Source organism: Siniperca chuatsi, linkage group LG13 (genome assembly GCF_020085105.1).
Source record: "Siniperca chuatsi isolate FFG_IHB_CAS linkage group LG13, ASM2008510v1, whole genome shotgun sequence".
NCBI classification, from domain to species: Eukaryota; Metazoa; Chordata; class Actinopteri; order Centrarchiformes; family Sinipercidae; genus Siniperca; species Siniperca chuatsi.
This window is the reverse complement of record NC_058054.1, coordinates 943,062-1,013,765: the sequence shown is the minus strand read 5'-3', so window position 1 is coordinate 1,013,765 and position 70,704 is coordinate 943,062. Positions and strand designations below refer to the sequence as shown.

Below are 70,704 nucleotides of genomic sequence, written 5' to 3'. Positions count from 1 at the left end.
CCAACATCTCACCAAGAGGTCCTCATCATCCACATCGCCAAGTGTTCCCTTCATGTTTACGCAGCTGTCTTTCAGTGTGCGACTTTGGATGGCCTTTTTCATTTCCTCTCTTCCATAAATGAAGACTCCATCAGCTCGCTACTGCCTGTGATGGCAGAGTCCACTAGTGGAAGGAAAACATCTCTCCTGAACTGTTCAGTGGATGTCACTGTCAGAGAAGGATCTGCATTTTGGGACTCACACTGGAACTGGCGTTTTGGTTTTCGGATACGTGCAGTAGGAAAGACCATTGGCATCCCATTCTCCTCACCTATGTTACTGGTATCTGTTTGGGTGGATGAAAGGCCGTTCTCTCTGTATTCCATGAGGAATTTCAGAACATATTTGACCTCATACTGCCGCATATCGATTCCCACATGTGAGCTCTGGAGCAGCTTTCTGGCACGATTCACCTCATGTAAAACGTTGTACCAGATAATAAAGGTCAGCAGGAATGACATGATCCCTATTCCAGGCCTCTGGCTGCAGACACAGTTTCACCGTCACCTAATAATAATAATAATGATAATAATAATAATGATGCATTTTATTTATAGAGTTCTTTTCAGGGTACTCAGAGACACTTTACATAAATTAAAATGATCAAAAAGTGGGATTTTAGCCTTGAAAAGCTCCCATCTCTGTGTCAATGCGCTGAAGTTTATGTATAGATGTTGCAGCACCCCAAAGAAGCTCAAAGACTCCACTGTTGATACTGCAGCATCCACCATGACTAGGTTTAGACTGTAGCTGGTGCATGGCATGAACAGTTCTTTTTTGTCAGTAACCAGCACCGTCTTCTGCACCCCATTAACCCCCCCCCCGACCGTACTCTTTATAATATTATTTATTTACAGAGACCCAACAAATCCCACCATGAGCAAGCACTTGGCGACAGTGGCAAGGAAAAACTTCCTTTAACAGGCAGAAACCTCGAGCAGAACCACACTCAGGGTGGGCAACCATCAGAGAGAGAGAGAGAGAGAGAGAAAATGCAGTAGCACAATGCAAATTCCACATAATATTAATGTAATGGTAGCAATAATATTAATACGTGTTGTAGTAAATAAGTAATATGCTAGTGGGGCCTTGTCCCAGTCTGGTGGTGGCATCTCCCTCACCTGTCTCAGTTGTAGGAGTGTCATTGTGTGGTGCTTGTTTATCATGATCGCCATCTGTTTATGTAGAAGGATTTTCATTTCCATTGTTATGATTAGCAGAATCTCCGGTATCATTAGCCCCAGTTGTTTGCTAGCATGCTGTGACAGTGATGCAGGTGCAGTCGTCGTCAGGCCTGTTACAGATGTTGGACCAAAGAAAGAAGTCACTTCTGGGAGAATATTTAGACATTTTCTTTTGTTGTATGGGGGTTGAGGGGTGTGGGTGTTCCCATAATCTTCTTAGCCGTCGTAAACCAGACTAAATATTTTAGCCTTAAAGCTGACCGATGGATTTTCACACAGAAACTTGCAACATGAGTGTTTCAGCCGAGGTAACTATCAATGTGAACCCCAGTCCACGAACTGGTCAGCTTCAGCTTTATAGCTGGTAATTTTGGAGTTGCTTGTGAGTAAACTGAGCGTAGCAGTGTCATCTGAAAATGACCCATGAATTGATGCAACCATGGGTGGCTCCTGCATTGCTTCCTGCTACAGACGGGGGGCCAAAGTAAAGGAAAAGGCTGAATAAAAGAGAGGAGAAACACATCAGATGCAGCTGCTTCGGTGCAGCAGGGCTCACTGAACGGTTTGGTGAGGATGAAAACGATGTGAATAAAATGCTGCGGCCCAGTTTCACACCTGTGGAAGGTTTTGGACCAACGTGTAAGACAACGCTCTCCACCACCATCTCCATGAGACCAGATGATATAATATAAACTTTCATCTTCAGATCTGCGACTGTCTCTGCTGCTGTATGTCCTTTAGCTTTTGTTTCTCTCTACCTGCTGTACTCAGGTCTGTCTGATCTCAGTGAGACGACCTGATTAAATAAAGGCTGTATATATAACTGAGGGAACAACTTGTGGAGGAGGTGTCCATGATTCTAGACTGTATCATCACATATCACTGAAGGTTAACAGTGTGTGACTCCCTCTAGTGGACGTTGTGGAGTATTCTGTTGTCTTTGCTCCAAAGGTTTTTGTACAGAGTCTTGGTGTTTCCTGTCACTGTGGGCCGCAGAGCACAGTAGTACACAGCAGAGTCAGACAGCTGAAGCTTCTGGATCTTCAGAGGAACTGATTTTAAGGTGGAATCCAGTGTGGATGAAAATCTCTCCTTAAACTCGTCTGGTGTGTTCCCTTGGTCCAGTTTAAAGCGGCTCAGTATGAATTTGGGGCTGTTGTCTCCATCCTGTTTGTACCAGAACAAAGTGGGACCTGGGTCACTGTTATCAAATGTACAGCCAAGTGTCACTGTGTCTCCATCAGTAGCAATGACATGTCCTGTTGGCTGGATCACTCTCTCTTCTCCTTTACACTCTGGGGAAGAAGAGAACATACAGAGGAAGAGCTGAATCATTAAAGATGATTGATTAAAGGAGAACAGTCAGCAGGTTTAAAGAGTTACCTAGCTCCAGATCTAGAATAGTTCTGATTTTGACTCTGATGTCAGATTAAACCATATAACTAGTTGTTTAGAAGATAGTCAATGCCAACAGAAATCACATTTTGCTTCTCTTCATACTGAACATTGAAAGTACTGATAGCGCAGTTATATGCTGAAAACTGTTGAGGGGAAACATGTTGTGCTTTCTATCTTACCAAAGAAAAGAGCAGCAAGAATAATCCACAGCCAATGTTCCATCTCTACAACAAGGTTTAAATCAACAGGAGAAACTAGCTGCTGTTCAACATTCAGTCTGAGAATTGTTCTCTTCACAGCAGCAGTTATTATTGACACAATGGTTGAACACAGTGCAGAAGTAGTGCACCGCCTACTTGATAATGTCGCCCTCTAGTGGAGGTCAAAACTTCAGTACAACAGTGTGGAAAAAAGGCTTCCAGCAGCTCGTCAGTGTGTCAGCTTGTGTTTTTGTACAGAGACTGTGGGTTTGCTGTCACTGTGGGCCTCACAGCACAGTAGTACACAGCAGAGTCTGTCACTGCAGCAGAGGAGATCTGCAGATCCATTCGGGTTTTATCCTCACTCACTTTAACAGACAGTCCACACTTTTTTGCATTTTGTGTTCCCAAGTGAAGTATGAGGAACTCTGGTGGTTTTCCTGGATATTGTCGATACCAGAAGAAATAATCAGTATAAGTAGCAGCTTTGGAGTATGTGTAGGACAGAGTAACAGTGCTGCCTTCTAAACTGAACTCTTCATTCTTGACTGGAGTGAGTTCTTCACAGCTGATACCTGAAGGAAGAGATAACTGTTATTTCATGTTGTTAAAGTCTCAATAAATGATTCACGTTCAGATGTTACTGGAATTAAATGTTTTCTTGCTGCATAATCTAACACACCTGTTAGAATGGATAGTAACAGTAGAGACAGTCCATAATAGTCCAGTGACAGCATGTTGAATAAAGGTAATGTTTCTGGTTTGTGTATTGAACTCTACTGAATATGGAAGTTCCTCTCTCTATAGTTCAGTAACAGCTCAGCTCCTCCCTGAATCTCTCCGTCTCCTCGTAGCTCTGTATTTTCACTTCTCTCTGTTACACTTCCTCCCGGTTAACAGACTGGTAGCAGCATGTTGTACCAGCTGGAGGTGGGAAGATGTTGTTTTGTGTTTTTCAGAACGTTAGTTACAGAAAGGTAGCTGCAATGATCTAAAGAACGAATCACCTTTTCAGGGTTTAAAAACACAAGAAGGACCTAATTTCTGCTTCTAAAGTTGAGAAAACATTTTTTCATGACTTCTTACGTCAGCTGATAATGAAAGAAAATCTCAGTGTCAAATATTTTACCCAGACTATGAGCAGTAAGCTTAACATCAACAGACACTTTAGCAAGATTTGATTTCACCTGGTTTCCAGAATTGTAGAGGCAAGTAAAATGATCTCTGTTCTAGACTCACTCAATTGTAGGAAGGTCTGGTACACCAGCACTTCACATTACGTTCTAAACCAGCTTCCATAATTACTGGATTTTAATGGAATCTATCATCACATATTGTCAGTAACACAATGGAAACTGATGATGTGTTTAAACATAATTTGATCTAAAGGCAAAATGTAAATAGAAAATAAGAGGACCTAGGATTGAACCCTGTGGTACACCACAAGAAATCACAGCCTGAGAGAACAACAGAGAAACTTCTTTAATAAAGATAAGAACAAAAGCAATCAAAACCTGAGTCTGTGTTGCGACCACATTATGGAGATAATTGATTCAAATTGTTTGATTTTTTTTCCCAATAGTCCAGTTAAATATGATAATCATATGTAATAGTGTGTCATTATATTTACTATCATCTTTTTGGGATATTATTAAAATCATTACGTATTTAGGAATATTCTGTGCTCGCCTGACGACTCTGTGCCAAACTAGACAGATAGCTAACATAGTTGATCAAATACAGACCTGAGGTTTGAATACGTTTATGTTCTTTAATTAGTTTCCTTTTTTTTCTAGCTTTCTTTATGACTCATTGAATCCTTTCTTTGTAAAACTGAAACAAAATATATAAACCACAGACTGTATGAAGTATACGCGTGGTGGCTCCGTCCGTGCAGTGCAGTGCCTGACTCTGCCGGATCCCGGCTAATATTAAAGTGGGTGGATGGGTGGAGCTAAGGCGGGCCGAATGAAGCCTGGTTGCTGAAACAGCCACCTATGGCGGCCCCCACCTGTCACTGAAAGCAGCCACGCCCTTAATTAGGCATAACTTTAAGCATTAATATAATATAAACGGGTGAGTTATATAAAAATTCACCCCCTCACAGTTGTCATGAAGGGGGGAATTAGCTTCAGAGGCCAAAACCCATCTTTCGTACCAACATGTAAACATGTTTATTTCTGCTGCATTTTAACACAGGGGTCTATGGGGATTGACTCACTTTTAGAGCATCAAATGGCCAATGGAGGAACTGCAGGTTTTGGCACTTCGGAGGTTGCCGCTTGATATAAACAAAATACATCTGAGTACAATTAGTTGTCCATGTGGTTATTTACTTCCTTTCATTTTACAGGTACAATATATTATATTTTTTGCTAGTACTTTCTCCTGTGTGCACTGAAGTAAAGGCGAGCTGCTATAACAAAGAGTTTCCCTTCGGGGATCAATAAAGTATTTCTGATTCTGATAGGTAAGTATACATTCACAATGGTCAATAATACATTTACAGGGAGATTTCTATAGCAACCATACTGTCAAATAAAATAACTAAAAATATCATGAAGATAATGAAATACAGTGTTTCCAGGTAGGCAATATCAATTCAATTTGAAGTGAACCTGAGCACATGACTAGCTAACCAGACAGGGTACAGCTAACTAAACAGCCTGTTTTGTCATCCAACTATCATTAATATACAACAAATCAAGTTACGTAATACTCACAGGCATTTATTCTCAAAACTTCATTGAGAGAAAATGCTGAACTGCACACTAGCTTCAGATACGCGGTAACTAAAATAGAGACTGGTGCAATGGACTTCATGTAACCTAACAATGACCACCAGAGGAAGCTCAACACCATGAAATTATACCTGGAACTGGACAAATTATATGAATTATCAACACAAGGCAGTTATGAATATGTAAGAGAGGGCCTCACAAAAACAAGTGACCTACACAGTTTAATTTGAGCTCTATTACATGTCAGAGGATTTGCTGTTACGCTCGATTATGAAGATGTATTGTTCATATAAATTATATCCCACCACACCTGATTATCATCAGACTTTGTGTCGTATGAAACAACACTTTCCCTCAGTCTGTTTTACCTTTAGTGCTTCATTTTCTGTTGATTCTATCACCACTACAATAATCCAGACTGTATCATAAAATACATGGAAGGTTAACAGTATGTGACTCCCTCTAGTGGATGTTGTGGAGTATTCTGTTGTCTTTGCTCCAAAGGTTTTTGTACAGAGTCTTGGTGTTTCCTGTCACTGTGGGCCTCACAGCACAGTAGTACAGAGCAGAGTCAGTCACTGCAGCAGAGGAGATGTTCATATCGATTTGGTTTTGCTCCACTTTAATCTTCAATCCAGGGATTGGATTATTTCCTACTTTTCCTGAAGCAGAGTGTGAGATCAGGAATTGTGGTGCTTTTCCTGGATATTGTCGATACCAGAAGAAATAATTACTAGATGAAAGTTTGGAGTATGTGTAGGACAGAGTAACAGTGCTGCCTTCTAAACTGGACTCATCACTCTTGACTGGAGTGAGTTCTTCACAGCTGACACCTGAAGGAAGAGATAATTCTGTTATTTCATGTTGTTAAAGTCGTAATAAATGATTCACGTTCAGATGTTATTGGAATTAAACGTTTTCTTGCTGCATAATCTAACACACCTGTTAGAATGGATAGTAACAGTAGAGAAAGTCCATAATAGTCCAGTGACAGCATGTTGAATAAAGGTAATGTTTCTGGTTTGTGTATTGAACTCTGCTGAATATGGAAGTTCCTCTCTCTTCTATAGTTCAGTAACAGCTCAGCTCCTCCCTGAATCTCTCCGTCTCCTCGTAGCTCTGTATTTTCACTTCTCTCAGTTACACTTCCACTACACTACCTTCCACTCTGGAAATCACACTGATGCTGCTGTCACCATCGTATACATCATGTTTCACTCATGTTGGATACAAAAACTAATTCCTCCTCAAGACTGAAATGCATGTAGCACAGAAGCATCATTTGGTCCACATTATCTCACTGTGACAGTTCAGTCAGCCAACTTCTGCTGAATATGAGAGATTTCCTTTGAGAATAAATGTAAACGGTTACTGAGAGTAATCTTAAAATAAAACTCTTCTGAACCAGCTGAAAGCTTCAAATGTTCATGTGAGACACTTGTAACCTGCTCCATCACTCAGGAACAGTACCTGTGGTCAGCTTGGATTAACAGCAGTTACAGTGGCATCTAGTGGCCAAACAGAATCAGGCCACAGAAGAAGAAAAGATGCCATTAAAGGGACAGTTCACCCCAAAATCAAACATACATTTTTCTCCTTTTACCTGTAGAGCTGCTAATCCATCTAGGTTGTTTTGGTGTGAGTTGTCGAGTTTTGGAGGTATCGGCCGTAGAGATGTCTGCATGTTTTGAATATAATGGGATTATATGGCACTCGGCTTGTGGAGGTCAAAGCGGCAAAAAAACTACATTTGAAAATCTCGACAGCAAAGTCTCTTTCCAGAAATCATGACCCGGTTACCGCAAGATAATCCACAGGTTTGTTGTGAGCAGTTTCATGTGGGAACTATTTTCTCTCAATTGTTCCCACATGAAACTGCTGACAACAAGGGATAAAAACACTCTCCTTCATTTTTGTTTTATTATTTAGGCTTAATTTTTCTTAAGTTTGTGTCATCAGTGCAAAGAATCCAGACTGTATCATCACATATCACTGAAAGTTAACAGTATGTGACTCCCTCTAGTGGACGTTATTCTGTTGTCTTTGCTCCAAAGGTTTTTGTACAGAGTCTTGGTGTTTCCTGTCACTGTGGGCTGCAGAGCACAGTAGTACACAGCAGAGTCAGACTTCTGAAGCTTCTGGATCTTCAGAGGAACTGATTTTAAGGTGGAATCCAGTGTGGATGAAAATCTCTCCTTAAACTCGTCTGGTGTGTTCCCTTGGTCCAGTTTAATTCTGCTCAGTATGAATTTGGGGCTGTTGTCTCCATCCTCTTTGTACCAGAAGAGATAATTATTTGTTGAACTGCTTTTATATTGACAGCCAAGTGTTACTGCCTCTCCTTCAGTAGCAGTCACCTCTTCTTTTGCTTGCAGCACGTTGTCTTTTTGTGCTCTGCATTCTGTAAAACAGCAACAAACAGTATCAGTGTGCTGTTAAAGAATCATGTCAGTGTTGGATTGATGTCAAAGAAACAGAGTTGTGTTCATACCAAGGCACACAGCAGCCAGCAACACCGAGATGAACAGAGGCGTCATGTCTGCAGTGTTGAGTAACTGTGAGCTACAGCGAGTATAAAGAAGGCTGTGATCTCTGTTGAGTCTTCATCAACACTAAGTTGGTGGATCAGAAGGAGGAGCCTGATCACAGTGACAGGGCTCATTCACAGCCCTGTGTTATTCCCCGACTGACAACTTTACACTCAGCACATTTTACTGACACTCTCCTTTCCCAGTATAACATGTCTTGTATGTAGTCGTCATTGGAAATGTCAGCTGACATGTTTCCTTTCCTTTGAGTCACTTTGTTCCCTAACATATAAAAGTTGCTAATTGTTGTGAACCTGCTACGGCCCCTTTGATATTTCTTATCAGAACGATTACAAGTTAACTGAGAATGAATATTTGAACAATGCTGCTTTTCCCTCCAGTTTTGATTGTTTGCCCCACCCTGATTAGTTGCATCTGTGTCTCGGTATCGCCCCTGCCTAAGTGTATTTAGTCCGAGTTTTTGTTTGTTCAGGGTCAGTTCGTCGTTGTACGTTGCACCACTGTCGAGCGCCCTGGTTTGTTGGTTCCCTGCACTTTGTGTGTTTGTGGATTTTTGGATTTTGACTGTCCACTGTTGGATTTTGTTTCTTTTGTTCAAGACTGCTTGCCTGCTCCCTGTCTGAATTGTTAATTGGACTGCCTGAAATAGGTGTAAGCCTTTTTTGTGTTTATCATTAAATGGTTGATCTGCACCTGCTCTGCCTACTTGTCTGCATTTGGGTCCTTTCCCTGCTACCCTGCTTGACAAACTACAACACTATGAAGAATATGAAAAAAACATTACAGCAAAAAGCAATACTGTAGCTGCAAATAAGGCAAACGAGGAATGCTGGCAGAACATTGCTGATCGACTCAATGGCAACCGCACATTAGAGCTCTTAAACTTTAAACTTGATAGGCCTACAGCATATTTAAACATTATACTCAGGAACTGCATTTAGCTTGGACACTGTCCCATAATGAAGGATTCGTGGAAATCATTTTAAAAAATATTTCTGCTCTACCTGGCTCTCAGACGGGAGCTGGCTCTCAGACGGGAGCTGGCTCCCATCGTTCACTTAAAGGAGCCGGCTCATATAGCCGACACATCACTATTAGCTGCGGTACCAGTAGTGTAAAACGAACTTGGCAGCAAATCAGGACAAAGTATAAAAACATCATCCAAAGAAAGAGAGAGAACTTAAATTCAGGGTCAATTACCATGGTAACTGGCTCTGGGAACCTATAATGCTGAGAGAGAGAAAATGTTGCAGTGTTTAGTTTTCACTTTTTGTATTTGTATTTTAACTGCAAGTCTACAATTGATTATTATTGTTATTATATTATATAATTATTAGTCTTATCTGTACCTATTTTAATATCACAAATCTTCTGTTGATCTATGTTTTTATTGTAACATCTGTTTCAGAGAGAGACAGACAGAGACTTGCCAGCGCAACCAACCAGCTGAAGGAGAGTATGGCCCTGCTGGAGCTGGAATTGCTGAATTCAAAGAGGTGACCAAAGCCAGGCTGTCTGACCACCCAGACAACACTCTACAGCAGCTTAAAGAGGAGCTCCAGCAGCTCAAGAGAGACAACCAGGCCTTGACATCTGACCTCAGAGGAAGTCTAGAGAACAGTGTGCTCAGTTAGCCAAAGTGAAGGAGGATGCTGAGAATGGAGAAAGGAGCTTCACCAGGCAAGTCCAACACCTAACAGACCAACTCTCATCAGTCCCCACAATGACAAGTACTGAGACACAGACTCTCCCTGTCTTGTCTCTGTCCGACCCTCTCTGCTCTGTACCCTGGAACCTGCTGATACATCCACACAGCCAGCTCTGCCCATCCCAGCTTCGCTCCACTCAGCCTGAAGAGGAAGCCCCACAAGTGGTCCTGCTGGCTGGCTCTCATGGGAAATTCCTTGACGCAAACAAGCGTTTTCCTGTTAAGAAAATGTTATCTAAACGCTGCAGCACCACAGGTCAGGCAATGAAGCTTTTGAAAAAGGAGACCCTCAAGAGCCCTCAATGCCTGGTGATCCACACAGGAACAAATGACCTACACAGCCTCCGTAAAGACACTGCTGAGGCGGTGAGGAAGATGGCGGAGCAGGTCAGTAAGGAGTTCCGTGACACCTGCATTGTGGTCTCCACCCTACTGCCTAGGACGGACACCCTTCCTCATGTCATCCATGACATTAATATGGAGATCAGAAGAGGATGTGCCACCTTACCCAACGTCCACCTGGCCCACCCAACCATTGGCACCTGGGACCTCTATGATGGACTCCATCTACACAGAGAGCGAGTGAAGATATTTGCAAAGACCCTCAAAGACAGAGCCCTGGGACACAATGCCACCACCCTGCTGCAGCCTTTACAGTCACCTGATCTCAACCCAGTTTCACACCTGTGGAAGGTTTTGGACCAATGTGTAAGACAACGCTCTCCACCACCATCTCCATAAGACCAGATGATCTGTGACGTCTGTCTCTGAGGCTGTCTGTCCTTTAGCTTGTGTTTCTCTCTACCTGCTGTACTCAGGTCTGCCTGATCTCAGTGAGACGATCTGATTAAATAAAGGCTGTATATATAACTGAGGGAACAACTTATGGAGGAGGTGTCCATGATTCTAGACTGTATCATCACATATCACTGAAGGTTAACAGTGTGTGATTCCCTCTAGTGGACGTTGTGGAGTATTCTGTTGTCTTTGCTCCAAAGGTTTTTGTACAGAGTCTTGGTGTTTCCTGTCACTGTGGGCGTCACAGCACAGTAGTACACAGCAGAGTCAGTCACTGCAGCAGAGGAGATCTGCAGATCCATTTGGGTTCTATCCTCACTCACTTTAAAAGACAGTCCAGAGACCGGATCTGATATTGGTCTTCCTGTTCATGAATAAGAGATGAGGAACGCTGGTGGTTTTCCTGGATATTGTTGAAACCAGAAGAAACTATCACTACCAGTTGCTTGTTTGGAGTATTTGTAGGACAGAGTAACAGTGCTGCCTTCTAAACTGGACTCTTCATCGTTATCTGGAGTGATTTCTTCACAGCTGACACCTGAAGGAAGAGAGAAATGTTGTCAATGACGATATTAAACTCTGATGGCCTGTTCCAGTGGTTTCTAGGAAACAGATCCCTTAAAGGTATTTATTCTTCCTGCTTTAACCTACCTTTTAGTATGGTCAGAAGAAGCTGAAAAATGCAGTGACATCATCTTACAGACAGTATCTGTGTCCTGTCTGGTTTAGATATTGAATGCATCTGACAGTAGTAGTCCTTTTCTGTTCTGCTCTGCTCTGACAGTGTTGCTCCTCCCTCGACCTATTCCTCCTCTCACATCACTGTATGTTACCAACACCAAAACCAGACCTCAATATATTTGACAGTTTAACGCCGAGAGAGATAAACCTCTGTTATTCTGGTGGGTTTTCTTTTTAATACACTTTTACACAATCGTCATCCAGTAAATAAGGGATCTTGTTAAAAAGGCTCTCACACGCCTCATGGAGGCTCTATAATTAATATTCAAATGACAACCAGTTGGTTATAAATATTCTATGGATGTTTTTATACAAGATTTTTGAGTTAGACTGTTCTGGATGTCATAATTATTTTTTCCTAAACCTTTATTTGTGTCATTATTGATTTTGTATTGAGCTAAACTTTGTAACGATTGTTGTCTGCAAGGTACCTTAAATACTGATTGACATGTATTTGGGGCTGTAATTAATACCTGTGGAGTTGGTTAAATAATGGTGAACATTGGTTTAATCTCTGGGCCGAATTATTGTTCTGCCTCCAGCAGTCTCTCAAATGCCCTCGCAAAGTCATTTTCCACCAGCAGGACTTCTTTAGTGCACACTTGACAGTCAGAAGGGGGGCTGCTGTTCATCGATTACAGTTCAGCTTTCAACACTGTTGTCCCCACCAGACTTGCTGGTAAGCTGATTGAACTGGGACTGAACACCCCCCTGTGTGCTCAGATCTTGGACTTCCTGACCATCAGGGACTACACTCCCCTCCCTGCAGGACTTAAACACCAAGAGGTGCAGAAACAGGGCCTATAGGATCATGAAGGATCCTCACCACCCCAACAACGGACTGCTCCAGCTGTTGCGGTCAGGCAAGCGCCTCTGCAGTCACGCAGCCAAAACAGAAAGACTGAGACAGAGTTTCTTTCCTCAGGCCAGCAGGCTTGTTAACACTGATCTCACTAGGGCCCCCATTTAAGTTCCACATACTCATCATCTCATGCACACATATGTAAGTGCCATAGCAACAACATACATTTCTTTTCTAATTTTCATATTTTTATATATATTAAAAATATAAATTTATATCTTAATATTATTGTAAATATTGTTATTTCTTTTGTATTGTTATTGCTTTTTGTTATTCTGCCCCAAATCCAAAAGTCCGTAAATGAGCAAAAGTCCAAGGAACACTATCTAAGGAACAATGTCCAATAAACACATGAAACACTTGAGAAGGGCTGGAACACTTGACACAAACTGATGAAGACGATCTGACAACAGAACAAAGGAAGCACACAAACTTAAATACACTCAGGTGAGGGGAGAAAATGAGAGACAGGTGAAACTAATCAGGGCAAATACTGTATTCAGCCTTTCTTCCAACCTAAACTCAGCGTACTGCGCTGCACCAGGTTTGTGCTGCGTTCGATGAACTCCAGAATAGTAATAATTAGTTGGTCACACCCAGGTGTGGTGGGAGGTTGAACTTGAGTTTGCGCCCAGTTACAGAAAAAATGGGGCTCATGTTGTTGCTTTCAGCGTATTCATCTCAGTGTCCCCTGGTTGTTTGCCACCACTCGGGGCAGCAAAGAGGCAGGCTTTAAAAACCTACACATAGTGTCTTTAACCTGCGTTTTCCTTTAGACAGTGTTACCTCATTCTGCATGTAGTCGTCGCTGGTCGATTCAGCTGAGACGTCTTCTGTTGTACAACTGGAACTTTTACCTGTAAGTATTAAAGTTGCTGATGATTCTGAAACTGCTGCTGCCCCTTAATTAGTTTCACCATACAAATTATACATGAACTGAGAGGACTGAATATTTAGACAGAATCAGACTTTTCATATTTGTTTTGTCTTTTGGATTGAAAATGACAGATTAGACTCTGCTTTGAAGGTGAAAGTTGGAACTTGTCATTTTCTCCAGCAGTGTCAGGTCGACAGCAAAGCTGGTTTAGTTATTTTAAGAGCTGCTGTTGGTTGAAATCTGCCACTTTTACTCTTCAACTGGTGAACTGTGGTATCACTGGATATACGCTGTAGATTTTAATGCCTGAAAATATAAATTATTACGAGTCCAGACTTTTTTTCTTGGTGTGTTTGATCACCAGTTATTTATGTATTTATTTGCTTTTTGTTTCCATGGAGTCTTGTGTTTGAAGCATCATCCAGTTGGTTTCTCATTGATGTGGATTTGCTGCTCATGTGAATCCTCCCACAGTGTTTCATTAGCAGCTGTAACCACAGTGACTCTGATAAAACAGGAATTAGCAGAATCCATCTGATATGAAGCTGTGGTTTGAATCCCACTTCCCTCCTCTTTGAAGAGCAGTCAGATATCTGTGTTCAGGATTTTGTACAGCCTCTTCTACACTTTGTATCACTGTGTGTCTAGAGCACAGTAGTAGAGAGCTGTGTCTGCCAGGGTTAGGCCTCTGATGGTCAGTTTAGTTGATGTTCGTGATGTTTGAGATCCATATCGATTATCAGGAATATAATTTTCACTGCTCAGTGATCTTGCTCCTTTCCAGAGTATAAACTGAGGTGCCTGAAGGTCAGAATGATGTCTGTACCAGTGAAGGTAAATATTGTTGTAAGTTGTCTCATATTGACATGTGAGTGTGACAGATTCTCCTTCTCTTTTACTGACTTTATCTCCTACAGGAGAGATTTTGTCTCCAGATATTAGTCCTGGAAAAAGTAGAGAAAATGAAGCCGTTAGACTAACATTGTTCATGAGGCTGAGAGGAGAAGACAGTGGAAAATGTCAGCTGTACAGTGTTACTCTGTGGACAGAAACAGCAAAATACAAAACAAGTAGAATTCAATTAACTAATTTTTACAAGATGATGAAAATATGGTGTGCAGTCTTTCAGAGCAAAGAAATGAGAAACGTTCTGAAATACAGGTTGTGTATATCTGGTTGATGCAGCAGGTTAAACAAAACTTAAATCTCTGTTCTTAAACTCACCTGTAAAGTGAGAGAAAAGTAAAAAGAGGTAAAGCAACATGTCTTTGGAGTTGTTAAAGCCAGACAGCCAGCAGATGAGCAATGTTCTTCCACTGCAGTAGAATGAGTAAGAAATAATGTCATTGGTTGAGTTGAAGCTCAATGGGCGGGGCCAATCACCTCTTGATGTTATTTTTTCAGTTCCTCTCATCAGTTCAATGAACGTATCGGTTTAACAGTGTGTGCCTCCCTCTAGTGGACGTTGTGGAGTATTCTGTTGTCTTTGCTCCAAAGGTTTTTGTACAGAGTCTTGGTGTTTCCTGTCACTGTGGGCTGCAGAGCACAGTAGTACACAGCAGAGTCAGACAGCTGAAGCTTCTGGATCTTCAGTGAAACTGATCTTAAGGTGGAATCCAGTGTGGATGAAAATCTCTCCTTAAACTCGTCTGGTGTGTTAAAGCTGCTCAGTATGAATTTGGGGCTGTTGTCTCCATCCTGTTTGTACCAGAAGAGATAATTATTTGTTGAACTGCTGTTATATTGACAGCCAAGTGTTACTGCCTCTCCTTCAGTAGCAGTCACATCTTCTTTTGCTTGCAACACGTTGTCTTTTTGTGCTCTGCATTCTGTAAAACAGCAACAAACAGTATCAGTGTGCTGTTAAAGAATCATGTCAGTGTTGGATTGATGTCAAAGAAACAGAGTTGTGTTCATACCAAGGCACACAGCAGCCAGCAACACCGAGATGAACAGAGGCGTCATGTCTGCAGTGTTGAGTAACTGTAAGCTACAGCGAGTATAAAGAAGGCTGTGATCTCTGTTGAGTCTTCATCAACACTAAGTTGGTGGATCAGAAGGAGGAGCCTGATCACAGTGACAGGGCTCATTCACAGCCCTGTGTTATTCCCCGACTGACAACTTTACACTCAACACATTTTACTCTCTCTCCTTTCCGAGTATAACTTGTCTTGTATGTAGGCGTCATTGTGTAAGCACTTCCTTCACACACTGTGGAGTGATATATGCACAATCGCTTAACCTAGGTACTTTTCAGGGAGGAGTAGAGGAATAAAACACCAGAACACCTGCTTAGCTTATTCAGAACACATGCAGCCGGCATTTATTTAACAGTAATACTGAACACTGTACAGTTCTCTGCAGTTGGTTAACCAGTCCTTCCCACAAAAATATTCCTTAGTCCAAATACTTTGAGACAGGTTGGGTTTTTTAGTTTTAAGTTGGGAAACTCTGTCTTATCCTTCCCCCTTCAACCAACTCAGGTTGAGGAGAAATTAAACCAAAATAAATTCAGAGCTCTGCGAAAATAACAAACCAAATTAAATAAAACTAATGTTCATCTACCTGGGTAGTGTGTGTTTTTTCTTTAAATAGAGTGTGGTGAGATCTCAGTTCTTGAACAAGAGATGCAAAGTGAATCAGTCCTCTTGACTGTTGAGACGCTCCTCTGCACCCCCACTGTGTGTCCTCTGCTCTTCTGTCGTATGGCCTCTGTTGGTCTATTGTATGTCCTTCGACGTTTTGTCCAATGAACAGACTATTTTCTCTCTCTCTCAAATCATCAGGTACAAAAAAACAACAACCGGAAAATGGAATACACAATTATTAAATCCTGTGCTGAACTTTGACCAATCACTCCTCGCGACCTGTTTTGGGACAAATGTCGTATAGAAGAACCCTTAAAAGCAACTATTTCTTTTATGCTCTGCGTTGCTCATTTGCTTTCTGCTTTAGCATGCTAACATTTTGCTCTCATGTTCTACTCCCTCTCTAACCGGCAAGCGCCGTTGCTTTTGTTTTTTTCCTCTGCAGCGCCACCACTGCCCCCAACTGGACCAAAATAGCTACCGCAGATGGGAAAAAGCAAAACAAGTTCACCCTGATTAGAGGCTATTTTGAGTGGCTTTCAATTGGAAATGTCAGCTGACCTGTTTTACAACTGCTACAGATTTGATGAGTGCCCTCGCTTAATAGTTGCTGATTGTTCTGAATTTCCTACCTCCTAAGTTTTTTTATTTATAAAAATGGCAGGTAAACTGAGAATGAATATTTGAACTCTGAATTGTTATCTTTTCAGATATATTATTTTGTTTCTTTTGGGTATAAATTGGGTGTTCTAAGGCTGCAATTAATTTGTGATTTAATCCTACCTGACTGAATATTTTTTGAATCGTGTACTAACTTTGATATTTCTGTCATCAGTATTACATTTACACCTAGTGACTTTGTCTTACTTTATCTTAGTTTCAGTTTAACATACCATAAAAACAGGACAGGAGCTCAAGGTGCAGCCGTGGGGGGTGGGGGGAGGACTGTCTGGTTTGGGGACCTCAGAATTGCTTTTCTGCTATTTGCAGATGATGTGGTTCTGTTGGCTTCATCAGACCATGACCTCCAACATGCAGTGGGGTGGGTAGCAGTTGAGTGTGAAGCAGTCAGGATGAGAGCCAGCACCTCCAAGTCTGAGGCCGTGGTTCTCTGCTGGAAAACGTGATTGCTACCCCGGGTTGGGAGTGAGTTGTTGCCCAAAGTGAGGGAGTTCAAGTATTTTGGGGTCTTGTTCACCAGTGAGGGTAAAATGGAGTGTGAGATCGACAGGCGGAGTAGTGCGGCGTCAGTAGTCATTCAATAAAATTGTATTAAATGTATTTATTTATATAGCGCCAATTCATAACAGAAGTTATCTCATTGCACTTTTCCTACAGAGCAGGTCTAGACCGTACTCTTTATAAAATTATTTACAGAGACTGAACAAATCCTACCATGAGCAAGCACTTGGTGACAGTGGCAAGGAAAACTTTTAACAGGCAGAAACCTCGCCAGAACCAGACTCAATGGTGGGCGGCCATCCACAGGCATTGTACCAGACCATCGTGGCGAAGAGAGAGTTGAGCCAGAAGGCCACACCTTCGATTTACCAGTTGATCTACGTTCCAGCCCTTACCTATGGTCATGAGCTTTGGGTAGTGACCGAAATAATGAGGTCGTGGATACAAGTGGCCGAAATGAGTTTCCCCCGCAGGGTGTCTGGGCTCAGCCTTAGAGATAAGGTAAGGAGCTCAGACATCTGGAGGGAGCTCTGAGTAGAGCCGCTGCTCCTTCATGTAGAAACAAGCCAGTTGAGGTGGTTCAGCATCTGATCAGGAGCCGCCTGAGGGCCTGCTTTTGGAGGTTTTCTGGGCAAATCCAACTGGGAGGAGACCCAGAACACACTGGAGAGATCATGTATCTCATATGGCTTTGGAACACCTCGGGATCCCCCAGGAGGAGCTGCACAAAGGTACTGGGGAGATAGTTGTCTGGACTACCTTGCTTAGCCTGCTGCCACCACGACCCAGCCCTGGAGAAGTGGCAGAAAATGGATGGATAGATGGATGTCATATTATAGGGACTGTCCAGAGCTTCTGCAGAAAAGGGGTAGAACAGGAATCATATTCATAACACATAAGGATCTCCACCTCCAAAACCAGCTCAGTGGTGTCGTCAATTCCAAATGGGATATTCCACTGAGACTGCATTGAAGGAGCCGTTCCCACCAGTTTACCGCAGTGACAGTAGAGGCTTCAGTGTTACATTGTACAGCAAACACGCAATCAGGTCCTTTATAGACTATTCAACCGGCTGGTTTATGTGCTTTGATCTCTCAAGCTAGAGGTCTTCACTGGTCCAGAAATTTGTGCCCAAACCCAAAAAGTCCCAGAAATGTACTACCAGGAACAGAAGCCGCAACTCGTTTAGAATCAGCTTTGCAGTTTTATGATTACAAATCAACAAACTTGCTGTCCATAATTTCTTGCAGTACAATCAGATGCAAAAGTAAGCATTTAAGGGAGATGAATTAAGGTGAAATTAATTTCACATATGTATATGTTTATGTTTTTTGTTGGAGCAGCTTATAACCGCTCAGAATAATGTGATTTTTGGTGATATGCAGATGAAAAGACATCGAGCTGTATTCTTTTTAGAGATTACAAGATTGAATTTTCAAAAATTTGACACCTTTTCAGTATCTGACTGAACACTTGAGTTATAAGATATTGGACCCAGTGTGAACTGGTAAATGTCAGGAAAACAACATGAATTCGGTAAAATCAGTAAAAGTATGTTAAATACTTTTTTATAGTAGTATTCAGGAAAGCACAAATAATGAGATGGAAACGGATATTTCTTCTTGCTTGTTATTATTCGAAAATCAGCTCAGGAATGTGATGAACAGTGTGAGAGTGGAACTAAAGTGTTAAATCAGCAGCTGCAGCAGACAAGAAGCTGGCTGTTCACCTGTCTGTTCCCCTGTCTGTCTGTCTGTTCACCTGTCTGTCTGTCTATCTGTTCACCTGTCTGTCTGTTCATCTGTCTGTCTGTCTGTCTGTTCACCTGTCTGTGGCTGCAGGAGCTCCAGAGAGCTTCTCTGGCTGAGTGGGGGGGGGCGTGCAGTCTCCCCCGGGCCTGGCGGTTTGTGAACAGTAGCTACAAGAGGATGACGTCATTGTGGCTATTTCTTAGCATTATTGTACCTCAGCATAGTTAAGAAAAGGTTGCATCATCCTTAATTAATCTCTGATTTAATGCACCACCCGCTGAGCCCTCTAAGTGACACAAACCAAACGCACCCAACAGGTGCATGCTGGGTTTGGCTAAAGGCTAAAATGCTGACGTGGCTCCTCCAGGTGATTTCTACATTGGCTACATTGCTGAGGAACTTGTCCCTTCAGTGAGGCCTTTCTGCTGTTGGAGCCTCTTTCAGCGCAAAATGATTGGACACTTTGAGGAGCGCAGTGGAACAGAGAGGTGGACTGGTTAGACGGGGACACAGAGGCTAAGCAGACTGGTTACTGTGGGACAGACTGGAGACGCACAAGGTCTTTAGCATCTGTAAGAGAAAAGTGAAGTAAAACCTTTTCATACATCAGTGAATGTGCAGGTTTAAATGTGAGACGCCGCAGCAATAATGGCAGCCTGTTTACTTGTTTCTGGAACCAGAATTTCTCCAAAGGCTCTTGGAGGAAATGATTGTTAAAGTTTAATATATAGTCTTGGTAGGTTCTTAAAACTTAAATATTACCCTCAATTATAACTTTGTGTCTTTTCTCTACAAGATGGTTGATTGTAATTAATTTTCATAAATCCAACACATTTTCAGTATCTGACTGAACTCTTGAGTTTTAAAATACCGGAATACTGGTAAGTGTCAGGAAAAAAATACAAATTCAGTAAAATAGATGAAAGAATGTTAAATACACTTTACATGCATCATCTCAAACATATTATTTTAGCTAAATATATCTGTTAGACATGTTGTAGGTCAGATCTGACACATTACGAACTTCTTTCCATTTATTTGTTTCCATGGAGTCTTGTGTTTGAAGCATCATCCAGTTGGTTTCTCATTGATGTGGATTTGCTGCTCATGTGAATCCTCCCACAGTGTTTCATTAGCAGCTGTAACCACAGTGACTCTGATAAAACAGGAATTAGCAGAATCCATCTGATATGAAGCTGTGGTTTGAATCCCACTTCCCTCCTCTTTGAAGAGCAGTCAGATATCTGTGTTCAGGTTTTTGTACAGCCTCTTCTACACTTTGTATCACTGTGTTTCTAGAGCACAGTAGTAGAGAGCTGTGTCTGCCAGGGTTAGGCCTGTGATGGTCAGTTCAGTTGATGTTCGTGATGTTTGAGATCCATATCGATTATCAGGGATGTATTCGTAACTGCTCAGTGATCTTGCTCCTTTCAAGAGTATAAACTGAGGTGCCTGAAGGTCAGAATGATGTCTGTACCAGTGAAGGTAAATATTGTTTGCTGTTGTCTCATAGTCACATGTGAGTGTGACAGATTCTCCTTCTCTTTTACTGACTTTATCTGCTACAGGAGAGATTTTGTCTCCAGCTATTCGTCCTGGAAAAAGTAGAGAAAATGAAGCCGTTAGACTAACATAGTTCATGAGGCTGAGAGGAGAAGACAGTGGAAAATGTCAGCTGTACAGTGTTACTCTGTGGACAGGAACAGCTCAACTGTTCAGCGATTTCTGCTCTGAACTCCAGTTTACATAACTCTTTAGAAAAGAATAAAAACATGTTGTGCTTTCTATCTTACCAAAGAAAAGAGCAGCAAGAATAATCCACAGCCAATGTTCCATCTCTACAACAAGGTTTAAGTCAACAGGAGAAACTAGCTGCTGTTCAACATTCAGTCTGAGAATTGTTCTCTTCACAGCAGCAGTTATTATTGACACAATGGTTGAACACAGTGCAGAAATAGTGCACCGCCTACTTGATAATGTCGCCCTCTAGTGGAGTTCAAAACTTCAGTACAACAGTGTGGAAAAAAGGCTTCCAGCAGCTTGTCAGTGTGTCAGCTTGTGTTTTTGTACAGAGACTGTGGGTTTGCTGTCACTGTGGGCCTCACAGCACAGTAGTACAGAGCAGAGTCTGTCACTGCAGCAGAGGAGATCTGCAGATCCATTCGGGTTTTATCCTCACTCACTTTAACAGACAGTCCAGAGACTGGATCTGCTAATATTTCTCCTGATTCCAGATGAGAAATGAGGAACTGCGGTGGTTTTCCTGGATGTTGTCGATACCAGAAGAAATTATCACTGATAGTTGCAGCTTTAGAGTATTTGTAGGACAGAGTAACAGTGCTGCCTTCTAAACTGAACTCTTGATTCTTGACTGGAGTGAGTTCTTCACAGCTGACACCTGAAGGAAGAGATAACTCTGTTATTTCAAGTTGTAAAAGACTCAATAACTGATTCACGTTCAATAGTTACTGGAATTTAACTTTTCCTTGCTGCATAATCTAACACACCTGTTAGAATGGATAGTAACAGTAGAGAAAGTCCATAATAGTCCAGTGACAGCATGTTGAATAAAGGTAATGTTTCTGGTTTGTGTATTGAACTCTGCTGAATATGGAAGTTCCTCTCTCTTCTATAGTTCAGTAACAGCTCAGCTCCTCCCTGAATCTCTCCGTCTCCTCATAGCTCTGTATTTTCACTTCTCTCAGTTACACTTCCTCCTGGTTAACAGACTAGTAGCAGCATGTTTTACCAGCTGGAGGTGGAAAGATGTTTTTTTGTGTTTTTCATAACGTTAGTTACAGAAAGCTAGCTATTCTAAAGAACCAATCACCTTTTCAGGGGTTTAAAACACAAGAAGGACCTAACTTAAGGATTTGAAAGTTTTTATCAATGAATCTGTTTTAATGTTGATTATCTCACCTACCTCTTATTGTGAGCAGAAATAAAGTCACAAACAGACTGAAGTTCACTGACAGCATCTTAAAGATAAAGAGAATCTGCCTGGTTTTTGTATGAAACACCACTGTGAAAGTTTGTGTCTTTTCTGTTCTTGCGTCACAGTTTTGCTCCTCCCTTAATCAGAATCAGAAATACTTTATTGATCCCTAAGGGGAAACTCTTGCTACAGCAGCTCACTATCACGCCAGTGCACACAGGAATAGAAGTACTAGGCAAAAAATATAATAATAATAATAATATATCCCTCCCTCCTTCCTCACACAACTCTGATAAATAGTGTGTTTGTCTCTGCTGTGGTGTTGCTAGTCACTAAATTTTCATCAGGTAAGAAGTAGCTGATAAGGTAACACTGACTGACACTTGAGAGAACATGTGAAGGTCCTGACTGAGTTAAAGTTTTACTCAGATGATGTACTACTATTCAATTACACATGACAACCATATGAATTACATATTAAATCCTTTACTCAAACAATATCATTCACATAATTACATTAGTGTCACATTTGAGGACTTATCAAATCATGAGAGGACTTTACAAAACTAAATCACCTTCAAAGTTGATTTTCATCTTCAAAGACGAAGATTGTTTGCATCTGTCAAATTCTCCCTCTATAGTTTCATGGTTGATCATAACTTGGTCATTCATGAATTTGTTTTGGTTCTGTAAATTATTTTATGGACCGTGATTGTTTTACAAAAAATTTAATTTCCAGACTGGATCCTATGTACTTGACAGATGCTGAGTCAGAACCTTGACAGATACCATCTAGGAAACTTAATTCAAATGGGTTCTTTGAGGAACCAGATTTCATACTGGTTGTCATACTTCTTCTTCAGCCATTCAGAGGTGGACTTGCTGGTGTGTTTTGGATCATTGTCCTGCTGCAGAACCCGACTTCGGTCCAGCTTGAGGTCACGAACAGATGGCCGGACGTTCTCCTTCATGAGTTTTTGGTAGACAGCAGAATTCATGGTTCCATTTATCACAGCAAGTCTTCCAGGTTCTGAAGCAGCAAAACAGCCCCAGACCATCACACTACCACCACCATATTTTACTGTTGGTATGATGTTCTTTTTCTGAAATGCGGTGTTACTTTTACGCCAGATGTAATGAGACACACACCTTCCAAAAAGTTCAACTTTTGTCTCGTCAGTCCACAGAGTATTTTCCCAAAAGTATTGGGGATCATCAAGATGTTTTCTGGCAAAAATGAGACGAGCCTTAATGTTCTTTTTGCTCAGCAGTGGTTTTCGTCTTGGAACTCTACCATGCAGGCCATTTTTGCCCAGTCTCTTTCTTATGGTGGAGTCATGAACACTGACCTTAACTGAGGCAAGTGAGGCCTGCAGTTCTTTGTTGATGTTGTTGTGGGGTCTGTGACAGTGATGCTGGTGCAGTCGTTGTCAGGACAGTTACAGATGCTGGACCAAAGAAAGAAGTCACTTCTGGGAGACTATTTAGACATTTTCTTTGTTGTCTTAATTATCATATTTATATCACATTTTCCATTTTTCAGCACCACTAGGATAGGTGCGTCAGCTAAAATCCTGTTGGCCTGCCGAGTAGTAGACCTAGACTACTCAAAGGTGTCTTGGGGGTTGAGGGGTGTGGGTGTTCCCTTAATCTTCTTAGCTTTCGTAAACCAGACTAAATATTTGAGCCTTAAACCTGATCGATGGATTTTCACACAGAAACTTGCAACATGAGTGTTTCAGCCGAAGTAACTATCAATGTGAACCCAAGTCCACTTCAGCTTTATAGCTGGTTATTTTGGAGTTGCTTGTGAGTAAACTGAGCGTAGCAGTGTCATCTGAAAATGACACCCATGAATTGATGCATCCATGGGTGGTTCCTGCATTGCTTTCTGCTACAGACGGGGGCCAAAGTAAAGGACAAAGCTGAATAAAAGAGTGGAGAAACACATCAGATGCAGCTGCTTCGGTGCAGCACAGCTCACTGAACGGTTTGGTGAGAATGGAAACGATGTGAATAAAATGCTGCGGCCTTTACAGTCACCTGATCTCAACCCAGTTTCACACCTGTGGAAGGTTTTTTGACCAATGTGTAAGACATCGCCCTCCACCACCATCTCCATCAGACCAGATGATATAATATAAACTTTCATCTTCAGATCTGTGTAGTGACGTCTGTCTCTGATGCTGTCTGTCCTTTAGCTTGTGTTTCTCTCTACCTGCTGTACTCAGGTCTGTCTGATCTCAGTGAGACGACCTGATTAAGTAAAGGCTGTATATATAACTGAGGGAACATCTTGTGGAGGAGGTGTTCATGATTCTAGACTGTATCATCACATATCACTGAAGGTTAACAGTGTGTGACTCCCTCTAGTGGACGTTGTGGAGTATTCTGTTGTCTTTGCTCCAATGGTTTTTGTACAGAGTCTTGGTGTTTCCTGTCACTGTGGGCCGCAGAGCACAATAGTACACAGCAGAGTCAGACAGCTGAAGCTTCTGGATCTTCAGAGGAACTGATTTTAAGGTGGAATCCAGTGTGGATGAAAATCTTTCCTTAAACTCGTCTGGTGTGTTCCCTTCGTCCCGTTTAATTCGGCTCAGCATGAATTTGGGGCTGTTGTCTCCATCCTGTTTGTACCAGAAGAGATTATTACTCGGGTAACTTGACTCAAATGTACAGCCAAGTGTAACTGTGTCTCCTTCAGTAGCAATGACATCTCCTGTTGGCTGGATCACTCTCTCTTCTCCTTTACACTCTGGGGAAGAAGAGATCATGCAGAGGAAGAGCTGAATCAATAAAGATGATTGATTAAAGGAGAACAGTCAGCAGGTTTAAAGAGTTACCTAGCCAGAGAGTCACAATCAGGATGTTTCTCAGCCAGTGTTTCATGTCTGCAGTGAGCGGGGAGGAGAGAGAGGAAGAACATTGATACTCTGATGGATTTGGGCCTTCACATCATTGGCCCTTCCTCTTCATCATCTGTTGAGGAACTCTCAACATTTACATCTCATTTAGCACGATGAAATCATTGTCATGGCTCTGAATGAGTGGATTTGGAGATCATGACAACATGTTTGTTAACCATATCTTATCAACAATGATAGGAACACAAACTGTGACAGTGTAGTCCCTCATTCGTCCAGGATTGTTCCATCGTAGAAAAAGTTTCAGTCGTAGTCATCTGGACAATGTTTTCAAAATCAAGACGTTTCGGCTCCCATCCGGAAGGCATTCTCAATTGTGTGAATTGTGAATAACTTCCGGATGAAACCTTTTCTACAACACAAACTGTGCCTAAAAAGGACTTCCTTGTCAAGTGCTTCTGTCTAAAGAGATTTAAGGATCTCACAAACAGTGAACTGGATTGGATCTTTTTTCATGAAGATGTCAGCAGAAGTAACTGCTGTTAAACAATTGCATTTATTCAGTGAACCATGTTGTCAGTGTCCACTTGGTGGTGCTGCTGTTCAGTAAAAGGGCTGAAGTGTGTAAATCTTCAGTGAGGAGCTGTCAGGTTTTTGTACAGAGACTGTGGGTTTGCTGTCACTGTGGGCCTCACAGCACAGTAGTACAGAGCAGAGTCTGTCACTGCAGCAGAGGAGATCTGCAGGTCCATTCGGGTTTTATCCTCACTCACTTTAACAGACAGTCCAGAGACTGGATCTGCTAATATTTCTCCTGATTCCAGATGAGAAATGAGGAACTGTGGTGCTTTTCCTGGATGTTGTCGATACCAGAAGAAATAATCGGCAGCACCTTTGCCGTATTTGCAGGACAGAGTAACAGTGCTGCCTTCTAAACTGAACTCTTCATTCTTGACTGGAGTGAGTTCTTCACAGCTGACACCTGAAGGAAAAGATAACTCTATTATTTCATGTTGTTAAAGTCTCAATAAATGATTCACATTCAGATGTTACTGGAATTAAATGTTTTCTTGCTGCATAATCTAACACACCTGTTAGAATGGATAGTAACAGTAGAGAAAGTCCATAATAGTCCAGTGACAGCATGTTGAATAAAGGTAATGTTTCTGGTTTGTGTATTGAACTCTGCTGAATGTGGAAGTTCCTCTCTCTTCTATAGTTCAGTAACAGCTCAGCTCCTCCCTGAATCTCTCCGTCTCCTCGTAGCTCTGTATTTTCATTTCTCTCTGTTATACTTCCTCCTGGTTAACAGACTGGTAGCAGCATGTTGTACCAGCTGGAGGTGGGAAGATGTTTTTTGTGTTTTTCTTAACGTTAGTTACAGAAAGGTTGCTGCAATGATCTAAAGAACGAATCACCTTTTCATGCTTTACAAACACAAGAAGGACTTAATTTCTGCTTCTAAAGTTGAGAAAAAAATTTTTCATGACTTCTTACGTCAGCTGATAATGAAAGAAAATCTCAGTGTAGAATATTTTACCCAGACTTTGAGCAGTAAGCTTAACATCAACAGACACTTTAGCAAGATTTGATTTCACCTGGTTTCCAGAATTGTAGGGGCAAGTAAAATGATCTCAGTTCTAGACTCACTCAATTGTAGGAAGGTCTGGAACACCAGCACTTCACATGTTATAAACCAGCTTCCATAATTACTGGATTTTAATGGAATCTATCATCACATATTGTCAGTAACACAATGGAAACTGATGATGTGTTTAAACATAATTTCATCTAAAAGCAAAATGTAAATAGAAAATAAGAGGACCTAGGATTGAACCCTGTGGTACACCACAAGAAATCACAGCCTGAGAGAAACTTCTTTAATAAAGATAAGAACAAAAGCAATCAAAACCTGAGTCTGTGTTGCGACCACTTTATGGAGATAATTGATTCAAATTGTGTGATTTTTTTTTTCAATAGTCCAGTTAAATATGATAATCATATGTAATAGTGTGTCATTATATTTACTATCATATTTTAGGGATATTCTTAAAATCATTTCATATTTAGCAATATTCTGTCCTCGCCTTACGACTCCGTGCCAAACTAGACAGATAGCTAACATAGTTGATCCAATACAGACCTGAGGTTTGAATACGTTTAGGTTCTTTAGAGAGTTTCCTTTTTTTTCTAGCTTTCTTTATGACTCATTGAATCCTTTCTTTGTAAAACTGAAACCAAATATATAAACCACAGACTGTATGAAGTATACGTGTGGTGGCTCCTTCCATGCAGTGCAGTGCCTGACTCTGCCGGATCCCGGCTAATACTAAAGTGGGTGGATGGGTGGAGCTAAGGCGGGCCGAATGAAGCCTGGTTGCTGAAACAGCCACCTATGGCGGCCCCCACCTGTCACTCAAAGCAACCACGCCCTTAATTATGCATAACTTTAAGCCTTAATATAATATAAACGGGTGAGTTATATAAAAATTCACCCCCTCGCAGTTGTCATGGAGGGGGGAATTAGCTTCAGAGGCCAAAACCCATCTTTCGTACCAACATGTAAACATGTTTATTTCTGCTGCATTTTAACACGGGGGTCTATGGGGATTGACTCACTGCAGGTTTTGGCACTTCAGAGGTTGCCGCTTGATATAAACAAAATACATCGGAGTACAATTAGTTGTCCATGTGGTTATTTACTTTCTTTCATTTTACAGGTACACTATAAGTAAGTATACTTTCACAGTGGTCAATAATACATTTCCAGGGAGATTTCTATAGAAACACTGTCAAATAAAACAACTATAAAATCATTAAAACAATGAAATACAGTGTTTCCAGGTAGGCAATATCAATTCAATTTGACGTGAACCTGAGCAAATGACTAGATAACCAGACAGGATACAGCTAACTAAACAGCATCATTTGTCATCCATCTATCATTAATATACAACAAATCAAGTTACGTGATAGTCACAGGGATTTATTCTCAAAACTTCACCGAGAGAAAATGCTGAACTGCACACTAGCTTCAGATACGCTGTAACTAAAATGGAGACTGGTGCAATGGACTTCATGTAACCTAACAATGACCACCAGAGGAAGCTCAACACCATGAAATTATACCTGGAACTGGACAAATGATATGAATTACCAACACAAGGCAGTTATGAATATGTAAGAGAGGGCCTCACAAAAACAAGTGACCTACACAGTTTAATTTGAGCTCTATTACATGTTACATAGAGGATTTGCTGTTACACTCGATTATGAAGATGTATTGTTCATATAAATTATATCCTCCTATAAATTAACACCTCATTATCATCAGAGTTTGTGTGGTATGAAACAACACTTTCCCTCAGTCTGTTTTACCTTTAGTGCTTAATTTTCTGTTGTTTCTATCACCACTACAAATAATCCAGACTGCATCATAAAATACATTGAAGGTTAACAGTGTGTGACTCCCTCTAGTGGACGTTGTGGAGTATTCTGTTGTCTTTGCTCCAAAGGTTTTTGTACAGAGTCTTGGTGTTTCCTGTCACTGTGGGCTTCACAGCACAGTAGTACAGAGCAGAGTCTGTCACTGCAGCAGAGGAGATCTGCAGACTGATTTGGTTTTGCTCCACTTTAATCTGCAGTCCCGGGATTAGATTATTTATCAATGTTCCTGTTCCTGAATGAGAGATGAGGAACTCTGGTGGTTTTCCTGTATATTGTCGATACCAGAAGAAATAATCACCACTAGTTGCTTTTTTGGAGTATGTGTAGGACAGAGTAACAGTGCTGCCTTCTAAACTGGACTCTTCATCATTATCTGGAGTGAGTTCTTCACAGCTGACACCTGAAGGAAGAAATAACTCTGTAACTTAATGATTTGAAAGTTTTTATCAATGAATCTGTTTTAATGTTGATTATCTCACCTACCTCTTATTGTGAGCAGAAACAAAGTCACAAACAGACTGAAGTTCACTGACAGCATCTTAAAGATAAAGAGAATCTGTCTGGTTTTTGTATGAAACACCACTGTGAAAGTTTGTGTCTTTTCTGTACTTGAGTCACAGTTTTGCTCCTCCCTTAATCCCTCCCTCCTTCCTCTCACAACTCTGATAAATAGTGTGTTTGTCTCTGCTGTGGTGCTGCTAGTCACTAAATTAAATAATTTCTATCAGGTAAGAAGTAGCTGATAAGGTAACACTGACTGACACTTGACAGAACATGTGAAGGTTCTGACTGAGTTAAAGTTTTACTCAGACGATGTACTACTATTCAATTACACATGACAATCATATTAATTACTTATTAAATACTTAAACAATATTATTCTCATATTTCATTTAATGAATACCTTTTCACCTTTCATTAGTGTGTGGATTGTTCTTATGTGTTGCAGGTCCTGGGCCAGGCTTGTAACAAATGGGGTCTCATCTGGGACCAAAGGATCTCTGGTATCGTATTTGATAGTTGCTACTGCTTGGTATACAGCTAGCGGTTTATGTAAATCCTCAGGTATCCTTTACTATGGTCAGTACGGAAGTAGTAACTGTTGTTATTGTTTTCTGTGTATCTTTTGTAGTTGTAGCCTAAAGCAACTGTAGCATTAGTGTTTGGGAGAGTCCCACACATAGTTAAAAGGTGGTTTTCACTTCAGTGTGGAATGAGGTTCAGGCTCCCGGTTTTGGCCATACCAAGAGGTTGGTGGCTTCCTCAGAATCAGAATCAGAAATACTTTATTGATCCCCGCAGGGAAACTCTTTGTTACAGCAGCTCACCTTTTATGTCAGTGTACACAGGAAAAAGTACTAGCAAAAAATATTATACACTATAATACAGGTCAGAAAATAAATTAAGTACCAGGTGGGTATAAGTATAAAATAAAACAAGTGTAAAGTACCAAGTGGGTTTACCGGTTGATGATGATAATACGATAATACAATGTAATAATATAAGTTATAAGTGGTAATAGTGCATGTACTGTCAAGTTAAGTATAGCCTATTAAGATTATTATGAGACGGTGGATATTGCACAGCAGTAATAGAGGTATGAACAAATATCAATATTAATAAATATGGAAAACTAAAATATTCCACAGGAGTATTACACAGAATATTGCACAATTATTTCAAATATTGCAGAGATGTAATGAACAATGTCCAGTTTAATGACTTAGGGTCATACAGACTAACACTTAGAGGGAGGAGTTAAAGAGTTTGATGGCCACGGGCATGAATGACTTCCTGTGGCGCTCTGTGGTGCTTTTTGGGGGGATGAGTCTTCCGCTGAAGGTACTCCTTTGTTTGACCAGCACGTCATGGAGTGGGTGAGAGACACTGTCCAAGATGGCGTGTAGTTTAGTCAGCATCCTCTTCTCTGACACCACCGCCAGAGAGTCCAGCTCCACCCCCACAATGTCACTGGCTGCCTGAGAAACAGTTTTTGTGTGTTTGTTTGCCTCTGATCTGGTGTGATTTTAGTGACATCCTAGTTAGTGGAACTACTTGCCCGTCAGGTATTAGAAATGACTTCCATTCGTGAACTCGTTTTTGTGCATTAGTGTGGCTAGAGCTTTTTGCTGAGTGTACACCTCCATGACTGTCTAGGTGGGTTGCCAGCATGCTGGTTGCCTGGCCGAGTCACTGGGCTCTGTGTTTAAATCACCCACTGCAACTATTGAATGATAGTAGGGTATTTGTGTGATCATGTCTGCTTTAGAGGAATTTGTGCAGTATCCAAGTGAGGGTCTATTAGATGCCTGCACTAAGGATCAGTTGCTAAAAGTGGCAGAACATTTTTGAAATTGAAATCACTAGTCAGGGGTGTAAAGACCGCATTTTGGGTTCAATTCAATTCAGGCACAATGCAAATAACACCTAGTTTGTTAAAATAGTAATAATGTAATTGTAGTGGTAACATTAATATTAATAAATCAATAATAATAGGAATGACAGCTATATTATATATATTTATTCAGGAAGAATAATGACAGTATTAGTAACAGAGCCAATAGCAACAACTGTAGTTGCAGTTGTTGAGCAGGAACACGGGGGCAGCAGGTGGCCCACAACCACAGATCCAGACTCTGCAGCTCCGAAGGCAGAAATACCTGCTAAAAGCGACAGAAGGAGAGAGACGAGAAAGCACAGAACTAAGGGAGAGAGAAGATGTTGAGTTAGTAACATGCAGTAATGGGATAAAAATGCATACAGATGGAGAGGGCGAGAAGGAGAGAGGAAAGAGGTGCATCATGGGAAGTGGGATCGCAGTGTTCTTGTCGGGTAATAAGGTATTATGAGACCTTCAAGATATGGTGCCTGACCATGAAGAGCTTTGTAGGTGAGGAGAAAGATTTTAAATTCTATTCTGGATTTTACAGGGAGCCAGTGCAGAGAAGCTAATATTGGAGAAATATGATCTCTTTTCCTCCTTTCTTGTCAGTACACGTGCCACAGCATTTTGGATCAACTAGAGAGTCTTAAGGGACTTATTTGGGCAGCCTGATAATAAGGAATTACAATAGTCCAACCTCGAAGTAACAAATGCATGCACTAGTATTTCGGCATCATTTTGAGACAGGATATGCCTGATTTTTGCAACGTTACGTAGGTGAAAGAAGGCAGTCCTTGAAGTTTGTTTCGTGTGGGAGTTAAAGGATAAATCCTGATCAAAGATAACTCCTAGGTTCCTTATGGTGCTGCTGGAGGCCAGGGCAATGCCTTCTAGAGTAACTATATCTTTAGATAATGTGTCTCGGAGGTGTTCGGGGCCAAGTACAATAACTTTTTTGCAGTAAAGGAAAGCTTGTTCAGTTGGGGGTTTGTCTGCTGTGGTAAAGAGTATTGACTGAGTCTTCCTGAGCAGTCTGTGAAATGTGTGCAGCCTGTAGCTTGGGTTGGAGTAGCTCTGACTTTTGAGCAGCAAAAGGAGCTGTTGATTTTGCAGCACAAATGTGAACTGAAACATGAGGAAAAGGCTCTGGAACGAGAACAGGCTATTCGTGTACAGGAACAAGCTGTTGAAATTGAGAGGCTAAAATATGCGAGACTGAGCTACAGCAGGAGCAAGAACGTTAGCAGTTACAGCATTACAAGCTGGAACTGGTCGAGGAAGGTAAGATCCTTGATCCCTCAGCAGTTAAAGAGTTCAGAATCAGAAATAAAGAGTTGGAACCCTGTAGAGCCAGTTATTCACATTTTGATGTCTCTGGTTGCTTGTGATTGATTCCCAGATTTCTAGATAGGATCCAGATACATTTTTCTTGTTGTTTGAGAGGTTGGCTAAAAACAGGAAGTAGAGTGATCCTGAGCAGACCCTGCTGTTACAGTGTGTGTTGACTGGGAAGGCTCAGGAAGCTTATTTTGCTTTGCCTCTATCAGACAGTATAAAATATTTCAAGGTGAAAACAGCGGTTTTGAAAGCATTTAAACTGGTACCTGAGGCTCACTGGCAGAAATTCAGGGATGCAAAGAAATATGAGAAGCAGACCCATATAGAGTTTGCGCGAGAGCTGTCCACTCCTTTTGGTCGATGGTGGCTGGCCTCTGAGGTTCAGACTTTTGAAGAGTTGTGTGAGCTAGTCTTGTTGCAGTTTAAAGAAACTCCTAGGATAGCAGCACTTTTATATCCTTAGGACACTCCCTCTCCAGGTACAGCCAACCAACTCTGACGGTCCTCTTAACACTGGCACTCCTGGAAGACAGACAACTGGAGAGAACTAGAGAGAGGTAGATATGAGAGACAGACAGAGAGGCCATCACATTATTACATGTGTGTCACATTTGAGGACTTCTTGAATCATGAGAGGACTTTAGAAAAATAAATCACCTCCAAAGAGGAAGATTGTTGGCATCTGTCAAATTCTCAATCGTTACTTGGTCATCCATGAATTTTATTTTGGTTTGTGAATTCTTGTTACGGACAGAACTGGCCGGAGACACAAGGCAGGTATAGTATAGTTTATTTTAACATAGGTGCGAAGATCGGGAATGGAGGGAAGTATACAGTCTCTTGAATGGAGGTGGCGGAGCACAGAGGAGAAGATCCACACGGGTTAGGAGACTGGAGAAACACTCAATGCTGAAGAGAGACACAAGGGACCCAGAGCTGGAGAGAAGAACTCACGGAGGCCTGGAGACACACGGAGACTGGAGCCGAAGAGAATGACTCGGAGGACAGGAGCACGTAGGAACCGGAGAAGAGATACTGGGGGTATGTGGTATAATCCGTACAGGTAGATAGAGTCCAAGGCGTTAACAAAGTCAGGGGAACTAGCGTTCTGTCCTGTGGCATTAACGAGACCGGACACTGACTGTAGTGAGGAGCTGGGTTATATAGGTGAGTGGAGTGGCTGATTACGTGCAGGTGTGCGATGGGTGACAGGTGCTGGGAATTAATACTCAGGTGAGGGAGTGCAGAGTGAAGGGGAGTGACTGGAGAGAACAAGACAGACTGTGACAATTATTTCATGGACCATGATTGTTTTACAAAAGCTTTAATGTCCAGACTGGATCCTATATATTTGGCAGATGCTGAGTCAGAACCTTGACATCATGAGTTTTTTACGGAATGGACATTTTAATCCTTTACTCCCGAAGGATCAAACAGCAGTGGTGAGAAAGGACTCCATTGGTGGAGGCCTCTCAGCTGTTAGACTGGTTGTCAGAGGATTTGCTGTGTGATAGTCTCTCATTTATATAAACAACACCTCATTTTATACAGCTGCCATCCAACAACTAATAATTGTCATCCTTTTCTGTGACATGATTCAAAAACACTTCAAAACTCTTAGTATCTTTCAAGTTAGTTATGCACTTAAGATGTTTTAAGTTTTGTTCCTAAAATAGATTAAATCAAATGTTGTTTAAATAACATTAAACCATTCTTTGAAGAAGAAATGACACCTCTGGACAACAAAATGGTCAAATCTGTTTCTTAGGTATTTTGTACTTGGTATTGGTTACTTTCGTGAAATGTAATTTGATGTTCAGAGTGAATGAGCTATGAGACGTTTCATTTCTAAAGCTTTACGTTACAATCTTGACTGAAAGTAAAGTGATTGAAGACTGTATCATCATAAACCATTGAAGGTTAACAGTGTGTGACTCCCTCTAGTGGACGTTGTGGAGTATTCTGTTGTCTTTGCTCCAAAGGTTTTTGTACAGAGTCTTGGTGTTTCCTGTCACTGTGGGCTTCACAGCACAGTAGTACAGAGCAGAGTCAGTCACTGCAACAGAGGAGATCTGCAGATCCAGATGTTTTTCTCCAGACAATTTAGTAGAGAACTTTGTGTCTGATTCTAGAGACTCTGCTGGTCTTGTAAAGTTGAGCCCTGAGATGTACAGGAGGAACTCTGGTTGTTTTCCTGGATATTGTCGATACCAGAAGAAATTATCGTTGCTATCAGCTTTTTTGGAGTATTTGTAGGACAGAGTAACAGTGCTGCCTTCTAAACTGAACTCTTCATTGTTATCTGGAGTGAGTTCTTCACAGCTGACACCTGAAGGAAGAGAGAAATGTTGTTAATGACGATATTAAACTCTGATTGTCTGTTCCAGTGGTTTCTAGGAAACAGATCCCTTAAAGGTATTTATTCTTCCTGCTTTAACCTACCTTTTAGTATGGTCAGAAGAAGCTGGAAAATGACACAGTAATGCAGTGACATCATCTTACAGACAGTATCTGTGTCCTGTCTGGTTTAGATATTGAATGCATCTGACAGTAGGAGTCCTTTTCTGTTCTGCTCTGTTCTGACAGTGTTGCTCCTCCCTCGACCTATTCCTCCTCTCACATCACTGTATGTTACCAACACCAATATATTTGACAGTTTAAAGCCCAGAGAGATAAACCTCTGTTATTCTGGTGGGTTTTCTTTTTAATACACTTTTACACAATCATCATCCAGTAAATAAGGAATCTTGTTAAATATACTCTCACACTCCTCATGGAGGCTCTATAATTAATATTCAAATGATATCACATTCTAAAATTCTTATACCCTTTGACCAGCTGATTATAATTTTTCTACGCATGTTTTTGTACAAGATTTCTGAGTTAGACAGTTCGGCAAAGAATATATCAGCTAATTAACATTATTTCCAAAGCAGTTTTATGTTCCTGTAACTTGTTTTGCACAAGGTCTTGGGATAAACTTTGCCACCATTGTGGTCGGCAAGGTTCCCTAATTATTGTTTAACAAAACCAATATGTATATGGGAATGTAGTTAATACCCGGGGAGTCGAGTTAAATACTGGTGAAAATTGTATTAATTTATGGGTTGTATAATCAGTCTGGTAGCGATCCAGCCATCTCTCAGATGCACTTTCAAAGTCATTTTCTACCAACAGGACTTCATTATTGCATGTACCTGGTGATTTTTGCTCCAGACCAACTCCCTTGTGCTGAGGTAGGTGAGGCTGTTCTCAGTCACTTTTCGTAGTTATACCTACGAGAAATAATGCACTATAATTAGTATATAACCCACGTAATAAGGAGCCGTGAGGCAGTTACATTTATCATTAGGCGGCGACCTCTAGTGGCATAATGTATAAAGAGCGTCAAAGTCCATGTAGGGAGGTGGACACAGGACTTTCACCCAGGAGACCGGGGTTCGTGTCCCATGTGAAACCAAAAGTCAAAGTTAAGTTATGAATGTAAGTTACGTTCGTAAGTTATGTAACGTACATAAGTTAAGTCACGTGACTTACTGTGAGTTACTTAATTGTTTTAACCGTAACCATGAGCTTTTCCTAAACCTAACCAAGTAGTTTGGTGCCTAAGCCTAACTAAACTATGACCGTTTCACAACATTAACCACGTGTTTGTTACCATGACGACGAAGGTCCGAATATGCACGAAAAATGATGCATTATTTTTAGTTAGATATCTGTCGTGTTACAGAATCTACGGACCCAAATGCAGAACACAGTGAAGTGGAGAAATGGATCGTAGTAGTAACTGTCTTTATTATAATACGGCAAACAATCACAGGTGTAGCCCGTTGTAGCCAGTAGTGATGTTTGTTTGTTAGAATAAAAATGTACATAAGTTATCCCATTTATGTTTTGTTCTTAGTAGCCTTTAAAGTACACAGCAATGCTGTGTGTATATGTGTGTTATTAAACTTGTGTCTGTGAGATTAACAGGAATGCACCCTGCCATACCGACAGGGCAGGCTGACACCGCACCAGATGGTCTCATGAGTTGTGGCTGCCACCAAGGCCGCTCTCACGAGATAGACCTGACAACATCACTTTGTTTCTTTTCTTATTGTAGCAGTATATACTTCCCCCACCCCTTAGAAAACTATGTAACAGGGAATCTCCTAAACTGAATAAAAAAGAGGAGGCTGCATGGATGCACTTCAGAGTGAGTAGGAGATGTAACTGAATGCATCTATGCTTACTCTCCTCGAGTAAAACTTAAGTTAATGCCTTTGTCTTTCTTTCCTTGTATATGATTTAAATGTTCTAGGTATCTTGAACCTGACAGTTGACACAGTCCATGGAGAACCAACTGGGCTCAGAGGACGGAGATGGTGAGTGTAGGTTCTGAGTATGGCTCGTGTAGTGTGGCTTTGCAGAGATCAGAGAGGACACGGTGGCTGTGATCACCGGCAGGGAATAACTCTGTGGCAGAGACAGATAAGGTTACACGAGAGATAACAACAGCGAGTAACAAGAAACTTAACCTGGTCGAGGTAGGAGCCATAGCGAAGGTACCATACTGGTATACTGAGACGATCTGGCACTGGTTGTATGGTAGAGCCAGGTAGATATACTGTGGAGACTGATTGGATGATGAACGTCAGGTGTGCCGGTGATCAGCAGCAGGAGGGAGAACCGGGGCGCCCCGCCCAGACCAGTACACACACACACACACACACACACACACACCCAGCGATGAATAGAGGACTGACAAGGAACACAGGGAGAGGAGAGCAACACTAGAGCGCACAAGGACACGGAGAGAGATGTGGCTAACTATGACAATATCTATGATCCGTTGTATGAGAGTACGATCGGTAGGTAGAGCGGCACAGCTGAGGTTGTGTATATGTTGATCAGGTGGCGCACTGCAATTCTTATACTCATTTTGACCTAAAACTGTGCTTACATGTCCCCCTGCTCAGGTGACTTCTTATTGCAAATGCCAAGTTTTACCAATATTGTTTCCAACATGTCACTGAATTCAGGGATTCTGCAGCAGAAAGGCCACATGTTGAGTGTGTTGCTCGTACAAATACTGTTTTCAGCCATTCTTCCAACCTAAACTCAAGTGCTGCACTGCACCTGGTTTGTGCTGCGTCCGATGGACTCCAGAATTGTAATAATTAGTTGGTCACACCCAGGTGTGGCAGGAGGTTGAACTTGTGTTTGCGCCCAGTTACAGAAAAAATGTGGCTCATGTTGTTGCTTTCAGTGTATTCATCTCAGTGTCCACTGGTTGTTTGCTACCACTGGGGGCAGAAAAGAGGCAGGCTTTAAAAACCTACACATAGTGTCTTTAACCTGAGTTTTCCATTAGACAGTGTTACCTCATCCTGCATGTAGTCGTCGCTGGTCGATTCAGCTGAGACGTCTTCTGTTCTACAATTGGAACTTTTACCTGTAAGTATTAAAGCTGCTGATGATTCTGAAACTGCTGCTGCCACTTAATTTGTTTCACCATACAAATTATACATGAACTGAGAGGACTGAATATTTAGACAGAATCAGACTTTCCATATTTGTTTTGTCTTTTGGATTGAAAATGACAGATTAGACTCTGCTTTAAAGGTGAAAGTTGGAACTTGTCATTTTCTCCAGCAGTGTCAGGTCGACAGCAAAGCTGGTGGAGTTATTTTAAGAGCTGCTGTTGGTTGAAATCTGCCACTTTTACTCTTCAACTGGTGAACTGTGGTACTACTGGATGTACGCTGTAGATTTTAATGCCTGAAAATATAAATTATTACTGAATCCAGACTTTTTTTCTTGGTGTGTTAGATCACCAGTTATTTATGTATTTAGTTGCTTTTTGTTTCCATGGAGTCTTGTGTTTGAAGCATCATCCAGTTGGTTTCTCATTGATGTGGATTTGCTGCTCATGTGAACCCTCCCACAGTGTTTCATTAGCAGCTGTAACCACAGTGACTCTGATAAAACAGGAATTAGCAGAATCCATCTGATATGAAGCTGTGGTTTGAATCCCACTTCCCTCCTCTTTGAAGAGCAGTCAGATATCTGTGTTCAGGTTTTTGTACAGCCTCTTCTACACTTTGTATCACTGTGTGTCTAGAGCACAGTAGTAGAGAGCTGTGTCTGCCAGGGTTAGGCCTGTGATGGTCAGTTCAGTTGATGTTTGTGATGTTTGAGATCCATATCGATTATCAGGGATGTATTCATTTGTGTTCTCTTTTGCTCCTTTCCAGAGTATAAACTGAGGTGCCTGAAGGTCAGAATGATGTCTGTACCAGTAAAGGAAAACATCATCTGAAGTTGTCTGATATTCACACGTGAGTGTGACAGATTCTCCTTCTCTTTCACTGACTCTTTCATCTCCTACAGGAGAGATTTTGTCTCCAGCTGTTAGTCCTGGAAAAAGTAGAGAAAATTAAGCCGTTAGACTAACATTGTTCATGAGGCTGAGAGGAGAAGACAGTGGAAAATGTCAGCTGTACAGAGTTACTCTGCGGACAGAAACAGCAAAATGCAAAAAAGTAGAACTCCATTAACTCATTTTTACAAGATGATGAAAACATGATGTGCATTCTGTCAGAGCAAAGAAATGAGAAAAGTTCTGAAATACAGGTTGTGTATATCTGTTTAATGCAGCAGGTTAAACAAAACTTAAATCTCTGTTCTTAAACTCACCTGTAAAGTGAGAGAAAAGTAAAAAGAGGTAAAGCAACATGTCTTTGGAGTTGTTAAAGTCAGACAGACAGCAGATGAGCAATGTTCTTCCGCTGCAGTAGAACGACTAAGAAATAATGTCATTGGTTGAGTTGAAGCTCAATGGGCGGGGCCAATCACCTCTTGATGTTATTTTTTCAGTTCCTCTCATCAGTTCAATGAACTTATTGGTTTAACAGTGTGTGACTCCCTCTAGTGGACGTTGTGGAGTATTCTGTTGTCTTTGCTCCAAAGGTTTTTGTACAGAGTCTTGGTGTTTCCTGTCACTGTGGGCCGCAGAGCACAGTAGTACACAGCAGAGTCAGACAGCCGAAGCTTCTGGATCTTCAGAGGAACTGATCTTAAGGTGGAATCCAGTGTGGATGAAAATCTCTCCTTAAACTCATCTGGTGTGTTCCCTTGGTCCAGTTTAATTCGGCTCAGTATGAATTTGGGGCTGTTGTCTCCATCCTGTTTGTACCAGAAGAGATAATTATTTGGGTAACTTGACTCAAATGTACAGCCAAGTGTAACTGTGTCTCCTTCAGTAGCAATGACATCTCCTGTTGGCTGGATCACTCTCTCTTCTCCTTTACACTCTGGGGAAGAAGAGATCATGCAGAGGAAGAGCTGAATCAATAAAGATGATTGATTAAAGGAGAACAGTCAGCAGGTTTAAAGAGTTACCTAGCCAGAGAGTCACAATCAGGATGTTTCTCAGCCAGTGTTTCATGTCTGCAGTGAGAGGGGAGGAGAGAGAGGAAGAACATTGATACTCTGATGGATCTGGGCCTTCACATCATTGGCCCTTCCTCTTCATCATCTATTGAGGAACTCTCAACTTTTACATCTCATTTAGCACAATGAAATCATTGTCATGGCTCTGAATGAGCGTATTTGGAGATCATGACAACATGTCTGTTAACCACATCTTATCAACAATGATAGGAACACAAACTGTGGTTAAAAAGGACTTCCTTGTCAAGTGCTTCTGTCTAAAGAGAGTTAAGAATCCCACAAACAATGAACTGGATTGGATCTTTTTTCATGAAGATGTCAGCAGAAGTAACTGCTGTTAAACAATTGCATTTATTCAGTGAACCATGTTGTCAGTGTCCACTTGGTGGTTCTGCTGTACAGTAAAGGAGGAGCTGAAGTGTGTAAATCTTCAGTGAGGAGTTGTCAGGTTTTTGTACAGAGACTGTGGGTTTGCTGTCACTGTGGGCCTCACAGCACAGTAGTACAGAGCAGAGTCTGTCACTGCAGCAGAGGAGATCTGCAGATCCATTCGGGTTTTATCCTCTATCTATTTCTCCTGATTCTAGATGAGAAATGAGGAACTGTGGTGGTTTTCCTGGATGTTGTCGATACCAGAAGAAATAATCACCACCAGTTGCTTGTTTGGAGTATTTGTAGGACAGAGTAACAGTGCTGCCTTCTAAACTGAACTCTTCATTCTTGACTGGAGTGAGTTCTTCACAGCTGACACCTGAAGGAAGAGATAACTCTGTTATTTCATGTTGTTAAAATCTCAATAAATGATTCACGTTCCGATGTTAAATGTTTTCTTGCTGCATAATCTAACACACCTGTTAGAATGGATAGTAACAGTAGAGAAAGTCCATAATAGTCCAGTGACAGCATGTTGAATAAAGGTAATGTTTCTGGTTTGTGTATTGAACTCTGCTGAATGTGGAAGTTCCTCTCTCTCCTATAGTTCAGTAACAGCTCAGCTCCTCCCTGAATCTCTCCGTCTCCTCGTAGCTCTGTATTTTCACTTCTCTCAGTTACACTACCTCTACCTTCCACTCTGGAAATGACACTGATGCTGCCGTCACCATCGTATACATCATGTTTCACTCATGTTGGATACAAAAACTAATTCCTCCTCAAGACTGAAATGCATGTAGCACAGAGGCATCATTTGGTCCACATTATCTCACTGTGACAGTTCAGTCAGCCAACTTCTGCTGAATATGAGAGATTTCTTTTGAGAATAAATGTAAACGGTTACTGAGAGTAATCTTAAAATAAAACTCTTCTGAACCACCTGAAAGCTTCAAATGTTCATGTGAGACACTTGTAACCTGCTCCATCACTCAGAAACAGTACCTGTGGTCAGCTTGGATTAACAGCAGTTACAGTGGCATCTAGTGGCCAAACAGAATCAGGCCACAGAAGAAGAAAAGATGCCATTAAAGGGACAGTTCACCCTAAAATCAAACATACATATTTCTCCTCTTACCTGTAGAGCTGTTTATCCATCTGGATTGTTTTGGTGTGAGTTGCCGAGTTTTGGAGGTATCGGCCGTAGAGATGCCTGCATGTTTTGAATATAATGGGACTATATGGCACTCGGCTTGTGGAGCTCAAAGCGGCAAAAAAACTACATTTGAAAAACTCGACAACAAAGTCTCTTTCCAGAAATCATGACCCGGTTACTCAAGCTAATCCACAGGTTTGTTGTGAGCAGTATCATGTGGGAACTATTTTCTCTCCATTGTTCCCACATGAAACTGCTGACAACAAGGGATAAAAACACTCTCCTTCATTTTTGTTTTATTATTTAGGCTTCATTTTTCTGTCATCAGTGCAAAGAATCCAGACTGTATCATCACATATCACTGATGGTTAACAGTGTGTGACTCCTACAGGACAGATTTTGGTCAATCACCTCTTGATGTTATTTTTTCAGTTCCTCTCATCAGTTCAATGGACGTATTGGGTTAACAGTGTGTGATTCCCTCTAGTGGACGTTGTGGAGTATTCTGTTGTCTTTGCTACAAAGGTTTTTGTACAGAGTCTTGGTGTTTCCTGGTCTGTGGGCGTCAGAGCACAGTAGTACACAGCAGAGTCTGCCACTGCAGCAGAGGAGATCTGCAGACTGATTTGGTTTTGCTTCACTTTAATCTGCAGTCTCGGGATTAGATTCTTTAATAATGTTCCTGTTCCTGAATGAGAGATGAGGAACTCTGGTGGTTTTCCTGGAAATTGTCGATACCAGAAGAAATAATCAGTACCAGTTGCTTGTTTGGAGTAAGTGTAGGACAGAGTAACAGTGCTGCCTTCTAAACTGGACTCTTCATCGTTATCTGGAGTGAGTTCTTCACAGCTGATACCTGAAGGAAGAAATAACTCTGTAACTTAATGATTTGAAAGTTTTTATCAATGAACCTGTTTTAATGTTGATTATCTCACCTACCTCTTGTTGTCAGCAGAAACAAAGTCACAAACAGACTGAAGTTCACTGACAGCATCTTAAAGATAAAGAGAATCTGCATGGTTTTTGTATGAAACACCACTGTGAAAGTTTGGGTCTTTTCTGTACTTGCGTCACAGTTTTTCTCCTCCTTTAATCTCTCCCTCCTTCCTCTCATAACTCTGACAAATAGTGTGTTTGTCTCTGCTGTGGTGCTGCTAGTCACTAAATTACATCATTTCCATTAGGTAAGAAGTAGCTGATAAGGTAACATTGATTGACACTTGACAGAACACGTGAAGGTCCTGACTGAGTTAAAGTTTTACTCAGACGATATACTACTATTCAATTACACATGGCAACCATATGAATTACTTATTAAATACTGTACTCAAACAATATCTATATATGTTGCAGCACCCCAAAGAAGCTCAAAGACTCCACTGTTGATACTGCAGCATCCACCATGACTAGGTTTAGACTGTAGCTGGTGCACCCTCCACCCCCGATCGCATATTGCTCTCGTTGTTATATGCCTGCGCCCTGCATTTTCACATATCAAATCCTGCACCTGCACCTGATGTGTTAAGCACTGGTAGGAACCTGATTAAATGCTCGCTAACAGTAGTCCTGACACCGACTTGGCATTTGACAAACCACAGTATCACAGAGTTGCTCTGTGTGCAGCGTTAGTGGTGCCGTCCATTATGAAAGAGTAGCAATTTGATTAGTTTACTCTCTGTTATTGCATCCAGTGTCTTATCTCCATCTGACGTGTTCGCTCATCACTGGATTGAACTCGGCGAGCAGCTCCACCAGACCTATGAATTTCATGTAGGGTGGAACTATGGCCACGGAAAGCAAAGTTTCATTCTGCAAGGTGACAGACTATGGTAATTAACCTCTTCATGACATCACTCCAGTGTTTTTTTTCCCAGTATTTGCATTTCTTGGTAAGTGATGTCAATGGCTATGCGTGAGTGTGAGAGTCAGTCGCTCCCACATTCTGAAATCCTCCTCAAGTGAGACTTCGTCTTTGCTGGCCAAAAAGCGTACAGCAGTCACCGAAGAGTGAATCGGATGATTGTGAGTACACTAACCATGACTTACGAATGGTTTCTGCATTTTTCATCTTAATAAAATATCTGTCCTTGGTAAAACAATGGCATGATTGACTCTGTGGAAAGTTAATGTCCCTTAACTGAACTCTCCTAACAATATTGATCCATTGGTCACTGGTAAAAGGGGTTGGCCAATGTGCCGGATTGGTCTCTGTGAATGCTATTAAATTCAATTTGATTTTATTTATATAGCGCCAATTCACAACAGAAGTTATCTCATTGTACTTTTCCTAAAGAGTAGGTCTAGACCGTACTCTTCGTAATATTATTTACAGAGACCCAACCAAACCACACCATAAGAAAGCACTTGGTGACAGTGGCAAGGAAAAACTTCCTTTAAGAGGCAGAAACCTCGAGCAGAACCAGACTCAGGATGGGCAACCATCAGAGAAAGATAGAGAGAAAAAATATACAGTAGCACAATGCAAATTCCACATAATAATGTAATGGTAGCAGTAATATTAATACGTGTTGTAGTAAATATAAATATTCTTTGTGCGCATGCGCCAGCCCGCATGCTGCCTGTTGCCGTAGCTCCGTCTCGTCGTCTTACTTTTTCCAACTTTTAACTTTCCTTTTTTCTTCCAAACTTGAGTAACTTGTGTGTAAGTGTAATTTAAACTACGCTCTTTGCGAAAATGAGAGTAGAAAGTGTTCTTGTACTTTTTTTCGCCGTGGAACTTCTTCTTCTGCTACTCGGTTGGGGCACCGCTGCAGATCAGCTGTTTGGCCGCATTGTTTACACCAGGGAACAGCTGATCGCGCTGAAGCCGAGCAGCATGGCACCCAGGACTACCGATGTCCCCACTGAGATCTGGAGGAGGACACACCGAGGATGCAGAGGTGGAACAAAGCGGCGAGGGAAGAGAGAGGGGTGCAGACAAAAGAGACTTAAGAATAAGAGATTTAAGCCGTGTCTGCCTTCTCTCGTCATGGGCAACGTGAGATCGCTGGCGAATAAAATGGACGAGCTAACGGCGTTAGCCCGGAGTCAGACGGAGTTCAGTGAGTGTAGTTTGATGTGCTTCTCTGAGACATGGCTACACCAGGATATCCCGGACCATAAAGTTTGCGTTGACGGCTTTCAGACTGTTCGGGCCGACAGGGATCACACCGGGAGCGGTAAGCGGAAAGGCGGCGGGCTTGCTGTTCTGGTTAACAACAGATGGTGTAACCCTGGTCACATTACTATCAAGCAGAGTATCTGTAGCCCGGACATTGAACTGTTAGCTGTTCAATGGACTCTGGCCATATTATCTGCCACGTGAATTTTCACATGCCATTGTTGTGGCTGTTTACATTCCCCCCTCTGCTAACCCGGCATCGGCGTGCAACGCCATTCACACCGCCATAGCACAACTACAGACTTAACACCGGAGTGCACTCATTTTAATCTCGGGTGACTTCAACCATGTCAGTGTTTCAACAACACTGACTAATTTCACCCAGTATGTGAGTTGTCCTACTAGAGAGGAGAGGACACTGGACCTGATGTATGCTAACGTTAAGGATGCATACAGCTCTTCCCCCCTCCCCCCTCTGGGTAAGTCAGACCACAACCTGGTTCACCTCAAACCCTGCTATGTGCCTCTGGTTAAAAGGCAGCCTGTGACCACAAGGACAGTGAGGAGATGGTCAGGGGAGGCCTATGAGACACTGCAGGAATGTTTTGAGGTGACAAACTGGGATGCACTCTGTGAGCCTCATGGAGAGGACATTGACGGGCTCACTGAGTGCATTACTGGCTACATTAACTTCTGTGTGCAGTGTCCCAACCAAGATGGTCCATTGTTATCCAAATAACAAACCGTGGGTAACAAAGGACATCAAGGACATTCTGAATGCCAAGAGGAGGGCCTTTACTGATGGTAATAGGGAGGAGGTGAGGGCAATCCAGGCTGACCTAAAGGTGAAAATCAGGAAGCCAAGGAGAAGTATAGGAGGAAGCTGGAGCGGAAACTCCAGCAGAACAATATGAGGGAGGTCTGGAGCAGCATGAAGACCATCACTGGCTTCAGACCGACTGGCAGCAGAGGAGTTGAAGGCAGCTTGGACAGGGCCAACGAACTTAATCTGTTCTTAAACAGATTCGACACACCGGCTCCTGCTCATCCCCCCTCTAACTCAGCTGCTGTCGGCCCTCAAGCTCCTCTGAGTACTCTGCTCCCCCCTTCCCATCAGGCTAACGGCCTCTCCAGACCGACGACCCCCTCCCCACTTGTAACTTCTGCTGTGTGCCTGACTGCTGACCAGGTGAGAGGACAGCTGATGAGGCTCCACTCAAACAAGGCTGCAGGCCCCGATGGCGTTAGCCCCGGGGTGCTAAAAGCCTGTGCCCCCCAGCTTTGTGGAGTCCTTCAGCATGTCTTCAACCTGAGCCTGAGTCTTCAAAGGGTCTCCATTCTGTGGAAGACATCTTGCCTCGTTCCTGTGCCGAAGATGCCACGCCCCAGTGGCTCCAAGGACTACAGACCGGTGGCACTGACCTCCCACATAATGAAGACCCTGGAGAGACTAGTGCTGGAACAGCTGCGGCCCATGGTCAGACCCCTCCTGGACCCCCTTCAGTTCGCCTACAAGCCCCGGCTGGGAGTTGAGGATGCCATCATCTACCTGCTTAACCGCATCCACACCCACCTGGACAGGCCGGCAAGCACGGTGAGGATCATGTTTTTTGACTTCTCCAGTGCTTTCAACACCATCCGGCCTGCCCTGCTGGGGAGAAGCTGGCAGCGATGCAGGTGGATGCCCCCTTGTGTCCTGGATTGTGGACTACGTGACTGGCAGACCACAGCACGTGCGCCTGCAGCACTGTGTGTCAGACAGCGTGGTCAGCAACACTGGGGCCCCTCAGGGGACTGTCCTCTCTCCCTTCCTCTTCACCATCTACACCACAGACTTCAGCTACCACACAGAGTCCTGCCACCTTCAGAAGTTTTCTGATGACTCTGCTGTGGTGGGATGTACCAGCGGTGGTGATGAGACTGAGTACAGAGCTGTGGTGGGGAACTTTGTTTCATGGTGCGAGCAGAACCATCTGCAGCTCAATGCGACAAAGTCAAAGGAGCTGGTTGTAGATCTGCGGAGGGCCAAGGCACCAGTGACCCCGGTTTCCATCCAGGGGGTCAGTGTGGACATTGTGGAGGATTACAAGTACCTGGGAGTACACTTAGACAACAAACTGGACTGGGCTAAGAACACTCAAGCTGTTTACAGGAAGGGCCAGAGCCGCCTCTATTTTCTAAGGAGGCTGAGGTCCTTCAACATCTGCCGGACAATGCTGAAGATGTTTTGAGTCTGTGGTGGCCAGTGCTATCCTGTATGCTGTTGCATGCTGGGGCAGCAGGCTAAAGGTAGCGGACGCCAACAGACTCAATAAACTGATCCGCAAGGCCAGTGACATTGTGGGGGTGGAGCTGGACTCTCTGGCGGTGGTGTCAGAGAGGAGGATGCTGGCCAAACTACATGCCATCTTGGACAGTGTCTCCCACCCGCTCCATGACGTGCTGGTCAAACAAAGGAGCACCTTCAGCGGAAGACTCATCCCCCCACAATGCACCACAGAGCGCCACAGAAAGTCATTCCTGCCTGTGGCCATCAAACTATTTAACTCCTCCCTCTAAGTGTTAGTCTGTATGACCCGAAGTCACTAAACTGGACATTGAGCATTACATCTCCGCCATAATTAATAATAGTTGTGCAATATTCTGTGTAATACTTCTGTGCAATATTAGTTTTCCCCTTGTTAGTTTTTTTCTTATTTATTGCTACTGATACTATATACCTCAATTACTCTTCGATACTATATACCTCAATTACTCTTCGACAGTACATGCACCTCCGCTTATTAATATTATTTTTTACATAAGGAGTTACATTGTATTTTAGACTGTACTTTCATCACCAACCAGTAAACCCACTTGGTACTCGACACTTAGTTTATCTTATACCGACAGGATACTTAATTTATTTCTGACCTGTTTTATAGTGTTTATATTTTTCTAGTACTTTCTCCTGTGTGCACTGACGTAAAGTCGAGCTGCTGTAACAAAGAGTTTCCCTACGGGGATCAATAAAGTATTTCTGATTCTGATTCTGAAATAAGTAATATGCTAGTGGGGCCTTATCCCAGTCTGGAGTGCTGGTGGTGGCATCTCCCTCACCTGTCTCAGTTGTAGGAGTGTCATTGTGTGGTGCTTGTTTATCATTATCGCCATCTGTTTGAGTAGAAGGGTTTTCATTTCCATTGTTATGATTAGCAGAATCTCCCGTATCATTAGCCCCAGTTGTTTGCTAGCATGCTGTGACAGTGATGCAGGTGCAGTCGTCGTCAGGCCTGTTACAGATGCTGGACCAAAGAAAGAAGTCACTTCTGGGAGACTATTTAGAGATTTTCTTTTGTTGTCTAATATTTTCCACTTTTCAGCACCACTAGGATAGGTGCATCAGCTAAAATCCTGTTGGCCTGCCAAGTAGTAGGCCTAGACTGCTCAAAAGTGTCTTGGGGGTTGAGGGGTGTGGGTGTTCCCATAATCTTCTTAGCCGTCGTAAACCAGACTAAATATTTGAGCCTTAAACCTGACCCCAGTCCACGAACTGGTCCACTTCAGCTTTATAGCTGGTAATATTGGAGTTGCTTGTAAGTAAACTGAGCGTAGCAGTGGCACCTGAAAATGACACCCATGAATTGATGCATCCATGGGTGGCCCTTGTATTGCTTCCTGCTACAGACGGGGGGCCAAAGTAAAGGAAAAGGCTGAATAAAAAAGAGGAGAAACACATCAGATGCAGCTGCTTCAGTGCAGCAGGGCTCACTGAACGGTTTGGTGAGGATGGAAACGATGTGAATAAAATGCTGCGGCCTTTACAGTCACCTGATCTCAATCCAGTTTCACACCTGTGGAAGGTTTTGGGCCAACGTGTAAGACATCGCTCTCCACCACCATCTCCATCAGACCAGATGATATAATATAAACTTTCATCTTCAGATCTGTGTAGTGACATCTGTCTCTGATGCTGTCTGTCCTTTAGTTTGTGTTTCTTTCTACCTGCTGTACTCAGGTCTGTCTGATCTCAGTGAGACGAGCTGATTAAATAAAGGCTGTATATATAACTGAGGGAACAACTTGTGGAGGAGGTGTCCATGATTCTAGACTGTATCATCACATATCACTGAAGGTTAACGGTGTGTGACTCCCTCTAGTGGACGTTGTGGAGTATTCTGTTGTCTTTGCTCCAAAGGTTTTTGTACAGAGTCTTGGTGTTTCCTGTCACTGTGGGCTGCAGAGCACAGTAGTACACAGCAGAGTCTGTCACTGCAGCAGAGGAGATCTGCAGATCCACTCGATTTCTCTCCTCATTCAGTTTAGCAGTCAGTCGAGGGTGTGGAGGTTTTGCTTTCAGCACTGAAGGCTCTTTGGTATCAGTGATCAGGAGAAGGAACTGAGGAGCTGATCCAGGATCCTGTCGATACCACTGGAGATTCTCAGCTTTAACTGAATAGTTACAGGACAGAGTAACACTACGGCCCTCTGATGAAAACACTTCAGCTCTGCTGGCAGTAATATCATCTTCCAAGCTGTTACCTAGTGAGGGAAACAACATGTTATATTTAGAGTTCTGTTCCAAAGGGAGAAATCCTTCATTTGAAAAACAGCACACAATGACATTTTTCTGTTAAAACATATTATGCTGTTAAACAGTTTAGTGAGCAGTTGTTAGTGATGAAGTGATCACTGAATCTTTGAAAAGTTCAATTGTGAACTTCATATAAAACAATATCCAAACAGGATCTGTGATGCTTTGAAAAAGGCTTCGTATTTCAGGCTTTCTTGTCAGAAACATACATACCTACGAGAGTGAAAAAGAACATAACTGCAGCGAGTTTTTCCATGTTGACAGAAATGAAACGCTGCAACTTAATGTTCAGTGTGAAGAAGTTTTGTGAGTTGTGTTTGGTCTGATGTTCACAGCTGGAATCAAACAGTTCTCTGCCATGAAGGAGGAGGAGACGCATACGTCAAATTAGTTTAATTTCTGAAGCTCTTCATCACAGCTGTGTCTCATGAGAGAGAAGAGTCCAGACTGTATCATAAAATACATTGAAGGTTAACAGTGTGTGACTCCCTCTAGTGGACCTTGTGGAGTATTCTGTTGTTGGGTTTTTGTACAGAGTCTTGGTGTTTCCTGTCACTGTGGGCCTCACAGCACAGTAGTACACAGCAGAGTCTGTCACTGCAGCAGAGGAGATCTGCAGATTGATTTGGTTTTGCTCCACTTTAATCTGCAGTCCCTGGATTAGATTCTTTAAATATCGTTCCTGTTCCTGAATGAGAGATGAGGAACTCTGGTGATTTTCCTGGATATTGTTGATACCAATAGAACTCATTACCACCAGTTGCTTTTTTGGAGTATGTGTAGGACAGAGTAACAGTGCTGCCTTCTAAACTGGACTCTTCATCGTTATCTGGAGTGAGTTCTTCACAGCTGACACCTGAAGGATGAAATAACTCTGTAACTTAATGATTTGAAAGTTTTTATCAATGAATCTGTTTTAATGTTGATTATCTCACCTACCTCTTATTGTGAGCAGAAACAAAGTCACAAACAGACTGAAGTTCACTGACAGCATCTTAAAGATAAAGAGAATCTGTCTGGTTTTTGTATGAAACACCACTGTGAAAGTTTGTGTCTTTTCTGTACTTGAGTCACAGTTTTTCTCCTCCTTTAATCCCTCCCTCCTTCCTCACACAACTCTGGTAAATAGTGTGTTTGTCTCTGCTGTGGTGCTGCTAGTCACTAAATTAAATCATTTCCATCAGGTAAGAAGTAGCTGATAAGGTAACACTGACTGACACTTGACAGAACATGTGAAGGTCCTGACTGAGTTAAAGTTTTACTCAGACGATGTACTACTATTCAATTACACATGACAATCAATATCATTCATATTTTTACATTAGTGTCACATTTGAGGGCTTATCAAATCATGAGAGGACTTTACAAAAGTAAATCACCTTCAAAGAGGAAGATTATTGGCATCTGTCAAATTCTCCCTCTATAGTTTCATGATTGATCGTTACTTCGGCATCCATGAATTTTATTTTGTGTTTTACATTATTTCATGGGCGCATGTTTATTTTACAAATGTCCAGACTGGATCCTATATACTTGTCAGATGCTGAGTCAGAACCTGTGTTTTTTACAGAATGGACATTTTAATCATTTACTTCTTAAGGATAAAAGGTTTAGGTTACTTTTATTGTCTCAAATAGGAGAAAAGTGTCTTGGATTAAGGGAATTGCTGCAACAAAACCAAACATCACAATAAAACACTTTAAATAAAAACACACATGCAAACGCTAGCCTGAGATAAAACAACGAAGCAAATGAGTCACAAAACCATTTTCTCTGTTACAAACTTTAAAAATTCAAAGGCATACATCTCAAAGCATACACACCTTAGTACATAAATCACAAGCAAACACATGATCCAAAACCTGCAGTTATCTGAGTGCCTCCCTCCTCTGTGTGTCCTCCAGGAGTCACCCATTATTAAGTTTACCTGACAAATGAAGGTTTGTAATGATTGTGCTTAGACAAGAGGACCCTGTACCTCCTTTCAGAGTTTTTTGGCACATATTCAGAGTTCAACACAGGAGCAGGCTCAGATAAAATCCTGTTGGCCTGCTGAATACTAGAATGCTCAAAAGTAAAAAAAAAGTGCTCAATATCTGAGTCTTAAACTTGACTGCTGGTAATAACATGACATAAAATAGACTTCTATAGCTCTATACAAAATGGACGCGCTGATGGATTCTCGCACAGAAACTTTCAACATGAGCGTTCCAGCTAAGGTCACTATCAGTGTGAACCCCTAAATATCTGTAATAAGTGACCTGTCTGATGTCATGTATGGCAACAGAACTATGATCTCCAACTCATCTGGGATCTAACACAGTTTCTTCAGTTTGTAGTACATTGATGTGCACATGATGCTCATCACACCAGTCCACGAACTGGTCAGCTTCAGCTTTATAGCTTGTAATGTTGGAGTCGCTTGTGAGTAAACTGAGCATAGCAGTGTCATCTGAGAATTTCACTACAAATTCATTTGGTTGGGAGCTGAAACAGTTGTTTGTATACAGCGTAAACATAATCTGATGCATCGTTTGGGGGCCCCTGTATTCCTTACTGTTATATCAGAGAGGGCTGAATTAATTTCACTTGTTGGGACCTGTTTGATAAATAAAGAGTAATACAACTTAATCAAAAATGGATTCACCTTCAACTGAACACATTTTTGAAGCAGGGTGTGTGGGTGATTAGTGTTAAAGGAACAAAATCAATAAAAAGCATTGTGGCATATGCAGCAGAGCTTTATAAGTGCTTCATAACAGGCTGCAGTATTTTGGAAATTGCATAATTTGTGCTGCGATTTCTCATGTCAGCAAACTGGTACTGATCTAGGGATGGCTCCACCTCCCTACGTAGTTCCTGTCATGAACCTCTCCAAGCATTTCATGACATTGGAAGTTAAACTGGCCTACAATCGTTCTTTTCCTGAGGACAAGACTTTTTGAGAACTAGAACTATAACGGATGTTCTCCAGAGCTCTGGCAGCGAGTGTTTATCTGTAGAGAGCTGGAAGAGTCGATGCCGGGCCGGTTTGAGTCGCTCAGCAAATGTCCTTCAAAGAAAAGTGGACATGCCATCCGACCTCATTGCTTTGTTAATATGTATAGTTTAAAGAACCTTGGGAACTGTACATGAATCTGTTCAAACATTACAGATTAATTATTTGTAATTACATGATTCTAAAACACTTCAACTGCTAGTAATATCTTCCAAGGTATTACCTAGTTATAGACATAAGATATATATTTTTAGTTTTGCTCCTAAAGGAAACGACGTCCTTTGAAAAACATCACATTAAAGATATTTTTGAATCTGGATTTACAACAAAATGGTCTAATCTGCTTTAAAAATGGCTTCTTCCTATTGTAGTTCTTCTCAAAATATTTTATACCTGTAAGATTTGAACAGATCTCACTAAATGTTGTCATGGTTACTCTGGTGAAATGTAATTAAATGTTCAGAGATAACAAGTTGTGAGTGGTTTTATTTCTAAAGCTTTCCATCACAATCTTGTCTGAGAGTAAAGTGATTCTAGACTGTATCATCACAAACCACTGAAGGTTAACAGTGTGTGACTCCCTCTAGTGGACGTTGTGGAGTATTCTGTTGTCTTTGCTCCAAAGGTTTTTGTACAGAGTCTTGGTGTTTCCTGTCACTGTGGGCTGCAGAGCACAGTAGTACACAGCAGAGTCAGACAGCTGAAGCTTCTGGATCTTCAGAGGAACTGATCTTAAGATGGAATCCAGTGTGAATGAAAATCTCTCCTTAAACTCGTCCTCTGTGTTAAAGCGGCTCAATATGAATTTGGGGCTGTTGTCTCCATCCTGTTTGTACCAGAAGAGATTTGGACTTGTTGAACTGCTGTTATATAGACAGCCAAGTGTTACTGCCTCTCCTTCAGTAGCAGTCACATCTTCTGTTGCTTGCAGCACGTTGTCTTTTTGTGCTCTGCATTCTGTAAAACAGCAACAAACAGTATCAGTGTGCTGTTAAAGAATCATGTCAGTGTTGGATTGATGTCAAAGAAACAGAGTTATGTTCATACCAAGGCACACAGCAGCCAGCAACACTGAGATGAACAGAGGCGTCATAACTGCAGTGTTGAGTAACTGTGAGCTACAGCGAGTATAAAGAAGGCTGTGATCTCTGTTGAGTCTTCATCAACACTAAGTTGGTGGATCAGAAGGAGGAGCCTGATCACAGTGACAGGGCTCATTCACAGCCCTGTGTTATTCCCCAACTGACAACTTTACACTCAGCCCATTTTACTGACACTCTCCTTTCCCAGTATAACTTGTCTTGTATGTAGGCGTCATTGGAAATTTCAGCTGATATGTTTCCTTTCCTTTGATTCACTTTGTTCCCTAACATATAAAAGCTGCTAATTGTTGTGAACCTGCTACGGCCCCTTTAATATTTCTTATCAGAACGATTACAAGTTAACTGAGAATGAATATTTGAACAATGCTGCTTTTCCCTCCAGTTTTGATTGTTTGCCCCACCCTGATTAGTTGCATCTGTGTCTTGGTGTCGCCCCTGCCTAAGTGTATTTAGTCTGAGTCTTTCGTTTGTTCAGAATCAGTTTGTCATTGTATGTTGCACCGCTGTCGAGCGCCCTGGTTTGTTGGTTCCCTGCACTTTGTGTGTTTGTGGATTTTTGGATTTTGACTGTCCACTGTTGGATTTTGTTTCTTTTGTTCAAGACTGCTTGCCTGCTCTCTGTCTGAATTGTTAATTGGACTGCCTGAAATAGGTGTAAGCCTTTTTTGTGTTTATCATTAAATGGTTGATCTGCACCTGCTCTGCCTACCTGTCTGCATTTGGGTCCTTTCCCTGCTACCCTGCTTGACAAACACTATGAAGAATATGAAAAAAACATTACAGCAAAAAGCAATACTGACCAATCAGTCTTCATTTAGTAGCACTTCTGCTGGTCACTGCCCCAGTTACTTTATTTGTTGCAAGAATTAAATACGCAAGATTCTTCGTCTGTGGTCATACTGATGGTTAAAAAGTGGGATATATCAAGAATAACTATCCTAGTTGTTTAATAAATAAGTACACAACTCTAGACAGACACATTGGATTTCAGTTTAATTTCTATGATATAATATGAAACAAAAAATATTTCTGTTCTAGTTGGCTCTCAGGCGGGAGCGGGCTCCCATCGTTCACTTAAAGGAGCTGGCTCATATAGCCGACACATCATTATTAGCTGCGGTACCAGTAGTGTAAAACGAACTTGGCAGCAAATCAGGACAAAGTATAAAAACATCATCCAAAGAAAGAGAGAGAACTTAAATTCAAGGTCAATTACCATGGTAACTGGCTCTGGGAACCTATAATGCTGAGAGAGAGAAAATGTTGCAGTGCTTAGTTTTCACTTTTTGTATTTGTATTTTAACTGCAAGTCTACAATTGATTATTATATTATATAATTATTAGTCTTATCTGTACCTATTTTAATATCACAAATCTTCTGTTGATCTATGTTTTTATTGTATGTACAACATCTGTTTCAGAGAGAGCAGAGAGAGACAGACAGAGACTTGCCAGCGCAACCAACCAGCTGAAGGAGAGTATGGCCCTGCTGGAGCTGGAATTGCTGAATTCAAAGAGCTGACCCAAGCCAGGCTGTCTGACCACCCAGACAACACTCTACAGCAGCTTAAAGAGGAGCTCCAGCAGCTCAAGAGTGACAACAAGGCCTTGACATCTGACCTCAGAGGAAGTCTAGAGAACAGTGTGCTCAGTTAGCCAAAGTGAAGGAGGATGCTGAGAATGGAGAAAGGAGCTTCACCAGGCAAGTCCAACACCTAACAGACCAACTCTCATCAGTCCCCACAATGACAAGTACTGAGACACAGACTCTCCCTGCCTTGTCTCTGTCCCACCCTCTCTGCTCTGCACCCTGGCACCTGCTGATACATCCACACAGCCAGCTCTGCCCATCCCAGCTTCGCTCCACTCAGCCTGAAGAGGAAGCCCCACAAGTGGTCCTGCTGGCTGGCTCTCATGGGAAATTCCTGGACACAAACAAGCGTTTTCCTGGTAAGAAAATGTTATCTAAACGCTGCAGCACCACCGGTCAGGCAATGAAGCTTTTGAAAAAGGAGACCCTCAAGAGCCCTCAATGCCTGGTGATCCACACAGGAACAAATGACCTACACAGCCTCCGTAAAGACACTGCTGAGGCGGTGAGGAAGATGGCGGAGCAGGTCAGTAAGGAGTTCCGTGACACCTGCATTGTGGTCTCTACCCTACTGCCTAGGACGGACACCCCTCCTCATGTCATCCATGACATTAATATGGAGATCAGAAGAGGATGTGCCACCTTACCCAACGTCCACCTGGCCCACCCAACCATTGGCACCTGGGACCTCTATGATGGACTCCATCTACACAGAGAGCGGGTGAAGATATTTGCAAAGACCCTGAAAGACAGAGCCCTGGGACACAATGGTCTCTAAAGCTGCTAGCAGCTCCAGACCTCCTCTTCCCCATCACCATCCCAGGTGTCATCTGAAAATGACACCCATGAAATGATGCATCCATGGGTGGCCCCTGCATTGCTTCCTGCTACAGACGGGGGTCAAAGTAAAGATAAAGCTGAATAAAAGAGTGGAGAAACACATCAGATGCAGATGCTTCGGTGCAGCACGGCTCACTGAACGGTTTGATGAGGATGAAAACGATGTGAATAAAATGCTGCGGTCTTTACAGTCACCTGATCTCAACCCAGTTTCACACCTGTGGAAGGTTTTGGACCGTGTAAGACAACACTCTCCACCATCATCTCCATAAGACCAGATGATCTGTGACGTCTGTCTCTGATGCTGTCTGTCCTTTAGCTTGTGTTTCTCTCTACCTGCTGTACTCAGGTCTGTCTGATCTCAGTGAGACAACCTGATTAAATAAAGGCTGTATATATAACTGAGGGAACAACTTGTGGAGGAGGTGTCCATGATTCTAGACTGTATCATCACATATCACTGAAGGTTAACAGTGTGTGACTCCCTCTAGTGGACATTGTGGAGTATTCTGTTGTCTTTGCTCCAAAGGTTTTTGTACAGAGTCTTGGTGTTTCCTGTCACTGTGGGCTGCAGACCACAGTAGTACACAGCAGAGTCTGTCACTGCAGCAGAGGAGATCTGCAGATCGACACGTTTCTCTGTTTTGTTAATGTGAGCTGAGAAATCAGAATCACTTGGATGAATCGATCCTCCCTCTGTGATGGAGAGCAGGAACTCTGGTCTGGATCTCTGGTATTGTCGGTACCACTGGATATTGTAGATAGCACCCTCATATTTACAGTTCAGGTTGATGTTTCCTCCCTCTGCAACATGTTGTTCAGGACTTTCTGGCTTTATGCTGTTCATGGAACCCAGGGCTGCAAAATGAGTCATTCATGTCAGTTATTTTGCAAGAGATTCTGACATCCAGAGACTCAACAGAGGTTCTTGACTTTTTGGATTCATTCAATAAACCAAATGTCTTTTTCGATCATGGAAGTTGTTACCTTACACAGATAAACCTGTAGTTATGAAATGTAGACCAAATATCTGGTTAATGCAGCAGGTTAAATAAGACTTTCATCTCTGTTCTAACACTCACCTATAAAGTGAGAGAAAAGTAAAAAGAGGTAAAGCAACATGTCTTTGGAGTTGTTAAAGCCAGGCAGACAGCAGATGAGCAATGTTCTTCCACTGCAGTAGAATGAAAACACTAAACAGCCTCTCTGCTGCACAGCCCTTCTCCTCAACATCAGGTTCCTCAAACATTTCTGCTCTGGAGACAGAAATAATCTCATTGGTTGAGACAAAGGTCAGTGGGCGGGGCCAGAGAATCACCTTTTTTAGAAAAGTTCAACAGAGCCAGTGAGATAATTTGTGCATCCAGAGCAGCTCTGCCTCAGAGAAATGTTTACTGAATGTCCAGTTTCAGTTCTTCGTACCATTGTGAGACCAAGGCAGGTCACACTCGAAGGAAGCTTGGTTACCTGAAGAGTTGGTCTTTATTCTGGGAACATGGAGGACGTTTTATAGTTCCTGAAATTACAGTGGAGAAATCTTAGAATTAATATTTTATATATTAAATCAGCCCTAGCAATGATCAGAAGCCATCTTGTCTTAATGTCTTGTCTTGTCTTTGTTATGGTGTTGGATGACTTGTGGTCAGTTACTTTGACTCTCCCAGTCAACGCTGTGACTGATTTTGGTCTGGTGCTCTCAGACATGTGATACTGTCTCATTTATCTACTCATCTACACAGGTACCATCCAACAACTCTTAATATACATCAGTTTGTGTTATGATACAAGAAAAACTTTAGAGTTACTTGTTGTAATTACTTCCTGATCATTAACCAATCACTGATTGTTTGTTTCTATAGGAGATGACCATCATTTGAAGAACACCACATGATATGTTTAGTGTGGACTTTTAGAAATCAGACATCTGGATTTTAAGTTGAGCAGACGCTCAAGAAGCCATGGCTCCACTTACCTCACCATCTGGCTGCCAGAGCTGCATCTGTCTTGGCAAGAAGATCACTGAGTTGGAGCAAAGAATTTCCATGCTCTACAAAATCCAGGAGGCTGAGAGGCACTTGGACACTATCCTCTAAGGTCCTACACAAGTCACTACCACAAGTGCTGAAGAGATGGATACTGCTCCCTATCCGGCTGATGCTGCTCCTGCCGCCGCTTTTGCTCCTGCTCCAGTCAGCGTCCCTGAGGACCCCTGGCTCCAGTTTGGGGCAAAAAATGTTTCTATCTCCGGTCCCATCCCTCCACTTGGCCGAGGTGTCGGTTGTTTTAGCCGGATTCTCAGCCTCCGTACATGGCACTATTAAACTAAACGGTCCCTGTTCTGTGGAAGACATTGCCTCGTTCCTGTGCCAAAGACGCCGCGTCCCAGTGGCTCCAAGGACTACACACCGGTGGCACTGACCTCCCACATAATGAAGACCCTGGAGAGACTGGTGCTGGAACAGCTGCAGCCCATGGTCAGACCCCTCCTGGACCCCCTTCAGTTCGCCTACCAGCCCTGGCTGGGAGTTGAGGATGCCACCATCTTCCTGCTTAGCCACACCCACCTGGACAAGCCAGCAAGCACGGTGAGAATCGTGTTTTTTGACTTCTCCAGTGCTTTCAACACCATCCAGCCTGCCCTGCTGGGGGAGAAGCTGGCAGCGATGCAGGTGGATGCCCCCCTTGTGTCCTGGATTGTGGACTACCTGACTGGCAGACCACAGCACGTGCGCCTGCAGCACTGAGTGTCAGACAGCGTGGTCAGCAACACTGGGGCCCCTCAGAGGACTGTCCTCTCTCCCTTCCTCTTCACCATCTACACCACGGACTTCAGCTATCACACAGAGTCCTGCCACCTTCAGAAGTTTTCTGATGACTCTGCTGTGGTGGGATGTATCAGCGGTGGTGATGAGACTGAGTACAGAGCTGTGGTGGGTAACTTTGTCTCATGGTGTGAGCAGAACCATCTGTAGCTCAATGCGACAAAGTCTAAGGAGCTGGTTGTGGATCTACGGAGGGCCAAGGCACCAGCGACCCCGGTTTCCATCCAGGGGGTCAGTGTGGACATGGTAGAGGATTACAAGTACCTGGGAGTACACATGGACAATAAACTGGACTGGGCTAAGAACACTCAAGCTCTGTACAGGAAGGGCCAGAGCTGCCTCTATTTTCTGAGGAGGCTGAGGTCCTTTAACATCTGCCAGACAATGCTGAGGATGTTTTATGAGTCTGTGGTGGCCAGTGCTGTCCTGTATGCTGTTGCATGCTGGGGCAGCAGGCTGAGGGTAGCGGACGCCAACAGACTCAACAAACTGGCCGTAAGGCCAGTGACATTGTGGGGCTGGAGCTGGACTCTCTGGCGGTGGTGTCAGAGAGGACGATGCTGGCAAAAACTACACGCCATCTTGGACAGTGTCTCCCACCTGCTCCATGACGTGCTGGTCAAACAAAGGAGCACCTTCAGCGGAAGACTCATCCCCCCACAATGCACCACAGAGCGCCACAGGAAATCATTCCTGCCTGTGGCCATCAAACTCTTCAACTCTTCCCTCTAAGTGTTAGTCTGTATGACCCGAAGTCACTCATCTGGACATTGATCATTACATCTCTGCCATACTTGAAATAATTGTGCAATATTCTGTGTTAATACTCCAGTGCAATATTTAGTTTTTCCTATTTATTATTCATACCTCCATTACTGCTGTTGCACTACTACTTATTACTTATATTATTACACTGTATTATTATACCGTATTATCATCATCAACGGGTAAACCCACTTGGTACTTCCCACTTATTTTATTTTATACTTATACCCACCTGGTACTTCATTTATTTTCTGACCTGTTTTTATAGTTTTTATAGTGTATTGTATTATATTTTTTCTAGTACTTTTTCCTGTGTGCACTGACGTAAAGGCGAGCTGCTGTAACAAAGAGTTTCCCTTCGGGGCTCAATAAAGTATTTCTGATTCTGATTCTGATCTGAGATTCACAAAGGTCAATAATACATTTCCAGACACATTTAAAATACATTGAAGCTTAACAGTGTGTGACTCCCTCTAGTGGACGTTGTGGAGTATTCTGTTGTCTTTGGTCCAAAGGTTTTTGTACAGAGTCTTGGTGTTTCCTGTCACTGTGGGCCTCAGAGCACAGTAGTGCAGAGTCAGTCACTGCAGCAGAGGAGATCTGCAGTTCCATTCGGGTTTTATCCTCACTCACTTTAAAAGACAGTCCAGAGACCGGATCGGATATTGGTCTTCCTGTTCCTGAATGAGAGATGAGGAACTCTGGTGGTTTTCCTTGATATTGTCGATACCAGAAGAAACGATCACTACCACTTGCTTTTTTGGAGTATTTGTAGGACAGAGTAACAGTGCTGCCTTCTAAAGTGAACTCTTCATCGTTATCTGGAGTGAGTTCTTCACAGCTAACACCTGAAGGAAGAGAGAAATGTTGTTAATGACAAATTAAACTCTGATTGCCTGTTCCAGTGGTTTCTAGGAACCAGACCTCAATATATTTGACAGTTTAAAGCCCAGAGAGATAAACCTCTGTTATTCTGGTGGGTTTTCTTTTTAACACACTTTTACACAATCATCATCCGGTAAATAAGGAATCTTGTTAAAAAGGCTCTCGAACGCCTCATGGAGGCTTTATAATTAATATTCAAATGATATCACATTCTAAAATTCTTATACCCTTCGACCAGTTGGTTATAATTTTTCTACGCATGTTTTTCTACGAGATTTCTGAGTTAGACTGTTCTGCCAAGGATATATCAGCTAATTAACATTATTTCCAAAGCAGTTTTATGTTCCTGTAACTTGTTTTGCACAAGGTCTTGGGATAAACTTTGCCACCATTGTGGTCGGCAAGGTTCCTTAATTATTGTTTAACAAAACCAACATGTATTTGGGTCTGTAGTTAATACCCGGGGAGTCCAGTTAAATACTGATGAAAATTGTATTAATTTATGGGATGTATAATCGGTCTGGCAGCGATCCAGCCGTCTCTCAAATGCACTTTCAAAGTCATTTTCCACCAGCAGGACTTCATTAGTGCATGTATCTGGTGATTTTTGCTCCAAACCAACTCCCTTGTGCTAAGGGTAGGTGAGGCTGTTCTCAGTCACTTTGTGTAATGCACTATAATTCGTATATAACCCACGTAATACAGAGCCACAAGGCAGTTACAACTATTATTAGGCAGCGACCTCTAGTAGCATAAAGTATAAAGAGCGTCAAAGTCCATGTAGGGAGGTGGACACAGGACTTTCACCCAGGAGACCGGGGTTCGTGTCCCGTGTGAAACCAAAAGTCAAAGTTAAGTTACGAACGTAAGTTACGAACGTAAGTTATGTAACCTACATAAGTTAAGTCACGTGACTTACTGTGAGTTACTTAATTGTTTCAACCGTAACCGTGAGCTTTTCCTAAACCTAACCAAGTAGTTTGGTGCCTAAACCTAACTAAACTATGACCGTTTCACAACATTAACCACGTGTTTATTGTTACCATGACGACGAAGGTCTGGTACGCTGATTGTGAGGCATTCGTAGGATTATGCACAAAAAATGGTGCATTATCTTTTGTAAGATCTCTGTGGTGTTACACGATCTAAAGACCCAAATGCAGAACACAGTGAAGTGGAGAATTGGATCGTAGTAGTAACCGTCTTTATTATAATACGGCAAACAATCACAGGTGTAGTCCACTGTAGCCAGTAGTGACATTTGTTGACACAGTCCATGGAGAACGGACTGGGCTCAGAGGACGGAGATGGTGAGTGTAGGTTCTGGGTATGGCTCGTGTAGCGTGGCAGGCAGAACAGGCAAGGCAGCTAGCTCGTGCAGTGTGGCAGGAAGAACAGGAAGGCAGCTTTGCAGAGATCAGAGAGGACACGGTGGCTGTGATCACCGGCAGGTAATAACTCTGCGGCAGAGACAGACAAGGTTACATAAAAGATAACAACAGTGAGTAACAAGAAACTTAACCTGGTCGAGGTAGGAGCCATAGCGAAGGTACCGTACCGGTGTACTGAGATGATCTGGCGCTGGTTGTATGGTAGAGCCAGGTAGATATACTGTGGAGACTGATTGGATGATGAACGTCAGGTGTGCCGGTGATCAGCAGCAGGAGGGAGAACCGGGGCGCCCCGCCCAGGCCAGTACACACACACACACACACACACACACACACACACCCAGCGATGAATAGAGGACTGACAAGGAACACAGGGAGAGGAGAGCAACACTAGAGCGCACAAGGATAGGGAGAGAGATGTGGCTAACTATGACAATATCTATGATCCGTTGTATGAGAGTACGATGGGTAGGTAGAGCGGCACAGCTGAGGTTGTGTTTATGTTGATCAGGTGGCACACTGCAATTCTTATACTCATTTTGACCTAAAACTGTGCTTACATGTCCCCCTGCTCAGGTGACTTCTTATTGCAAATGCCAAGTTTTACCAATATTGTTTCCAACATGTCACTGAATTCAGGGATTTTGCAGCAGAAAGGCCACATGTTGAGTCTGTGTTGGTCGTACAAATACTGTATTCAGCCTTTCTTCCAACCTAAACTCAAGTGCTGCGCTGCACCAGGTTTGTGCTGCGTCCGATGGACTCCAGAATAGTAATAATTAGTTGGTCACACCCAGGTGTGGCAGGAGGTTGCAATTGTGTTTGCGCCCAGTTACAGAAAAAATGGGGCTCATGTTGTTGCTTTCAGTGTAAGACGATGTAGTCCCTCATTCATCCAGGAGTGTTCTATCATAGAAAAGGTTTCAGTCGTAGTCATCTGGACACTGTTTTCAGAATCAAGACGTTTCAGCTCCCATCCGGAAGTCATTCTCAATTGTGAAAAAAATGGGACGGGAACTAGAAATTTTATCTACTCTGTGTTACATAAGCCCTGCCCTCAGGAAGGAGTCTACCTGAGTATCTGTTAATAGCTAGTTTCACCTGAAACTGACCTAATAGTTTCCAAGATGGCCCAGTAATCAGTAATCAGGCCTATTGTTTTCTGGCTGCATCTACTTCATCACTGTTAAGTACCTGATTAGCATATGATTGGCGTGACCAAGGTGATGATACACTGTGATAGACTTTGGGCATATTGAATCTCAGACCACCAGTTCTGTTCAAAGAGGGGTTTTCTTTTTTCACAAAAATGGTTTCAAGTGCTTTCAGTGTATTCATCTCAGTGTCCCCTGTTGTTTGCTACCACTGGGGGCAGCAAAGAGGCAGGTTTTAAAAACCTACACATAGTGTCTTTAACCTGTGTTTTCCTTTAGACAGTGTTACTGTCAGGTTCAAGATACCTAGAACATTTAAATCATATACAAGGAAAGAAAGACAAAGGCATTAACTTAAGTTTTACTCGAGGAGAGTAAGCATAGATGCATTGAGTTACATCTCCTACTCTCTCTGAAGTGCATCCATGCAGCCTCCTCTTTTTATTCAGTTTAGAGATTCCTGTTACATAGTTTTCTAAAGGGTGGGGAAGTATATACTGCTACAATAAGAAAAGAAAACAAAGTGATGTTGTCAGGTCTATCTCGTGAGAGCGGCCTTGATGGCAGCCACAACTCATGAGACCATCTGGTGCGGTGTCAGCCTGCCCTGTCGGTATGGCAGGGTGCGAAGTGGGCGGAACAAGAAGTTCCAGGGGCTTCCCATAAGTACCAGGTAAAAAGAAAAATTAATATGAATACAATTGTCACTCCCCAGCACCTAATTGCATCGCTTATCCATCTAGTCGCCATCTTCCCCGAGAGTGTCCTCTAATGAGTCTGGTGTCTTGGAAATACTTCACTGACTTTCGAGTCTACTCAGGTTCTACACACCTGAGTCCACTCTATTATCAGACTGTGAGTCACTTTTCTCTGCGGAACTGTCGAAGGAGATGACCTTTTTGCAATGAGTAAGATGTACCCACGTGGATCTTTCAGCTATTTTTATGGCTGTGGGAGTGTTCAACAATACCTGATAAGGCCCTTCCCACTTGGGAGAGTGCCAATGTTTTCTCTTAATGCTTCGTATCAGCACCCAATCGCCTGGTCCCACTAATTGGATCTCCTGTTGAGAAACAGAAGGATTTTCATCAGCTAGTTTTCCTTTTGTTTTTCTAACATTTTTCTCATATAGTCTGCTAGGTTGGTTTCTTCACTCAGCTCCCATTGATTTTTAAACTGTGGCAGCCTGTATGGTCTACCAAACAACATTTCATATGGAGTTAAACCTGAAGTTGCTGTTATGTTGATGTACATTTTCACTAAATCTATGCACTGAGTCCAAGGTCTCCTTGTTTCTTCAATACATTTCTTTAAACGGTTTTTTATAGTGCCATTCATTCGTTCCACTAATCCTGCACTTTGAGGGTGATATGCGCAATGGTTTTTTAGATTAATGTGAAACATTATTCCTATCTTTTTAATCAATTGGTTTACAAAATGTGCTCCATTATCACTATAAAGTTTTTCCGGAATTCCATAACAGGGTATTATGTCTTTACATAACGCTTTTGCCACTGTTAATGCGTCTGGGTGTTTGGTTGGAAACAGCTCTACCCATTTAGAGAAGGCATCTATTATGACCAGACAATACTTTTTTCCTTCACTCTGATTTAACTCTATAAAATCCATATGTATTACTTGAAACGGATACTGTGGTGAGGGGAAACACCCTCTTCTAGGTCTTAAGTTTCCCTGAGAATTGTGCTTAGCACAGATCAAGCATGCTCTACAAAAATGTTTTGAATAAGAGTTAAATCCATAGGTTGTGTAATGTTGTTTTATCTGTCCCACCATCCCTCCTGTTGAGACATGTGTAACACCATGGCTCAATATTGCAGCCCATTTATATAGGTTGTGTGGAAGGATTGTTTTTTTCTCTGGTCATACATAGATGTCATTTTGTAGTTGTGCTCCGTGTTTTACCCACAAATCCTTTTCTTTCTGTGGTGCTTGTTGTTGCATGTCTTGGAGTGTTGTATTAGTCATAACAGTGTCCGAGGTCAGCATAAGCACTTTTATCTGTCCCTCGGCTGCTTGTTTAGCTGTTTTGTCTGCAAATGCATTCCCTAGTGATACTTGATCTGTCCCTGAGGTATGAGCTGCGCATTTACAAACTGCGAGGTGTTTTGGTAACACTACTGCCTTGAGCAGGTTAGATAAGAGGTCTGCATGTGTTACTGGTTTCCCTGTGGATGTGATCATTCCTCTATTTTGCCAATACTGTGCAAAAGTATGGACTGTAGCAAAAGCATATTGACTATCTGTATAGATAGTAGCGTCTTTATTCTTCATTAATTTACATGCCTCTGTTAGAGCCACTATCTCTGCCGCTTGGGCAGAGTAGTGTGAGGATAATTGTTCAGCTTTTAATATTTTATCTTTGGTCACTACAGCATAACTTGTTTGTGTTTTTCCTAGATAATTTTTTTTTGAAGAGCCATCAACATAAATTGTTTCTCCTGTTGTTAAAGGTTGATCAGTAAGATCAGGTCTGCTTTTTGCTGTTTGTTCAGCAAGTTCCTGGCAGTCATGTGCATGTCCATCATCAGGAAGTGGCAGAAGTGTAGCTGGATTGAGGGTTGTGCATCGCTCAATAGTTAAATGAGATTGTGAAAGCAACACAGCCATACATGACAGATGTCTCGCTGGAGACAGAAAAGTCATGTTTGTCTGCAGCAGCAGCGCTGAAACTGCATGTGGTATTTTGAACACCAGTGGGTGAAATAACACAATAGCAGCGCTAGTTTCTACTGCCATAGAAGCAGCCACCACCGCTCTAACACAGTGTGGCTGGGCACATGCTACGCTGTCTAATTTAGAGGAGAAATAGGCTATAGGTTTCATCTTATCGCCATGCTGCTGTGTCAAAACAGAAGTCATAAATTTCCCTTTGCAGTCTACCATTTGCACAAATGTTTTGCTGTAGTCAGGTAATGCTAAAGCTGCACTGGAAACGAGAGTTTGTTTTAAAGTACAGAACGCATTTTCTGCTTCTTCTGTCCATTTCAATGGAGTAGTCATTTTAATGTTTTCATCATACATTAATTTCTGGAGTGGAGCAGTTATTTCAGCATAATTAGGTACCCAACACCTGCAGTAATTCGTTAACCCTAAAAGTGAAATCATTTGTTTTTTTGTGTGTGGTTTTGGAGCCTTTAAGATTGTTGTCTTTCTGTCTTCAATTATTGTTCTTCCTCCTGAGCTAAGATTATGACCTAAATATTTTATTTGTGTTTTGCACAGTTGCAACTTATTTTTACTTGCTTTGTGGCCTTGCTCAGCTAAATGTGTCAACAGTGCTATGGAGTCTTTTTTACAAATGTCTTCGTCTGGAGAAGCTAAAAGTATGTCATCTACATACAACAAAACTTGACTGTTTCCTGGGGGTTGGAACTTAGCCATGCTAGCACTCATCACTTGTGAGTATATTGTGGGACTTTCACAATATCCTTGGGGCAATCTGGTATATGTATAACGTTGACCTTCGTAAGTAAAAGCAAACCAAAACTGACTATCTTTGTCCACTGGGACTGAAAAGAATGCATTGCTGATGTTAACTACAGTAAAGACTTTAGCATCTGGTCTTAATGAGTTCAAAAGGGTGTGCGGATCAGGCACACAAGGTGCTCTTTGTATTACAGCATTATTTACAGCCTGCAGATCTTGTACCATTCGCCAACCCACTGAGGGTGCTTGTTTTTTTACTGGAAATATTGGTGTATTACATGGTGAATCGTCACACTTTATAATGACTCCTGCAGCTATCAGATCTTCAATCACTGGTTTAATGCCTTCACGTGCATCTGCTTTCAGTGGATATTGTTTCACACAAGGACGGTATTCTGTCTTAGCTCTAATCTGGACAGGTAATGCTCCTTTAACTAGCCCTACATCTGTTGGTCCCTTGGACCATAATGAGTCAGGAACACTTTGAATTAGCTTTTCTTCTTCCTGAGTAAAAACCACATGTCAATTTTTTACACTAGCACCACGGAGGTGCACGCCTTTTTGGACTTGGACTGACCAAAACAGTGCTTTTTTAGTCAGTCCTGTGGACGCGCTTGTCCATGTGTTGACGGAGGTCGCTGTCCAGTCAGTTGCCGCTTTGGCTTGCTGAACCAGCTTCCCCAGGTCTTTCCACTGCAAGTTTTCATTTTTGTACAGCGAAATATGGGATGGAAGCCACAACCTGTTTAGTGGTTTTAAATTATCTGGTATGATTACACCTGCAACGGCAGTATTTTCTGCATCCGAATAAATGTAATCTATTGTGATTTTAACAGGTGTCGCTCTGTCTAATTTTGCTTCATACTCTGTGTCTGGTCCTGGAGTGATTTTGAACCATAGAGTGACATGCAAATTTCCTTCCTCCATTTTGTCTTGTGGTCTGGAAATAACTTGTCTTCCCTCTGTCATTAATGCAGTTGCAGTGTCGTGTGAGGGTTTATTTGGGACATCTAAAGAATAGTAGTAATAAGGTAGCCCTGAACCTTTTAAGACAAAGATGTCTTCCTGGGTTAGTTCTGCTTTTCTCTTTACCTCTATCCTTCCCTGTGATGTAGGAACAAGAGCTAATCCCAACAAAAACAAAGCATCTCGTCCCAACAGATTTACTGGACACTCTGGGAACATCAAGACAGATATCTGACATGACTGTCCCTGCGGATCCCTCAACCAGACTGGCTCAGATTCTTCCACATGAGTCAATTTGCCATCTGCTGCTCGTACTGCAATACTGCTATTACTAGATTTAGCCCTAGGAAACTTTCCTTACAAGTTGTTCTGCATGCTCCTGTGTCACAAAGAAAATCAATTGGTTTTCCATTTACACATAAAGTCACCATCGGTTTCTCAAAATGTACTGCAAGCAAGTCCTGGTAGTTTATTAGAACTTCATCATGATCACTGACGTCATCTAATCTTGGTGTCTGAGTAGCATTAGCTTCTAGTCATGCTTGTTGTTTATTCTCTGGACAATCTACAGCAAAGTGTCCATCTTTCCCACAGTTCCAACACCCTGCTTCTCTCTGTCTGTTTCTCTGTCCAAAACCTCCTCTGCTTCTGCCTTCTCTCTGTCCTTTTCTATGAAATCTACGCCCTCTATTGTTTCTTCCCCTCTCTCTATTCTGGTCATGGTAAAACACTTCCTCAGTCTCTTCCTCACCAAAAAACGGTCCTACTGTCTTTTTCTTTTTTTCTTTAGCAACTTTTTCTGCGTGCAAAGCATGATTAATGTACTCATCAAGGGTACCAGTAGACAGTCCAATGTAGTGCCTCTGCACCCAGCTTCTGATTGCGTCTTTTGAGCCCACATGTAAAGTATTTTTCAACTGTTGTCGGTAAGCTCCTTGGTCATTATTGTCGTCAATTAGTCCCGAATGGATTTTAAACACTGTAGTCATGCGGTGTCTATAGTCATCAAAAGTTTCATCGTCTTTTTGTCTTGCTCTGCCTATTTCAGTGTAATTTGCTTTTTGTTTAAACCTGGCTGTGGCTCTGGTTGCCAGACCGTTTACTTCTACTGCCATTTGTTGGCTGTCCCATGGAAGAGGACCATCACCTGCTGTGTTCAGAGGATTCCAATCTCCTCTAACGTTATGCCAATCTGGTCCCAGAGCACACATCCAGATTTGTTGGACTTCTTGTCCATTTAGATGATAGGATTTTCGCACATTTTCCATGTCAATTACAAATTGCGTGACATCTTCTTTGTATGGAGTTATGCCCTCTAAGGCTTTTTTAACATCATTCATGTTCCAAGTTCTATAAACAAGGATTGTTGGTGGTTGGCCTTCATTCGTGTTTGGATTAGCTACTTGTATCATAGGATACTCATCTGCTACTTTTGTGTCAACGATTGGAGGATTAGTTGGGGAAAAAACTGCTCCCAATTTCTTAGACCATCCGAGGCCTGCAGTACCTCGGGTTGATCTTAGTGCTCTGGGAGGCATGGTATCATACTCAGGGGGTTCCTCTTGGGGAATATCAGGGTATAGTCGAGCTGTAGGAGGAGGTCCCCCTGAGGCACCTTCCTCATTTCTCTGTTCTGCCCTTCTTCCTACCGGCCCTGTCTCATCATCCTCCTGTCTGTGAAACATTACTTGTTGTTTTTTTTCAGTTTTCTCATCTACTTCTCCTATTTTTTCCCTCTTTTTTCTGTCTCTTTCTCCAGCTTCACGTTTTTCAGCTACTTTTATCCAATATTTGGTTTCCTCATAACCTGACTTTTTCATCTTTTTAGGATCTTTGTTAGTGTTGTCTTGTATTGTTTCCTGTAGTAGCTTAATTGTCTTGACGTTTAGTTTACCATTAAACCCGTAATCTTTTACCCATTTATCCAAATATTTTATTTTATCAGGATCCTGTTTTTCTATATACTTCCAATCTTTACACTGTAAATCCTCCCTAGTTTTGGGCTTACTTTGACTCTTGCCCATACTGGAGCTGTTTTTTATGTATTTTGGTCCAACGCTGGGTTAACACCTAGGGTGTTCTAAACGTTGGGATGTTATCAGTGGGGCAATAATTAAAATACCTTTCCAGGTAATTCTCACTTCAACTTTTTCGAGTGGAGAATTCTTGCCTTTGCTTCCTGTAAGGTTTATTGCTTTCTTTCCCACTGCTTTGGTATGAGAAAAAAAAAAACCTAATGGTATTTCTGTCTCCGTTCACTCACACAATCATTCACACTTTTATTTACTTATTTACAGACGTCTTTTTCGCACACTTTTGAGGCCTACTAATTTACCATGGAGTTTTAACTTTTAGTCTCACTAAAAGGGGATTCCACCGTCCCACCCAAATTATTCTCTTGCCTGATAGGGTCTAGAATCCTCAGGGCTTTTCTTTTGACGCGCTAAACAGCCGCAGTCACACAGGTTTTCTTTTGACGCGCTAAACAGCCGCAGTCACACAGGTTTTTAACTTAAAACCTACTCACGGAATTTAAGTCAGTGACAGGACTCCGCCGTCCTCAGCCTTTCGTCTAACTCCTCCAGATTTCGTCAATCCTCGGTTTCCAGCCAACGAGGAGGAAATCCAGTTCCTCTCAAAAGGATCTTAGGAGCCCACCAGGGGGGCCGCTGTGCACAGTCTTCCCTGGAATCCTCCGTGTCCACTGGAAACTCTGGATATGTTGGAATCCGGCTCGAAGGACCAAGTTAATGTCAGGTTCAAGATACCTAGAACATTTAAATCATATACAAGGAAAGAAAGACAAAGGCATTAACTTAAGTTTTACTCGAGGAGAGTAAGCATAGATGCATTCAGTTACATCTCCTACTCACTCTGAAGTGCATCCATGCAGCCTCCTCTTTTTTATTCAGTTTAGGAGATTCCCTGTTACATAGTTTTCTAAAGGGTGGGGGAAGTATATACTGCTACAATAAGAAAAGAAAACAAAGTGATGTTGTCAGGTCTATCTCGTGAGAGCGGCCTTGATGGCAGCCACAACTCATGAGACCATCTGGTGCGGTGTCAGCCTGCCCTGTCGGTATGGCAGGGTGCGTTCCTGTTAATCTCACAGACACAAGTTTAATAACACACATATACACACAGCATTGCTGTGTACTTTAAAGGCTACTAAGAACAAAACATAAATGGGATATCTTATGTACATTTTTATTCTAACAGTTACCTCATCCTGCATGTAGTCGTCGCTGGTCGATTCAGCTGAAACGTCTTCTGTTCTACAACTGGAACTTTTACCTGTAAGTATTAAAGCTGATGATGATTCTGAAACTGCTGCTGCCCCTTAATTAGTTTCACCATACAAATTATACATGAACTGAGAGGACTGAATATTTAGACAGAATCAGACTTTTCATATTTGTTTTGTCTTTTAGATTGAAAATGACAGATTAGACTCTGCTTTAAAGGTGAAAGTTGGAACTTGTCATTTTCTCCAGCAGTGTCAGGTCGACAGCAAAGCTGGTGGAGTTATTTTAAGAGCTGCTGGTGGCTGAAAACTGCAACTTTTACTCTTCAACTGGTGAACTGTGGTACTACTGGATGTACGCTGTAGATTTTAATGCCTGAAAATATAAATTGTTACTGAGTCCAGACTTTTTTTCTTGGTGTGTTTGATCACCAGTTATTTATGTATTTATTTGCTTTTTGTTTCCATGGAGTCTTGTGTTTGAAGCATCATCCAGTTGGTTTCTCATTGATGTGGATTTGCTGCTCATGTGAATCCTCCCACAGTGTTTCATTAGCAGCTGTAACCACAGTGACTCTGATAAAACAGGAATTAGCAGAATCCATCTGATATGAAGCTGTGGTTTGAATCCCACTTCCCTCCTCTTTGAAGAGCAGTCAGATATCTGTGTTCAGGTTTTTGTACAGCCTCTTCTACACTTTGTATCACTGTGTCTAGAGCACAGTAGTAGAGAGCTGTGTCTGCCAGGGTTAGGCCACTGATGGTCAGTGCAGTTGATGTTCGTGATGTCTGACATTCATATCGTTTATCAGGAATATATTCCAGATGACTCCATGATCTTGCTCCTTTCAAGAGTATAAACTGAGGTGCCTGAAGGTCAGAATGATGTCTGTACCAGTGAAGGTAAATATCGTTTGCTGTTGTCTCATATTCACATGTGAGTGTGACAGATTCTCCTTCTCTTTTACTGACTCTTTCATCTCCTACAGGAGAGATTTTGTCTCCAGATATTAGTCCTGGAAAAAGTAGAGAAAATGAAGCCATTAGACTAACATTGTTCATGAGGCTGAGAGGAGAAGACAGTGGAAAATGTCAGCTGTACAGAGTTACTCTGTGGACAGAAACAGCAAAATACAAAACAAGTAGAATTCAATTAACAAATTTTTACAATATGATGAAAACATGATGTGCATTCTGTCAGAGCAAAGAAATGAGTAACGTTCTGAAATACAGGTTGTGTATATCTGGTTAATGCAG

The 70,704-nt window shown here is 42.1% G+C and overlaps 4 protein-coding genes, 1 long non-coding RNA gene and 7 gene segments (V, D, J or C); 2 read left to right on the top strand and 10 right to left on the bottom strand.

Moving 5' to 3' along the window:
- Window positions 1-3,563, bottom strand: part of LOC122886671 — a 5,228-nt gene extending 1,665 nt beyond the window's left edge. Inside the window, exons 1-4 of the mRNA XM_044219149.1 lie at window positions 3,504-3,563; window positions 3,078-3,396; window positions 2,607-2,641; window positions 2,233-2,518 (exon numbers count right to left, since the gene is read on the bottom strand). Coding sequence (XP_044075084.1) covers window positions 2,233-2,518; window positions 2,607-2,641; window positions 3,078-3,396; window positions 3,504-3,558 — 695 coding nt within the window. The 5' untranslated portion in view covers window positions 3,559-3,563. The remainder of the gene's footprint in view (window positions 1-2,232; window positions 2,519-2,606; window positions 2,642-3,077; window positions 3,397-3,503) is intronic.
- Window positions 1-10,693, top strand: part of LOC122886875 — a 122,779-nt gene extending 112,086 nt beyond the window's left edge. For all 3 annotated transcript variants that reach the window (XM_044219656.1, XM_044219657.1, XM_044219658.1), the window contains one exon: window positions 9,520-10,693. In XM_044219656.1, the coding sequence (XP_044075591.1) occupies window positions 9,835-10,560 (726 nt within the window). In that variant the 5' untranslated portion in view covers window positions 9,520-9,834 and the 3' untranslated portion in view covers window positions 10,561-10,693. The remainder of the gene's footprint in view (window positions 1-9,519) is intronic.
- On the bottom strand, window positions 1,976-3,047 carry LOC122886915. The segment is given in 2 exon segments: window positions 1,976-2,518; window positions 2,801-3,047. Coding segments are annotated over 2 exon segments (429 nt in total).
- LOC122886943 lies at window positions 7,696-9,338 on the bottom strand. The gene is made up of 3 exons (XR_006380444.1): window positions 8,054-9,338; window positions 7,920-7,963; window positions 7,696-7,832 (listed from the first exon to the last, which is right to left on the bottom strand). It is a non-coding gene; the product is annotated as an uncharacterized LOC122886943 (long non-coding RNA).
- A 13,289-nt stretch (window positions 10,694-23,982) lies between the features above and the next one.
- LOC122886670 lies at window positions 23,983-24,624 on the bottom strand (the record flags this gene model as incomplete). The annotated part of the segment is given in 2 exon segments: window positions 23,983-24,308; window positions 24,397-24,624. Coding segments are annotated over 2 exon segments (372 nt in total), but the record flags the coding sequence as incomplete, so codon positions are not given.
- Window positions 24,625-25,029: 405 nt separating this feature from the next.
- On the bottom strand, window positions 25,030-25,734 carry LOC122886928. The segment is given in 2 exon segments: window positions 25,030-25,399; window positions 25,509-25,734. Coding segments are annotated over 2 exon segments (405 nt in total).
- Window positions 25,735-27,107: 1,373 nt separating this feature from the next.
- Window positions 27,108-28,562, bottom strand: LOC122886917. The segment is given in 2 exon segments: window positions 27,108-28,264; window positions 28,348-28,562. Coding segments are annotated over 2 exon segments (429 nt in total).
- A 4,064-nt stretch (window positions 28,563-32,626) lies between these two features.
- Window positions 32,627-50,356, bottom strand: LOC122886895. The segment is given in 2 exon segments: window positions 32,627-33,914; window positions 49,181-50,356. Coding segments are annotated over 2 exon segments (444 nt in total).
- Window positions 38,318-39,404, bottom strand: LOC122886908. The segment is given in 2 exon segments: window positions 38,318-38,883; window positions 38,972-39,404. Coding segments are annotated over 2 exon segments (432 nt in total).
- Window positions 50,357-50,792: 436 nt separating the features above from the next.
- On the bottom strand, window positions 50,793-52,351 carry LOC122886924. The segment is given in 2 exon segments: window positions 50,793-52,196; window positions 52,287-52,351. Coding segments are annotated over 2 exon segments (420 nt in total).
- A 1,736-nt stretch (window positions 52,352-54,087) lies between these two features.
- LOC122886879 lies at window positions 54,088-56,768 on the top strand. Its single transcript, XM_044219665.1, has 2 exons — window positions 54,088-54,915; window positions 56,633-56,768. Exon 1 carries the CDS (start codon window positions 54,088-54,090, stop codon window positions 54,709-54,711), a length of 624 nt encoding a protein of 207 aa, XP_044075600.1. The 3' UTR covers window positions 54,712-54,915; window positions 56,633-56,768.
- An 8,165-nt stretch (window positions 56,769-64,933) lies between these two features.
- Window positions 64,934-68,370, bottom strand: LOC122886867. The gene is made up of 2 exons (XM_044219639.1): window positions 67,969-68,370; window positions 64,934-67,548 (listed from the first exon to the last, which is right to left on the bottom strand). The coding sequence occupies exons 1-2, from the start codon at window positions 68,225-68,227 to the stop codon at window positions 66,740-66,742; spliced, it is 1,068 nt and encodes a 355-aa protein (XP_044075574.1). The 5' UTR covers window positions 68,228-68,370; the 3' UTR covers window positions 64,934-66,739.
- Window positions 68,371-70,704: the final 2,334 nt, after the last annotated feature.

What these genes read in the sequence shown, in the direction of transcription:
- LOC122886879 (XM_044219665.1), top strand. Translation starts at nt 54,088, where the DNA reads ATGACAAGTACTGAGACACAGACTCTCCCTGCCTTGTCTCTGTCCCAC.
- LOC122886867 (XM_044219639.1), bottom strand. Translation starts at nt 68,227, where the DNA reads ATGGGCAAGAGTCAAAGTAAGCCCAAAACTAGGGAGGATTTACAGTGT. An exon ending in GATAAAAGTAGCTGAAAAAC is followed by an intron (nt 67,549 to 67,968) that starts GTGAAGCTGGAG and finishes TTTATAGAACTT; the next exon opens with GGAACATGAATGATGTTAAA.